The 72,089-nt window shown below is 41.3% G+C and overlaps 2 long non-coding RNA genes across 2 annotated transcripts; both read right to left on the bottom strand.

Moving 5' to 3' along the window:
• Nucleotides 1-4,153: 4,153 nt before the first annotated feature.
• On the bottom strand, nt 4,154-4,744 carry LOC138843490 (uncharacterized). The gene is made up of 2 exons (XR_011378256.1): nt 4,582-4,744; nt 4,154-4,367 (listed from the first exon to the last, which is right to left on the bottom strand). It is a non-coding gene; the product is annotated as an uncharacterized lncRNA (long non-coding RNA).
• Nucleotides 4,745-27,169: 22,425 nt separating this feature from the next.
• LOC138843491 (uncharacterized) lies at nt 27,170-37,277 on the bottom strand. The gene is made up of 3 exons (XR_011378257.1): nt 37,227-37,277; nt 28,767-28,933; nt 27,170-27,304 (listed from the first exon to the last, which is right to left on the bottom strand). It is a non-coding gene; the product is annotated as an uncharacterized lncRNA (long non-coding RNA).
• Between the last annotated feature and the right edge of the window lie 34,812 nt (nt 37,278-72,089).

Genomic DNA, 72,089 nt, shown 5'->3' on the forward strand with positions numbered 1-72,089 from the left:
TCCTCATAGATCCTGGAAATGTTGGAGTTATTAGAACTGAAGATGTTAGACGTATTCCTACCTTTTTGTTTAGTCACAGCTGTTCCCATCACAGGAAGACGTTTCTCTCCCAAGGACAAGAACTCTGGTGCAAACCAGCACTTACACCCTCTGCACCTGCCACTCAGCATTTCTGCCAGAGACATTGATGACAACAAGAACAGCAGAGCAGACACTGCCTTGGGCAGATGACTTCATAGCCCTTGAAATCATCTGCACAAACATAAATATCTGACTCACCTGCTAGTTAAGATCTAAAGTTCCACAATTACAATCTTGAGCCAAGCAGGAAACAAAATAAAATTGTGGGCCCCAAGGTACACTGTTCCAAAACAGCACAATCCCTCAGCGTGAGCAGGTGGTGCAGATGCTGGAGGAATAGCCACACAACCCCAGTGATACTGTACTTCACCAAGGCCTGTTCTTCTTCAAGAACCCGCGCTTTTGCACATTTTTAGGATTATCTAGAATTTCCTCCATATGTAACCCAGTATTAAGCTTTTATGTCTATTACCTAAGTGTTTGCTTATGTGTGACTTACAGCCAAGACGATGCTTCAAGACTGTTTCTATTTTCAACAATGCAATTAAGCATTGAGTTTTGATTCTTGTTGCTGTTGTGTGTGTGTGTGCACACTTCCCACAGTACCTGTTGTTTAAAAGTTTGAAAAACTCCAAGAGGAGATTTGTCTATTATCTTAACTGCTCCTATGTGGTGATATGGTGATCTTACCTGCTCTCTACTAATGAGTGACAGAAAAGTTGTGAAATGAAATGTTCACATGTTAGGCTGTGACCAAAACATGTAATAAATTCCTTTTTTGAAGATAAAGAGAAGGCATACAATTTATTGACTATAGCCATACTTTGATATCCACAGGGCACTGGTTTAAAGACCCTCCTACAGACACATGGGTCCTGCCTTCTGTCTGGCCTACCTCTGGCCATTGTGGCTATTTGGGGAGTGAACCAGCAAATGTAAGATTTTCTTTCTCTATCACTCCCTCTTTCTCTGTAACTCTGTCTTCCAGACAGGATGAATAAATTTAAAAAAAATAAATAAAGAAATATGTAAGGAAAAGAAAACCTAATCAACTCAAAGTTTACAGAAGGGATGAAACAATAAAGACTAGAGCAGAAATTTAAAAATAGACAATAGAAAAATAACATAAAAACCAGCAAAACTAAGTGTTGGCTTTTTGAAAAGATAAACAAAATGTACAACTTTTACCTAGAACAACTAAGGAAGGGAAAGACTCAAATGATAATATTGGAAATGACAGAAGAGACATTACACTGAATGCAACATAAATGAAAAACATAAAGATTATTAAAGACCATTATGAACATTATACACTATTATACAATATAACATGAAAAAATAAAATCCCAGAAACATACAACCTATTAATACTAATCCATGAAGAAATAGAAAGTCTAGAGATTTATATTTGATAAGGAAATTGAATCAGTAAGCAAAAACTTCCCAAGAAAGTAAACTCTGGTATCAGATGGCAACACTGGCAATTTCTACCAAATACTTAAAGAATTAGAGGCAATGTTTCTCATTCACTTCCAAAATATTGAAGAGGGATGAACATTTTACAAACTCATTTTATTTGAAAGCCCAGAATTATCCTGATAATAAAACCAGACAAACATATCACATGAAAGGAAAGCCAGGCCAATTTCACTTGGTAAACACAGATGCCTAAATCCTCAAGTACTAGCAAATCACATTCAAAAACATGTCAAAAGGATCATATGGTACAGTTTTTCCTGGGATGCAAAGATAGTTCAATATATCAAAATCAATTAATGTGACATATCACATTAACAAAATGATAGATAAAAACCACATGACCATTTTGATAAACTCAAGGAAATCATTTCATAAAATTCAATACGTTTTTAAGGAGAAACTCGTTTTATACTAATAACAGAGAAAATTACTTCAACATAATAAAGACCATGTATGCAAACCCATAGCTAACATCACAGTTGGTGGTATGATGAATAACTAAAAAGCTGAAAGCTTTCTCTAAGATGAGAAACAACACAAGGATGTCCAATTTGGCCACTTTTCTTCAAGATGGTCTTAGAAAGAGCAATTGAACAAAACAAAGAAACAAAAGGCATCCAAATTAGCAAGAAAAAAGTGAAATTATTTCTGTCTGAGAATGATATATGTTAAGAAAATCCTAAAGACTCCACCCAGGGGAAGACATTTGTCATGGATGGCCACGTTCATATTGGAAGATCTGGTTCATGTCCCAGCTTCCTGCTGATGCACACCCTGGGAGGCAGCAGGTGATGACTTAAGTACGTGGGTCCTTGTCACCCACATGGAAATACTGGATTGAGTTCTAGCTCCTGACCCGGCCCTGGCCATTGTGGACACGTGGACAATGAAGCAACAGATGAAAGATCTCTCTCTCTCTCTCTCTCTCTTTCTCTCATTGAATAAAAATAAATGGTTACATTTTTTAGGAAAGATTCCACCCCCACCAAAAAAAAAAAAAAAAAAAAAACCTGTTAGATCTAATTTTAAATATTCAATAAACTTTCAAGATGCAAAATAAACACTAACAACAAACTCTCTGGACATGAAACTTTTTAAAATTGCATAACAAACAATAAAGCATTTAGTAATAAACTTAACCAAGAAAGTAAAACACTGATGAAAGTAATTTAAAGATACAAACAAATGGAACACATTCTGTATTTTCAGATTTGAAGACTCAAATATTGTTAAAAATGTATGTACTACTCAAAGCTAATTAAAGACTCAGTGCAATCCCTATCAGAAATCCTATCTTGGTGGTTAAGTGTTTAGCATTGCAGTCAAGTCATCATCTGGGACACCCACATCCCATGTTGAGTGTTTGGTTCAAGTCCAGACTCTGCTCCCAATTTCAGCTTCCTGCTAATGTGATCCCTGGGAGGCAGCAGTTGATAGCTCAGGTATTTGAACCCGCAACCCAAATGGAGGCCTGGGTTGAGTTCCTGGTTGCTGATTCCAACCTGGCCCAGCTCCAGCTATTGCAGGCATTTGGGATCCAGTATTTTATACTTTGTGTTTCTGTCTGGGTGCAAACTGATGAAATCTTTACTTAATATATACTAAATTGATCTTCTGTATATAAAGAGAATTGAAAATGAATCTTGATGTGAATGGAATGAGAGAGGGAGTGGGAGATGGGAGGGGTGCGAGTGGGAGGGAAATTATGGGGGGGGGGAGCCATTGTAATCCATAAACTGTACTCTGGAAATTTATATTTACTAAATAAAAAAGGAAAAAAAAAGAATATACAATGAACAAAGTACAGTCTTTTCAACAAGTGGTGATGGGGAAACCAAGTATCTACCTGTAAAAGAATGAAGTTGGACCTCTGTGTTATACACACACAAAATCAACTCAAAATGGATTAAAAAGTTATACATAAAGCTTGAAACTGTAAAAGCACTAGAAGAAAACATAGGGGAAATTTCATGACATTGGTCTTATCAATGATTCTGTAGATAGAACACTAAAAGCACAGGCAACAAAACAAAAATAAACAAGTGAAACTACTTCCTGCTGAAAAGTTTCTGCACATCAAAGGTGACAATCAACAGAATAATATGCAATCTATGAAATGAAAAAATATTTGCAAACCCTATCTCTGATAAAGAGTTAACCTCCAAAATATACAGGGAACTCTTAGAGTACAATAGCACACATAGAACACAAATGTGTGATGAGCATTGCAGCACAGCAAGTTCTTTAAGGAGCCTCCTTCAATACTGGCATCCCATATGGTGCTGGTTTCAGTCCTGGTTGTTCCACTTCTGATCCAACACCCTGCTAACGTGTCTGGGAGAGCAGTTAAGTTGGCGTGACTACTTGAGCCCCTGCCAGCTGTCTGGGAGACCCAGAAGGAGCCCCAGGCTCTTGGCAATTATGTGGCCCAGCCCTGGCCATTACAGCCATTTGGGGAAATTAACCAGCAGATAGAAGACCTCTGTCTCTTTCTTTCATTCTCTCTCTCCCTCTCTATGTAACTCTGCCTTTCAAATAAATCTCTTTTAAAAAGTAGCACAAATCGAATAACCCAATTTAAAAAATAAGCTACTGACTTGAATGGATATTTATTCAAAGAAAACATACAAATGGACAAGTATATACAAATGTGTTCAGGGGAATGCAGATCAAAACCACGTTATGACATCACTTCCCATTTTACCTTCAATTACATGATGATCAAAGGGCCCCACAGTATAAACCCACTGAAGTTTCAGAGTAGGCAGTTGTATAAGATAGTCCCAAAGGAGGACACAGGTAAGAACCTGGGAACAAAGGATAAAATATTTTATGGTTATGGGTAAATATGTAAATCCAATCATCAACAGCCAGGCATGCAGAAAATTTCTGCAACACTGAGAATGGTTGCATTTCCTGTGTCCCTGACCAGTGTGGTAGCAAATCATGTAGCTGCTTATCCAAATTGCCTTGATTGGGATTAAGGAAATCCTGGATCTGCAAAAGGTGGCACACACTTACCTGTGCCCTGTTCAAGTTGGCCTGGAAAAGTAGAAATGAGGGCAGATCATAACTTGGAGAGTCTTCCTTGGTTTTATTGCCTCTCCATAGACTGACTGGAGTGGGAGATAGACATGTTGCAATATTCTTCCTTATATCAACATAACAATGTGTTCATCTTGTGCTGGTTGGGAAAAAAATTAAAATTTAAGAAAATAAAGTATCATTAATGACATTAATCCTTATGAACACAGGAGAATCTCTGTTCTTTGATTCATGATCATATGCAAACATCTTGTACAGAGCCAGATATAAAGTGATTCATCTCTTAATTATCCAGCGAGAATGGTGATATCTTCTTATGGCAAATAGAAAACAGAGCAGAGCCATTTAGTAAAGGAGATACTGACCAGAGACCTTCTGGGTATCACATCCAAGAGTAGTAGAGGGACGGGGTTCACACAGGATATAAAACTGTGTCTTAGATTTTAAACAACAATACATGTAAAACCCTGTTTGAAAATCATCAACATACATGCAGAGGGTTTTTTTAGTTTTGTTTAACAATTTTTACTTATATGAAAGGCAGAGAAAGAGAGAGAGATCTTCCATCCACTGGTTCATCCTCCAAATGCCTATAACAACCAGAGTTGGGCCAGGCTGAAGCCAGGAGCCAGGAACTCAGTCCAGGTCTCGCCTATGGGTAGCAAGGTACCAAGTAAGAAGACATCACCTTTTGCCTCCCAAGGTACACATTAGCAGAAAAATGCAATTGGCCACAGAGCCAAGACTCAAACTCAAGCACTCTGATAATGGAATGTGAGTATCCTAAGTGGCATCTTAACAGTTGAAATAATTTTTTAAATAAAGAGGCATCAAATCTTAAGTAGCTGCTTTGTTGTTATGATTAAAGATAGTAATTACAGATATTAGACTCTCAATAACAAATATCTACCATTTGAAACATTCTGGTACTTATCATTTAGGCTTATCACTGCATTTGCCATCAGAATTAGGAGGATTTTAACACCCTGCCCAATGACACTGTCAAACCACAGGAAGACCTAAGCCAATACAATTCGAACAAATTTCAAAAGACAAAATGAAAGAAGAAAAGGACAATAAAGAGGGCTGAAAATCAAGTTTTCAAGCAAAACTGAAATGAAGAAAATGTAAAATAAAAATCAGGCACCTGGTTCCCACAGCCTGACTACTTAGGCCAACTTTCAGTCCATTGGCTCTGCACAGACAACTCTCTCTTTTAGAGTCAGTATCTGAGAGAGAGAAAATGCTATTTTCACTTTACTCACCATTCCATAAGCAAAGAATTATTGACACACATTAATGCTAGTCTATGAGAACTCAGTGAAATTTGTTAGAAAATTAGTATTCTTTAATAGGAATTGAATAGATTGATGAAAACATGCAGAAGGCTCTATACAAATGATAAAGCAATATACACATGCAAGCTGTAATACTTGTTATTGTAATTATTTTTATGGACAAAGGCTATACGAACAGTCTTGAATGATTTAAGATTATAATAAGATTATAATATATCTAACATGGGGTTAGGCATACAGTTTGCCTCCAATAAATTAGAACTGTTACTATATTAAATCATTATTATTGAGACATAGTTACTACATGTCAAGAACCATGTTCACCAAAAAAATAGTTAACATTTTGTGATAGGTTTGATGTAATCAAATGTGAAAAATTCAGTGATAAGAATCCTGAATTCCTTTTTTTTTTTTTTTTTTTTTTTTGACAGGCAGAGTGGACAGTGAAAGAGAGAGAGACAGAGAGAAAGGTCTTCCTTTACCATTGGTTCACCCCTCAATGGCCACTGTGGCCAGCGCACCACTCTGATCCGAAGCCAGGAGCCAGGTGCTTCTCCTGGTCTCCCATGTGGGTGCAGGGCCCAAGCACTTGGGCCATCCTCCACTGCACTCCCTGGCCACAGCAGAGAACTGGACTGGAAGAGGGGAAACCGGGACAGAATCCGGCGCCCCGACCGGGACTAGAACCCGGGGTGCCGGCGCCGCAGGCGGGGGATTAGCCTATTGAGCCGCAGCGCTGGCCAGAATCCTGAATTCTTAATGCCTATTCCATTAGATTATATATCTTTGATCTTACAGGAGTTATGAACTAATATAATTTAATGATTAAACATAATGAGCTACAATAAGTAAGTACATAGTACTTATCTTTTCCCCATTTTCCTTTCCAAGTATCTCATTCAGACAACTCCATATATTTTAAAAAGTGGAAGATTATGGTGCCTTTATATTGACCAATGCCCGTCACCTATAGCAGGCCTACTGAGGCTGAGGATCACACAATAATCAAAATAGTTTTAAATATTTTCTGTATCCCAGAATTCCCCAGAAGCAGTATACTTTTTCAAACATTCAAGTCACCCTATACCGCTTGTGGGTGGAGGGGCCCAAGCACTTGAGCCGTCCTCCACTGCCTTCCCAGGCACATTAGCAGGGAGCTGGATTGGAAGTGGAACAACCAGGACTCAAACTGGTGCCCATATGGGACACTGGTGCAGCAGGCCAGGCCTTTAACCCTGTGCCACAGTGCTGGCTCTTCTTGATCTCTCTGTTATGACTTCTTTTCTGTTCTTTGAAAGTTTGTGTAGAAACGCACAGTACTTGCTAATTTCTATTTACAAGAGGTTGACTGGGAGAGTTTTAGCAAGAATACCTGCAACTTCTCCACTAGATTTTGCTGTTGAGGTTACAGAGATTCTTTCTTTGTTCCCAGATGTAAGTCAGAGGCTGGAACCCTGGACTGGTAGCATAGCCCCAGGTTTCATGGGGTTGTAGAGTCCTTAGGAATGAAGGCAATGCATTTCTGTGGCCACAGGAATCAAGCACAAGACTTAGCTTGATTCCTTTTTGGGGACCACTTGTCATAATTCTTTCATCCCATGTGGCATGGTTGGCATATAGGCGTTGGGAACACACTCCTTCTCACTTTTTACTTCCCAAGGTATAAAAGAAACATGACAAAGCTATCGGACAGTTGCTAGGGTTAAAACAAACAAAACACTCCCAATTTATCTTTGCAATAGCAATACCCAGCAGAGAACTGTGCCGGAGCAGTTTTGTCATTTGGAACAATTACACTGAATGTCCCTCAGGTTTCGTGTTGGCTTTTCAACATAATGCATAGCCAAGGTGTTGGTACAGTGCCTGTGTCCAGATAGCGTTCTGTTCTAATGACTCTAACATGGTGTGAATGTGGAAACCAGAAGGTTCATTTTTGAAGTCTGAAAGCAGCTGAGAACAGATGAGGGTAACAGAGCAAAGCTTGCTTCCAGCCTCAGCTGTTTGTGCTGCCAGGACATTCTTCTCTTATTACTTCATTCGGACCAGATAGGAACAAAGGTGCTCTGAAGATAGCCCCATGTTTCCTGCTAATAAAAACCGCAGGATCTCAGCTTACACACTTAGTGCAACCACACAGTTGCTGTGATGTTCAGCTCGGAAATGACAGCAACTTCTTGAACTTGACTGCATCTGCAAAGCCTTAGAGTTAGATCTGAGATGAAACCCAGATATTCTGCGAATTTAAAAGCATCCCAAGTGGTGCTGATGTTACTCATCTGTGGGCCATAGTTGAGTAGCAAGGGATGTGGGCATGGTGAGGAAGAGGCCCAGATGTCAGGTGTGAGAACAACACCAAGAAGTACATTATCTCTGACCATGCATTCTGAATCTTAGGTAACTTCGCTCTAAATATTAGTGTTGGTCAGTGGGAGAACCTGGTTTAGTGGAGTTCATGAAATTTAGAGAGCACACTATGAGACAAGAATGAGAGTGTATGTCATCTATTCACCTGCAATCTAATATAAAATATCCGGAAAGGTACATTAGAGCCCATGAAAACTCAGGATACAAGTACTGTTTAATTTTCATAAAAATTCGTCTTTCTAACATCTCTAGTCTTACTACCATTACTTTTCTCACAGCTCATCTAATAGTATACATCCCTTGGAGTTTCTATGTAGATAAGGACATTTACTGCACAAAATCATCTTCTTTCAAATTGTTCCAACTAACAGAGGCTAGAGTTTAGTACAGTGCATAACAAAAGCACTCAATGAGCATTCATTTTTTGAAACAAATGCATGTACTTCATATAACATTTTTAAGATTTATTTATTTATTTGAAAAGCAGAGTTTCAGAGAGACAGAGGCAGAGAGGTCTTCAATCCACAAGTTTGCTCCTGAAATACCCACAATGGCCAGAGCTGGGCCAATCAGAAGCCAGGAGCCAGGAGTTTCTTCCCAGTCTCCCACACGGGTGCAGGGGCCCAAGCACTTGGGCTACCTTCCACTGCTTTCCCAGGCCATAGCAGAGAGCTAGATCAGAAGTAGAGCAGCTGAGTCTTGAACCGGGCACCCATATTGGATACCAGCACCGCAGGTAGCCTTACCTGCTACCAGCTCCATCATATAACTTTTTGAGACAAGAACTCAAAGGGGGCTTAAACAGCTCTTTGAATGGAGGTAGAGCTAAGCTCATAGGAAGAGTGAAAACACTATTGAACACAGCACAGTCTGCATCCATATAATTCTACTGTGTAGGTGTGTATGAGTGATACTGAGAAGTAATTTTTGGCCTGTGCTACCTGAGGTCCGGAGGCCTCCTGGCACCCACTGTAAAGGGAGAGCTGGTCCTGGTGCTTACCATTGTTGGTTCTGTACTAGCTGGGGACTGTGCCAGAGGTTAGACCTGGATTGCTAATGCTTGCACTGAGCCTCCCAGGAAATCATCCTCCTGCATTCATCATGCGCATCAGTCAACAGCCTGAAAATTCAGAGAGCTGGGCGCTGGGGGGGGGGGGGGGGGGCAGGGTGAAGAGGGAGGTGACAGGAGATAGAGGAGAACCTCTACTCCCCTCTCTATATATCAACATAGTTTAAGAGATTTCACTAGAGCTCCACTATATTTGTTGATATGATCAAGAAATTTCAATCTCAGGTGGTCTTCATCCCTTTATAGCTCTTCCATAAGCACACTACCCTATTCCTATTGTAGTTTACATGTTGGTTCTGCTATGGTGTGTTATGATACCATAGAAGACATTAAACCTAGTAGAAAGTACTCTAAATTTCTTATCCAAAATTTTTTGGTTGGCAGGGGTTTTTTTCAAAGTAAGAGCCAATCACAGACCCATTACTAAATTCCGAATAATATTTATAAGTTCTTCCCAGAAAGCTGACTATCTCTAGCGTTGCTAAATCAAGAGGAGACAGTATACGGTTCTTCCCTTGGCAGCAAGCACCCACACGTAGTCAGAAGTACATAAAAGGAAAAAGTGAAAACATCCTCTATTTTGCCAAAAGTTTGTCTCAGTGTCTCCTCCATCCAAGCACCCTCACATCTTCTACAGCCAGGGCCTGGCCTGCTCTACCATCTCAGTACTGAGGAATTCTTGCTCTTGTATTGCTTATTGTCCAGCCCTGCCCGTTCCTCTAACCTGTGACATCCAGGCCTACCTAACTCCATAGCTTCAGTCTCCTTCCTTTAGTATGTCCAAAACCAAGCAAACCCCCAGGCCCTTCCTGCCAACTCCTCCTCTTCGCCCTTTCCCTTATAATCCTGCCTTCTCTGCTCTGCCCTGGAGCGACAAGCCAGCCTGAGTTTTCTCCTTAGATGGACAAACACTTCCTGCACACAAAACATGGCATGCTTTTCAGAACCAACCACAGGAGAATTATGGAAGGAGTTCATGTAAACACACAGCCACGATATTAATAAAATTGTGGTGTCGCTGCTGAGATGGCCCCCCAGAAGTGATCAAACATGGGGATGACAAGGTCTCACTACGTTGTCTGTTGGGCCCCGGAGGGGCCGAGACTCAGCCTCGAAGGAAGCCCTCAGGGTAGGGAGTACTCCGCCTTCTTTTCAACTCCATCTATGTGCCCACCAATGAGCAGGAAAATGCCCACAGGAAGTTCACTCCCGACACCAGCTGAGCTTGGCACACAGCCTTGTCTGCTCCACTTGCAAATACCTTCTTAAACCACCTTGGATGAACAGTTCTGTTCTCAGGCTGCTTCAACACAGCTGTAGCCAGCTGCACTCCGCTTCCAGCCCAGCCATGGATAATGAACCAGATGATTCTTGTCCATTGAAAATACTGGAAACAACACGGAATACGTTGCCCTGCTGAGAAATTGGATCTACCGAGGCAGACCAAAGGAAAGCCATGACATTTGAGGCACAGGCAAACATTCCCCTTGCAAACATTTACCAAAGCAGGTATATTAGGGGGAAATCAATCCGTCAGATTCCCAGACACACATTTATGTTCGGGTCCCTCTGTTTTTAATTTTGTTGCTTTCTGGGGGTGGGAAGTTTGGGGGCAGGAAAAACTCTCTCATACTTGACCCAATACATTTGCTGTTCTTCTCTGTCAAAGGCTATAAAAACAACTTTGACTGCTCTACTGGAATGTAGTCACAGCCCTGAATTTGGAAACTGATACAACCATGGCCGCAAACGGCAAGCCCTTTTAAAACCCAGAACACTGACCAACATCTGAGAACTGGTTTGGGCCAGCCAAACATTTCTAGGTGTAAGCATAGACAATTACAATGCAAACTGTTGCCTTTAGGTGGATAATTTAAACGGCGCACAGTAGCTGGATATCCTCACGGTAAAAGCGACTGGAGAGTATTTGTGTTTCAGTGTTATTATCCTCTCCAAAATGCTTCTTGGCAGGGGTTTCTGGTGGCCTTCACGAAGCTTCTGTCATTCTTTCCTCCTTCTGCTCTGTGTCTTCCCACACTCAGTGAATGGAACACTTGGATCATTTTTAAAGTGTGTGAGGGAAGAGACAGAGGGAAAAAATAACTGAAGAACAGGGGAACTCTCTAGATGCGGTAAATATTGAACTTGAAAAATGCATAAGGATAAATCTGATCTATAGCGGCCTACACAAGACAGCCACGCTCCCGGTGTTCACCCGGAAGAACTTAGAACAAGTCATCCCAGCCGGGAAAGAGGGAACGTATTTTTACTTTGAGACACTGTTTTCCATTGTACCTACGTCTACTTAAGTTTTCTCTTTTGAAGAGCTAAGTGAACTCCTGTGTTTTGTCTCTGCACTTGCTGATCGCTTAAGAAGATGATTCAATGCCCTGTTTGAAAACCTAAGAAGCCTTTGTTACTAAAGGTCAATATGCAGAGTATGGCAGAACAGTTTACTTCGTGATACTTCTTAAAATTCTTTTCTCACTGACAAATTTGGCCCCTTCCACAGAGGCAGGATCAGCGAGTTTCTGGTAGGAGAAAGCCTTGGGTTTGCCAAAGCCTCCCCAACTGGGCTTGGTGACACCTACGAAAACCCCAGAAAGGAAATCCTCCGCAGGTCAGGCGGTGGGAGGCGTGGCCCCAGCTGTTTCTCAATTTGAAACGCTGAGTCGGGCATGGGCACCACAGCATTCCAGGAGCCTGAAGGAACTGGAATCGTTTTGTAATTCTAAATTCATCCTTCTGAGTGGAACTTGACGTACTGGATGAGGCTCATCTGTCCTGAAAAATTGTAGGGAGACCCAGAGCACATTGAAAATCCATTTGATCTTTCTCTTCTTCTAACACCATTCTTCACCCACCCCATGTCTTGAGGCTTTGGGAGGTGTTTTGCATCTCAGACACAAGTTGGAAAAAATCAGTTGCATCGAACGCATGCTCCTGCTGGATAGAGGCCGGCCTTGTAGCACAGGGGTTAAGCCTCTCTTTGTAATGCTGGCATCCTACATCGGAGTGCCAGTTCCAGTCCTGGCTGCTCTGTTTCTGATACAGCTCCCTGCTACTGTGCCTGAGAAGACACCAAAAGATGGCCCAAGAGAAATCCTGCCACCCATGGGAGACACCCAAATAGAATTCCAGGCTCCTGGCTTCAGCCTGGCCCAGTCCCAGCCCCTGTGGCCATCGGGGGAGTGAACCAGAGAATAGAAAATCTTTCTGTGTCTGTCTCTGCCCACTCTCTCTCTCTCTATTACTCTGGCTTTCATATAAATAAAATAAATCTGTAAAAACAATTATGGGCTTGTGAGCCTGAGGACAGAGAGAAGAGTGGGAGCCACCTATGGTGGAAACTGTAATATTTGTCCTTACCTATTCTCTCATGCTCCATAGTGATACAATCCATGAACTCCACCGGAAACACTCATTGCCTAGCACCACTGCAGCTAGCTCAGCGCAGCTGTTTGTCTACATTCTGGATATGAATGGAAGAGGTAGGTGCAACCTATGACAAATGCCCTTAAAGAGAGGAGGAGGCTCAGCTGCTTGCTCCTCCTATTGCTCAAAGATGAGATGTGGTGGCTACAGCTGATGCAGCATTCTTGGGCCTTGAGGTGATTTTAGGAACAGAAACTAGGTGCACTTGTGTAGGGAAACACTACAGCAGGAGGGATTGAGGCTCCTGAGGGCTTTGTGGAACAATGCCCTGATACGAGCAGTGCACTTCTTTCCTCAAGACATAAAATGAGAGAAAAATAAATCTTCTCATTTGGAGTTCAGTGTTCCATGCAACTAATGCTTCCCCTAATAGATCATGCAACATTTTTCACAGTTCCTTTGCTTGAAATGCTTCCAGATGCAGTTTGTTTTTGTTTTTCAAATATCTCCAGAGCTTTTAACAAAAAAAAAAAAAAAAACCTACAGCTGCCATTGATATAAAAGCTTCCTGCATATTTATCTGCAGGCAGAATAAATTCAGGAAGTTTTTTTTTCTCTTACTTATTTACTCTCCTACCACATCCTATTTCACATCTCCCAGCCCCTGCAGATTTTAACCATCCATATGATGAATTTTCACCAAACAGCTATAATATGTACAAAAACAAAGTGTTCATGGAGCTATTGTGATCTTTGAAAACACATTCTGAGAACAGTCAGGGCCTTTGATCAATTAAAAGATCAGCACCAATATCTGCTGGGATCCAATTCCCAGCCTCCAAACTTACAAGAAACATAATGAGGAAAAACAAACAAACAAAAAATCAACACCACCATGCCTAAATCAGTTTACTACTGTGAAGAGACACTGCTGTACACAGCAATAGATGGTCAAGAAAAGGTCCATGGCTATGGTCTTCCTGCACACACACACACACACACACACACACGCATGCAGAGTAAGGTTTATGAGGTCAGGGATGGCATCTAATGCATGTATTTGTTTACTCTGAAGTATGAATCAGTTCAAAGCTTCTTGAGCTGTTATTTTCTAACCTTCTGCCCATCTCTCTCACTCTCCTTCTACATCAGCAGGGAGGCGGAGAAGGAAGACTGAAAATAAGGTAATTAAAATAGAGAGGATCACCCAACCAAGTTTAAGAGTTCCCCTAGCATCCACTCAAAGGAACTCCCTCACACATGAACACGTCTTCCCCTCCGAAACCACGCTCCCAGGTGAGCAGGATTCAATAGCTCACCAAAAACTCTGCCTTGATGCCGTGTGCTGAACCTTTCACACAAGGCAATTATCTCACCACAGTACCGCCATTTAATGGTAGAACAGTTGAAAATCTTTCGATTTTTAAGTTCAGATAGATCTGGGTTCAAAGCTATTCAACATTTCATTGAAGAAGTGAATTCACTCTTTAATTCTCTCCCTTCTTTTCCTTTTAAATGGGGATAATGTGATGTTATTAATCTTTAGATTTGGCATCAGCATGGTAGCACAGTGGGTTTAGCCATGCTTTCCTGTTTCCCAATTCCCGACTGCTCCACCTCTGATCCAACTTCCTTCTAATGTGCCTGGGAAGGCAGGAGATGATGGTCCGAGTACTTGAGCCCCTGCCACCCATGAACACACATGCAAAGTAAGGCATGAGGTCAGGAATAGTGTATAATGCATGTATTTGTTTACTCTGTAGAATGAATCGGTTCAAAGCTTCTTGAGCTGAGACCAGGATGGAATTCTTGGTTCCTGGCTTGAGCCTGGCCCAGATCTGGCTGTTGTGTCCACTTGGGAAGTGAACTAGAGAGTGAAAGATCTCTAGCTAGCTAGCTAGCTCTCTATCTCTATCTCTATCTCTATCTCTATCTCTATCTCTATCTATCTATCATCTCTGTCTGTCCCTCTCCACCCCATCAGTAGCTCTGCCTCTCAAATACATAAAATAACTAAATCTTTTTAAAAGTAATCATCCGGGCTGGCACCGCGGCTCAATAGGCTAATCCTCCACCTAGCAGCGCCGGCACACGGGGTTCTAGTCCCGGTCGGGGCGCCGGATTCTTTCCCGGTTGCCCCTCTTCCAGGCCAGCTCTCTGCTGTGGCCCGGGAGTGCAGTGGAGGATGGCCCAGGTGCTTGGGCCCTGCACCCCATGGGAGACCAGGAGTAGCACCTGGCTCCTGCCTTCGGATCAGCGCGGTGCGCCGGCCACAGCGCGCCAGCTGTGGCAGCCATTGGAGGGTGAACCAACGGCAAAAGGAAGACCTTTCTCTCTGTCTCTCTCTCTCAGTGTCCACTCTGCCTGTCAAAAAAAAAAAAAAAGTAATCATCCGATTATTGAAAGGATTAAGACAACACTCCCATACTGAATGGCACACAGTAACACTCCATTGCAGATGATGAGGGTTGTGGCTATGAGCTCTCACAGCAGGCAATCATAGATCAGTCCAGTGTATAATGGGCTAAAGTCTCAGGTGATGAATAAACACATGATAGGTCAACTCTCCAGGCCTATCTTTCTCATCTGAAAATTAAGGACTTGACCCAAGTCATTGCTAGGAGCATTCTGTCCAACTCTAATATTTGATTAGTGTGTTACTATGACTCTTTTGGTAAAATAATTTCTTAAAGTCTTAAGCACATTTCTTTTTTCTTAATCAGAATTTAGGGGAAATGGCATATTTATGTTGGGTAATTCTCATTTGTGACTCACTGTTGGATGACTTTTGTCAAGTCTAACTTTATTAACCTCATTTTCACATTTATCAAATCATTGGGAATCCTATGATTCACATAGCCAACAGACGTATTAGGAAAAACATTTAAGAAATGCAAAAGGGGGGCTGGCCCTGTGGTGTACTGGATAAAAACCATTGCCTGTAGCACCAGCATCCCATCTGGGCACTGGGTTCGAGGCCCGGATGCTCCACTTCTGACCCAGCTCTCTGCTATGGCCTGGGAAAGCAGTAGAAGATGGCCCAAGTCCTTGGACCCCTGTACACATTGGGAGACCTGGAAGAAGCTCCTGGCTCCTGGCTTCAGATCAACCCAGCTCCACCTATTTGCAGCCATTTGGGGAGTGAACCAGTGGATGGAATACCTCTTTCTCTTTCTGCCTCTGCCTCTCTGTAATTCCACCTTTCAAATAAATAAATAAATCTTTAAAACAAGAAAAGAAATGCAGAAGGAAATTATGCTGAACAATTGAGTTTGTCGACTCAATTTTTGATATCATGGTTCTATGAAATCAATTTTTAAGTCTAAAAGAATATATTTCTCCTTTATCAAACTGTTTTTTACCTCAGATTTATGATTATCTTTGTCAAGATTTTAAATTCATGAACTGCATTGAATAAGTACATACACTGAGATCCTAAAAGAATTTTTCTCTTAGGAAAAGTATGAAGTATGCTAATGAACTTTAAATTAAAGATAGAGATTTAATAGAATTAGATAGTGAACAGATGCATTTTTCTTAAACCCTGACATGTAAGGAGTCTAACTGACGTTTCTGTATCTATGCCAGGAAACATATTTACATTGCATGTGACTCCAACAGAGTAAAATATGTTGTCCTTTGAAATATACAACATGCAACTTGCCACACTAAAAATGACTGAAAAGCATAGCCTACTATGAAAGTAATGACTCAAACGCAAATCCCTGGAGTGCCTGTTTTCCATGAAATACATGGAGTCGAATGCTCAGAGTAAATGCAAAAAAAAAAAAAAAATTACTTCTGAAACTCTTGAACAAATAAGGAGCACCACCCTGAGCAGGAACTAAATTGGATTGGAACATATGTTTGGTTTCCGCAGCCAAAGTACATAATCAAGTATAACAAAACAAAAGCTTGATATCAAACTTGCCAAGGAAACTTGTCCTGTCCTCCTGAAATATGCTCCCCTTTAAGTAAATCTTTCTCAAACCAAAACCAAATATCTAAAAATTCTACACTGTGTATTGGTCTTGGTCCACTGCACTGATTATGAAGGTGAGGAATCAGTCCACTATTGAGAGAAAAATCTTGATTACCTAAATTAATTTTCCAGTGGAGACATTAGTTAAAATGTATTTTACTATAATATATATATCTACCATATCTTATAAAATGTACTTGTCAGGTTTTAGAGGTAAATCAACAAATTGTTCTATGCATTCAACACTGAGCTAGTCATATTGAAAGACAAAAGACACAGCTCCTGCCAACGCGGTTACTAATTAACTGGACAATTGTTAATACATGAAAACCCATAACAGAGGGTAGTGATTTAGCACCATTGACCATAAATTCCAATTCTCAAGTCCAATTAATGCAAATAATAAAATAATGTAACTCTGCAACTAGTGGATATGGGTAGAAGTACCTAAAGCCTTATTGTCATCACTGTTTCCACCCTCATTCGGTTCCATGTTTTTAGGCTCCTAGAACCATTTATTCCTAGAAGTGGTTTTTCCATTTCCAATTTAAAACTGATCTTTACCTTCCATTCATTTATTTTCAAAGCCACCTCATAGTCTGGGTCTTGCCTTTCCCAATCCTCTGGTCCAATTCTCAAGTCCTTTTTCCTCCCTCTTCCATAGGTCAGACACCAGAGTCAAGGCCAGTTTTCTGACATGTTTAACACTACCTGTCAACATTGCAAGGTTTATGGGAAAGCATTACTTATAACTTCTACAGAAATCATATGTATTCCACATAATGTGTATGCATAAATATTCTGTTGAACTTCCATACTTTTAAGGAAATGATATCATCTATATTATGATAGAGCAGAAAAACAAGATGTATGTATGGTTTATTTTTCTTACCTTGGAAACAATGTAAAGCAACTTTTAGGTGCCTCTTTCAGAAACAACATTTTAGTATTTGTCTACAGAACAAAATCTGAAACATAGTATCCTCACTGCTCTGGCCTTGACTGTATTTCCAAATACCCAAATACTCCTACTTACCTGTCTTACATCTTCTACCCACTCCCCCAAACCCATAATTCTCCTGAAGAATAGTAAATTTCAAAGCCAAATGCAAGTCTCACCTCTTGCCTATGACATCATCTGATTCCCCCAAATAGAATAAGCCTCATTTTATGACCTGCTTATACATGTTCTGATTTCTATCATGGCACTCATAATGCTAGGATGTATATGGTTCATGGGTGTGCAACTCTTCTTACACAATTGCCCTCCACATCTCTGTCCTCGTAGCTATTTCATAAGCTCACACAGGGACACATTCAGTGCAAGTTAAGAAGCAGAAAAGGCTCACAACTGTATTTGGGTTCAAGTTCCACTTCACTCCAAATTCGAATTTCTTCTGACGCACACCTTGGAGGTCTTGCCATCCAAGCAAGCTACTGACTTTGACCGCCCCCCCCCCGTCCCGTGTGTGTGCGTGTGTGTGTCCTATCAGCATTTCAAATAAATTGAACTTAAATTTTTTAAAAGCTGCCATATTCTTACCTGAGCCTATCCCAATGGCCATACCTGATTGACCTGGACGTGAACTCAGCATGAACTGGGGTGATTGGAGAACATCTCAAGGATTTTTTAAACTGAAGCTTCAAAGTGAGTTGGTCCATCTCCTTTATGAAAGCATAGACTTGATGGTCAAGAGCTTGAGGTCAAGAAGCAGGTGTCTGGGGGCCGGCACCATGGCTCACTTGGTTAATCCTCCGCCTGCGGCGCCAGCATCCCATATGGGTGCCGGGTTCTAGTCCCAATTGCTCCTCTTCAAGTCCAGCTCTCTGCTGTGGCCCAGGAAGGCAGTAGAGGATGGCCCAAGTGCTTGGGCGCCTGCACCCGGGTGGGAGATCAGGAGGAAGCACCTGGCTCATGGCTTTTGGATTGGCCATTTGGGGAGTGAACCAATGGAATGAAGACCTTTCTCTCTCTCTCTCTCTCTCTCTCTCTCTCTCTCTCTCTCTCTCTTTAACTCCATCTGTCAAATAAAAAAAAAAAATAAAGAAGCAGGTGTCTGGACCAGCAGTTAAGCTGTTGGTTAGGAGGCCCACTTCCAATACCAGCTTCCTGCTAATACATACTACAGAATGTAGTGGGTGATGATTCAGGTGGTTGGGTCCCTGCCATTACATGGGACACCAGGAATGAATTCTTGGCTCCTGCCTTCAGCCTGGCCCGGCAGCCGCAGCAGCTGTACAAGTGTGGCAAGTGAACCAGCAGACAAGAGGTCTCACTTTGTTTGTCTCTCTATCCTTGTCTCTCTGCCTCTCAAATAGATACATTTGTTAGACAAAGATGGGTTGGCAGATTGGTATGTTAGTTCAGACAACAGCTGCTATGCCTGCACCCACATCAGAGTGCCTGGGGTTGAGTCCCAGCTCTGCTTGCAGTTCCAGCTTTCTGTTCATGCAGACCTGGAGGCAGCAGATGATGGTCCAAGTAGTGGGGCTCCACCAGCCATGTGGGAGATATGGATTGAGTTCCAGGCTCTGGGCTTCAGTCTGACCCAGCCCTGGCTGTTGTAGGCATTCAGAGAGTAAATCAGTGGATGGGAAATTCTCTCTCTCTTTCTCTCTCTCTCTCTTCCTCCCTTTATACAAAACATTTAAAAAGACCTAAAATGATGTTTCCAAATAATTCAGCTACGTGTTATTTCCAAAAAATAATTAATGATAATTTTTTAGGTAATAGAAAAATTTGAAGTCATGAGTTCACCACCACACAAAATATATTTGGCCTATGCTAAGGGGCAAAGGAGGTAAGACACAGAAGTACAAGAGAGAAATTCAGGCCTAAGGAAAATTACTATTGCCTATTGTCCCCAAGGCTTGGCTAACTCTCTGCTTTTTCATACTTTATTTGTTTGGAACATCTGTAAGATGTAAGGCAATAAATTCCTTATTTTTCTCATGCTGCTTTAAGTTGAGTCTCTGTCACATGCAACCCAAAGATTTCTAATATAATTACACTCATTTGTCTCTTATTTTTCTAGACAGAGTAATATTATGTCTATTATTAAATTTTATAGTAATTTTTAAATTATACTTTTACATAAAATCAATCAACAATGACGATATGATGAAGAAAAGCATTCCATTTATAATAGCATCAAGCAAAAAAATCCAAGAAAAATGGAGAAGTCAATAAAGTGAAATACATCCAATGATAATGGAGCTCACCTTATGCCATAAATTGACTTACAATTCAATGTAATCCTTTCAAATTCCCAACCATGTTTTTTACAAAAATTGACATGTCCCCAGATCCTCAAGTCAATGTGGATATGCCCAGAAAATCAAGTAAACAAAATGAGCTTTAAAAAGAAAAGCAAAATTGAATGACTTATCAATATAAACTACAAAGGGTAGTTTCATGTAGATCAGTAGAGCAGACTTAAAGATCCACTAATAAGCACATTCATTTAGGGCAAGTTGATTTTTTCTTTTTTCTTTTTATTTTGGAACTGACATGTATTTGTACTTACATGGGGTATAGTATGATAATTCAATTAATGTATGCACTATGGATTGGTCAAGCCAGGGTCATTAGCATCTCCATCTCCTCAAATATTATTGTTTCTAGGTTGGAATCTTGAAACTCTTCTTCTCTAGTTATTACAAAATGCATAATAAGTGTTATAACCAATAATTATCCTACCGTACTTACAGCTTTAGAACTAATTACTCTCACCTAACTTTGTTTTCACATCCATTGTCCAGTCTCTCTCTATGTTCTTTACTACCTATATTTCTAACCTCTATTCTACTCTCTGTGTATATGTGACCAACTTGTTTAGCTTCCATAAGTAAGAAGGCACATGTAGGAATTTGTCTTTCTCTGCCTGGCTTATTTCATTTGGCACAAGGCTCTCCAGTGTTACCATGTTGCCATAAATGACAGGAAACCACCCATTTTTATGGATTAGTAACGTTCCATAGTGTAGATAAACATCTTTAACCATTCACTTGGCAATGGGCAGCTTGGTTGCTTGCTTATCTAGGCTATTGTGAATCTTATTGCAGTAAACAGGTTTGCAAATATCTCTTTAATAACATGATTTCATTTCCTCTAACCATATACCCAGCAGTGGGATTGCTGGGGACTTTCACAGTTCTATTTGCAGTTTTTCAAGGAAACTCCAAGTTGTTTTCCATAATACCCATACTACTATTCATGTTCACCAACTGTGTAAAGATTTCCTTTTTCTTCAACTCCACTAGAATTTGCTATTTTTTGTCTTTTAGATAATAACCATTCTGAGTGAGATATTGCGATTTTGATTTGCATTTCCTCGATGATCAGTTATGGTGAGTTTTCCTGTATTTATTGGCCATTTACAGTTCTTCTTTTGAGAAGTATCTATTCAGGCTATTTTTAATTGGATTTTTTTCTATTCAGCTGTTTGCATTCCTTATATATTCTGTATATATTAGTCCCTCATCCAATTAATAGTTTGCAAATATTTTCTCTAATTCTGTAAGCAGTCTCTTCATTCTGTTGATCACTTCTTTTGCTATGCAGAACCTTTCAAGTTTTATATAATCCATTTGTCAAGTCTTGCTTTTGTTGCCTGTATTTTAAGTGTCTTATCCAAAAAAGTTTTTGCCTATACCAATGACTTAAAGTATAATCCAAAGTTTTTCTTTCTAGTAGTTTTACAATTTCAGCTTTTTTTTTTTTTTTTTTTTTTTTTTTTTTTTTTTTTTTTTTGACATGCAGAGTGGACACTGAGAGAGAGAGACAGAGAGAAAGGTCTTCCTTTTGCCATTGGTTCACCCTCCAATGGCTGCCGCGGCCAGTGCGCTGCGGCCAGCGCACCGCGCTGATCCAATGACAGGAGCCAGGTGCTTCTCCTGGTCTCCCATGGGGTGCAGGACCCAAGCACTTGGGCCATCCTCCACTGCACTCTCTGGCCACAGCAGAGAGCTGGCCTGGAAGAGGGGCAACCGGGACAGAATCCGGCGCCCCAACCGGGACTAGAACCCGGTGTGCCGGCGCCGCAAGGCGGAGGACTAGTCTAGTGAGCCATGGCGCCGGCAATTTCAGCTCTTATACTTAGGTCCTTGGTGCATTTTGAGTTGATTTTTTAAAGTTTTATTTACTTAATTTATTTGAAAGGCAGAGTAACAGAGAAGTGGGGAGAGACAGAGAGAGAGATTCTCCATCCCTTGGTTCACTCCCCAAATGGGTGCAAGAGCCAGGGCTAGGCCAGGCTGAAACTAAGAACCAGGAATTCCAGTCAGATCTCCCTCATGGGTGGCATGAACCCAAACACTTGGGCCATGTTCTGCTGCCTTCCCAGGAGCATTAGCAGGAAGTTGGATTGGAAGCAGAGTAGCCAAGACTCAAACCAGCATTCCAGTATGTGATGTGTTGCAAGCAGTGGCTTAATCTGCTGCACTACATTGGCCTCTGAGTTAACTTTTGTATAGGGTGAGAGGTGAGGAGTATAGTTTTCTTTTCTGCATATGAATATCCGGTTTTCTCCACACTATTTATTCACAAGGCTGTCCCTTCTACAATATATGTTATTGGAACCTTTATAAAAAATATCAGTTGACTAAATACACGGATTAGTTTCTGGATATTCTATTCTGCTGGCTTGTATGCCAGTTCCATGTTGTTTTGGTGATAGATTTTTGTATTACATTTTGAAGACAGGTGTTGTGATGCCTCCATCTTTGTTCTTTCTGCTCAGAATTGCTTTGTCTATTCTGAGTCTTTTGTGATTCCATATGGATTTTGGTGTTCTTTTCTCTATTCCTGTGAAGAATGGCATTATTATTTTAATGAGGACTGCCCTGAATCTGTAAATAATTCGGGTAATATGGACATTTTAACAACCTTAGTTCTTGCAACCCATGAGCATGGGATGAATTTCCACTCTTTGGTGTCCTCTATAATTTCTTCCATCAATGTTATATAATCTTCTACTTCTTTGGTTTCATTCATTCTTAGGTATTTTATGTGTGTTGCAATTGTGAGTGGAATTGCTTTCTAATTTCTTTTTCAGTCACTTCATTATTGCATATAGAAATACTACCGTTTTTGCATGTTGATTTAGTATCCTGCAACTGAATTCATTTATGGGTTCCAACAGTTTTTCCGATGGTGTCTTTAGCATTCTTCCCTCAATTTTTTCTATTTATCCCACAAATTATGCTTTTGGAATGCAGGGAACACGTGTGTTCCTCATCGTCAGTTCTTAACACACTTCCTAACACAGAGTGGCTACCACATGATTGAGTAATCTGAGAATGAATGAGTTTATTGGATTTACCATGAATTAATGAATCTAGGATAGCTAATTTCTCTATTCAGCACAACTGTTATTTTTACTACTGCCTTAACTAGTGTTTTATTGTTGTTTTTGTTCTGAAGGTAGTAATTTAAATATATAATCTAAAGATAGGGATGGAATGGAAGACATGGATGAATACAAGCACATAAACACAGTTAGCCACGGAAATGCCTACTTATCTTGTTTATCACTGGTTCAATAACTATTTATATTAGGTAAAAGAAAAATCAACATCCTTTCCCAACTTACCACAATATTAAACTTAGGGATCATCATGACAACAAAGTTTATATTAAGTGAAACTTTCTCTTTCTTTTTTTCTGTTTTTACAAGTATTTGAGTTTGATACTATCTGTATCAACACATTTCACATAGATTTTTACTGATATGGTAATTATATCAATAAAATAATTCAAAGTATGAAAAAATATCATTGTAAAGATTTTTCATAAAATTTTTGCTTATTTAAAACAGCAAAATGAAGCAGTCATTTGGACTAGCAGCTAAGAAACTGATTACAATGCCCACATTCCATATCAGAGAACCTGGGTTCAATATCCACCTCCAACTTCCTACTAATGCAAACCCGAGGAGACAGAATTTATGGCCCAAGTAATTGAATTCCTACCACCCACATGGGAGACCTGTATTGAGTTCTGGCTCCTGACTTTGCCCAACCCAGGCCTAGCTATTGCAGTACTTAGGAGTAAACCAGCAGATAGGAATGTGTGCTCTCTCTCTCTCTCTTTATCTCTCTCTTTCTCTCTCTCTCCCTCACTCATTTCTGTCTCTCAAATACATTAATTTAATTTATCATAACTCTTTTTCTCCCACTTTCTCTCTCTCCCTCCTGCTTCTCAAATAAATTAATTTAATTAATAGAAGAGTAACAAAAAATCCTTAAGAAAACATAAAGGTATTGGGAAAAAGATCACATGGTTAATTTCTATTATTTTCCACCAAAAATAAATATATAATTGGGGGTGAGGGCAGGTAAAGTTCAAAGTGCTGCCAGATAGTTAATAGTATATAAACTATCCAACAAGTCCACCCGCTCAGTTCAATTTGAAACAAAAATAAAAAGATTTGGTGGCCTCCAAAGTACACGAGAACATGTTGTACTTTGAGATTTCCACTTTAATTTTGCTTTTGTCCAAATTATTTTACATTCTAGAATTCTAGAATCAGTTCACGCCAGATGGATTTTTAAAATTTACTTACGTCTACACTTGAAGTGCACAGGATGTACTGTGAGCAGCTCTGGGGTTTAAGATACAGAAAGGCTCTCTGGGGCTTACAAACAACCAGTCCATGTCAAACCAGCTCAACTCAGCTGGCAAGAGACAGCACACAGCTGTTGGGAGGTGCTTAGACAGCCTCTTAACTAACGTAGCCACTGGCCAACTACTCTCTCCCAAATAGGCTTAATCAAGATCACCTTCAGCATTACTCTTCAAGATCTTATTTAAAAACTGTAGATGTCACATTTCTGATGCCTCTAAGAAGACTTTTCTTATGAACTCTTATAGCCTATTTGAACGTTCAATCAGTGTCAGGAAATCTTGATTTCTAAACTCAATTTCTCATGGTACAGCTGGAGTTCTCGTTCATGTTCACTGCGTTGCCTGTTCTGAGAAGTGGCAGCCTCCGTACCTAAGCGGGTCGTCCTACTCACTAATCAGCCTCTTGTGTTAGGATCCTATAACCTCTGGGGTGATTCTCCTCCCAAATTCATAAACTGGGACGTCCTGAACTGGATGTAATATCAAGCTGAGTCATTCCTAGTCTCCTATCAGCAAGGTTGTTGGATTCACGCGTTAGCTGTGATCCCATCAAGGAATGCTCTGCTCTCAACAGGCGTCTTCTCATACCTCTGCTTTCATTATCCACACGTATCATAAAAGAGTGCCCAGAAGAAAGCCATGGCCCCTCAGCATTTACTCTGCTTACCTTATTCCATGGCCCCGGAGAATCTGACTTGTGTTAAAACAGTTAAAATTATCAACAATCGGAGCTAAAAAAATCTAATGAACTCTTTTCAGTTCATATTTTAGTAAACTTCTGGGGAGTATTTGATTTCCTTTCTTTCTTTTGTCTTGGTAACCACTTTTTCCCTACTTTTCAACAAACACCTTCTAGGGTTCCTTAAAGTATCCAACTTATCTGCTTTTTAAATGTTGATTATCCCCAAGGTTCCAGCCTAGACACGTCCTCTCTTCCCATAACTTCAGCTGCACCTGCATAACACAAGGTAAGGCTTTTCCTCTAAGACCTCAGACCTGGAAACACCTCCTTCAAGCAACAGTTCTCAGATAATGTGCATGATTCAACTTCTATCATCTCCAGTCTGGAATTGCGCTTACCGACGTATGTACGTTCAGTGTTGCCAGAATCTCTGTCTGATAGGAAAATCAGAGAGAGTCAGATTCTCACAGGTTCTTGTTTTACCCTTGTAGAGAAGGGAAAACTTTTTCTTTACCCTGTAAGGGTTCAATAACCAAATCTATGAAAGAAGCTCTTGGTAGACAGATGAACAGGAGAAAAGGTATATAAATTTATTACATGCACAGGAACAGCACACAAAAGAAAAATGAATGTGCAATACTCAGGGAGATCCAGAAACTTATATACACTCTCTCCACAGGGGAGACAGCAGGGGCATGTAGGTGACTCAGGAAAGAGTGACTGATTTGGGGGACAGATGAATGGACCTCCAGAAGAATAGATGCTACCCTAAACCAAAGCATACTGTTGACCTTGAGTCTCCTTTCCTGTGAAAAGGGTTCACCTTTATTCCTTGGTTGATAAGATTCCTGGAGAAAGGATTAATGACAACTGAGTTCCTTTTGGAGGGCCTATCTTTAGGCAGAAAAGGAAAGTTCAGAGAAAGCCTTTCCCTGCGTTTGCAGTTCCCTGTGTGCCATTGGTTTGAAGTTCAAAGCAATCTACTTGGGGTGGTATGTCCTGAACTCCGTCAACTTCTTTCTCCCAGCAAAGACTTTTTTTCTGGACAGATAACAATCCACAAAAACCCATTCCACATTCTACAACTATAGTAACTGGATGACAGTTGGAAACATCGAACTTTGGCTCAAATCACCCAGAATAGGAGGATACATGCAAAGATACATTTCAGGTTTGTTGGGCCTTTGGAACTCCATCCCATCTGCCCTACTGCTGTTTCACATTGTTCTCTGTAATAGATAACCTCAGTGCTTCCCCACTCTGCATTACCAGGGTTGAGATGTAAGAAGGCAGATGAAGGAGAATTTGCATTCAGATGGCCCAGGATTAAACACCAGCTCCTCCACTTAAAACTGTATAACCCTATGGGCTCCAGGTTCTAGTCCTGGTTGCTCCTCTTCCAGGCCAGCTCTCTGCTGTGGCCCAAGAGGGCAGTGGAGGATGGCCCAAGTGCTTGGGCCCTGCACCCACATGGGAGACCAGGAGAAAGCACCTGGCTCCTGGCTTCGGATCGGCACAGCATACCGGTTGTAGTGGCCATTTGGAGAGTGAACCAGCAGAGGGAAGACCTTTCTCTCTGTCTCTCTCTCTCACTGTCTATAACTCTACCTGTCCAAAAAAAAAAAAAAAAAACTGTATAACCCTGAGTGAGCTTCTCTAGGCGCCTTTTTATCTGTTTTATGAAAAAAATGAAGGTTTTCATTGGGTGATTGTGATGATAAGCAAGATCAATACACTTAAACCATACCTGCCTCTTGATTAAGTGCTCAATAAATGAGAGCTATCATCACTATTATTTCTATCAAAGACCTTTCCTTCTGGATTTCCCCCAGCTTTCTTCCTTTTCAGCAGTTCTCTCATCTACACAAAGAGCTTCCAAGGCTAGCTTTGGATCGTCTCAGAGTCAGGGTCACAAATACTGAGCTCCAGCATAGCTATGTCCATATGGCACCCCCTAGTGGCAGCTCAGTGACTGACTCTGGGGGCACCCATGGCACCCCAGGGTTCCATCAAGGGTGAAGTCTGTCTCACGTTAGGACATGGTCTCCACACCCAACCTTGCCCATGGCTTGGTTGTGATGGTGCTTGCAGAATACTGACAATCCCTCACATTCCACATCCTGTAAAGTGGCACAAGACAACTTCTAGCACACAACACACAACACACATCTAGCAGGGAGTTTTCACCCTCTGGAAACCAGGAGACAAGGCTACATCAACAGGTTCATCTTCATTTACTCACCTGGGACCGCTGGATACATAGATACAAATTTCCTCCAGAGATAGCCCTAGGTGTCATGTTCTACAACATGAATAAAAGGCAACTAATCAATACCATGAATAGCTTGAGAGTATAACTGCTCTTGAACCTGGCTGTTCAAAGTTGTAAAACCAAAAACATTGGTGACACGATAGGGAATCACAGCAAATTTGTTGACACAAGATTCCAGAAACCATTTTTATTGCTCATTTCTTTGCTCAATATGATAAGAAGCAATATTCTCAAAACACGTGATTTTTAAAACTCACATTCATTTTCTCCATATTTTAGATGAGAAAACTGAGACATAAAAACAATTAAAAAGTTGCCAAAGGTTGAACATCTACAAAATGGCACAAAGAATGCTGAACTACAACTTTAGAAAGTTCAGGGGATAGCGAGAGAGAAGACAGTAGGAGAAGAGTGGAAAGGTGGGGAGAGGAGAGGAAAGGACAGGAAAGATGGGAGGGGAGGGGAGGGGAGGGAAAGGAGGAGAAGAGAATAGGAAAGAAGATAACAACAATAAGAAGGAGGAGGAAGAAGAAAGGAAGGAAGAAACAAAGAAGATAGAGGGCTATCCAGGGGAAGGGAGGGAGGGAGAAAGTAAGATACTAAGCAAAAAGATACCTGATGTGTTTCAATAAAAAGCAGAGCCAACCCAGGTACTGGACAATAACAGGGAGTGAAAGGACTCGGCATGAGGAAAGGACCTCTGAAGCTGTCCAAACAATGCAGTTAGCTATAGCTTGAAAGTCAGACAGTGATTCACCCTGAGCTAAAGAGCTGCTCTGAACTCTTACTCTGGGTCACACTGTGTCCCCTGACACAAGACTCTAACCCTCTACTAGAAAACATGAGAAATGTAGCAGCTCTCCTTGGGGGCTCATTCGCCATTCACAATGATGATAATATGGATATTTATCTATGTTAATCACACACTGAGAAATTGTTCAGATAGTGCATTTGCTGAAGAGTGACTTAAACAGACTAAGACACTGGCCCAGAATTGTGCTCAACAGAGACAATCACACACCCTTGGGTTGACATTCTTCTACACTATAAGTCATGACTGCCCATGCTACTTGTCTCTGTATCTCCCATTCCCAAATTATTCCTTTTAGCTTCTCATGGGCAATAGAAGCAGAGAACCATTGCCTTGGTACTGACCATGTGGTTTTCAACTCCTTTCTTTAACAAAATCTCCAATACTAGAACTTTTCTTGGCTTTTACAGTACTGGTGCTTCAGTCTGTGGTAACCCTATTCTTAGAGGCAGGGATCCCAAACAACCTCAGATACTCAAGCAAGGGTCTGCATGGTCCAAGGCCCCTAGCGTTGGCCATCACAGTCACACCACCTCGCCATCTCTCCCCATCAGAAGGTTTTACAGCATAGATATTCTTGACCTACTTAAAAAACTCTAAGCTCCTGCAGTAAAAGTACATGCATAAATACGTACCAGATGCACAGATAAAATTTAAGAAGAATAGATTATGGATACGGACCTGTCAACATGACCTTCACAATCACATTGTTTCATCCTCCCATGTGGAGTCCACCTGTGGTGCCTTGTCAGTGCGTTTGGTTGAAACTCAGTAGGGTCCCACCTTCAAAGTTGGCTCTGTGCCTATGGGATTTTTTTCTCCAGTTTTGCTTTCAGCAATGTGACTGCCTGTAGAAGTAAAAAAACTTGTCAAATAAATACCTCTCTTTTAAAAATTTGTCTCTAAAGGAAAATTGTTTTAGTATTAAGGTTAGAAAGACCAGTAGGCCTTGTTCTTTGACCAGTAACAATGATATAAAAGTCACATGAGGACAACTACTCTTCACTACTAAGTTTTTTCTCTTAACTACTCTTCCAAATGAAAATACTTTCTATGAGCTATGTATCAAACTTTTCTAAACAGGAGTTCACACAATTGAAAACACATAAAACAGAGCAGAGAAGTAGAGCAATAAGGTTCACCTTGAATGAAAGAATGCATTGCCTTGTACTAACCAAATATCCTGCCTCTTTGCCATACAGGTTTGAGGAATACTTCTACCAACCTACTCGGCTATTCATGAAGGGAACAGCATAGAGAAGAAAATCTCAAAAGAACATTGTAAGTCTAGTGCTTTTCAAAGACAAATTCTGATCTTGCTGAATTCTGATTTATATTCAGATGAAATCATCATTAAAATAGGCTGTAGTTCTATTGAAGTTCTTTTTTTTTTTTTTTGACAGAGTGGACAGTGAGAGAGAGAGAGAGACAGAGACGGAGAGAAAGGTCTTCCTTTGCCGTTGGTTCACCCTCCAATGGCCACCGCGGCCGGCGTGCTGCGGCCAGCGCACCACGCTGATCCGATGGCAGGAGCCAGGAGCCAGGTGCTTCTCCTGGTCTCCCATGGGGTGCAGGGCCCAAGCACCTGGGCCATCCTCCACTGCACTCCCTGGCCACAGCAGAGAGCTGGCCTGGAAGAGGGGCAACCGGGACAGAATCCGGCGCCCTGACCGGGACTAGAACCCGGTGTGCCGGTGCTGCAAGGCGGAGGATTAGCCTAGTGAGCCGCAGTGCCTGCCTCTATTGAAGTTCTTAAAACCGTACCATCCTCCTAAATGGAAGTGATGATTAATTTTATTGTGTCAAGTTGGATCAAGGAAAGCCTGGAAGATCGTTATTTTGGGTGTGTCTGCAAAGGTGTTTCCAGGCGATATTTACATGCAAGTCTGAATGGACTCCATGGAAAAAACCAGGCCTCAGTGTGGACAGGCACCATCAGCTGCTGGGAGACTGCGGAGACTGCAGAAATGAATTAGTCTCGCACTCTGGAAGCCTTGACACACTTGGCTCTTGCCTTGGATGGCAGTTGCTGCCCTCTGGACTCCAGGACTTATGAGAGCAACCTCCTTCCTAGCACTGAGGCTGTCAACCTCCAACTGAGAGCTGCACTCTTGGCCTCCCTGGTTCTGTGGTCCTCAGACTGAGCCACACTGCCGTCATCCTGGGGGCTCCAGCCTACAGATGACTTGACACGGGCCTTCTTAGCTGCCGAAACTGGATGAGCCACTTACTCTAATAAATCCTCCTTCATATTTACGTATCTTATAGATGCCGCATCTCTGAAGAACTCTGACTAATACAATACAACTGACTGGAAATGGGATTACTCCCTCCCTAAATCAGATATATGCTAAGAATATCAGAATCTCCCATCTTTTCTGTTGCACGGCTAACATCTAATAAGGATATGCCAATATATGGGCTAAGTTCTTTTACCAATTTGTTGTGAGGGGTTTAGAAGTTGAATGTCACATTTAACAAAGAATGAAAGAACAACAGAAACAAAATGGCCACTTGGAATTCATCAAACGAACTGAAAGATTCCCTAGTTATAACCACTCACTATGGTCTCTCTAGTCTAACAACATAACTAATACACATCATCTTCACTCTACTCTCAGCAATTGCAGTCTTAGTTCAGGCACACAATAATTCTTGTGTGGATAATTCTCATAGCCTCCCATTCATTCTTGCTGCCATCAGACGTGACCCCTCCAATTCATCCTTCCCACAATGATCTCTACGTAGCATAAATCTAATCATGTATCTCCTGGAATGAAAATGCCTCAATGGTTTCCATAACCTTTTGCATAGACTTCAAACACCTTATCAAGATATCTGAGGAACTTCAGGAACCGCATGGTGCCTGTTGCTCCAACCTTTCCTCCTGACCTTCTATGCATCCATCTTCTCCCTAGACAGCCTGGCTCTTTGAGTAGGGACAGATCTCCATGCTGGGGCGGGCAGCAAGTGTGTGGATCCAGAAAGCAAGTGGGAAGACATATACAAGGAAAAGAAACACTTTAAAGCAATGAATTTGTAAAGTGGTCATGGGTGCCTATACATGGAACCAAGAAGATATTGGGGCATAAAAACAATGAGGTTCAAATCTGACAACAAAAGGACAGTCCATCTGAGAGGCAGTGAGCTTTTGCCTATCCTTGGCCAGGTGGGTTTCCTGTTCTAAAACCCTCTCTCTCCTTTCTTTCACTCCTCTCACCTGATTGTCATCAAGATGGATCACATATGTCAATGCCTCTGAGGAAATTTTCCAGAACTCTCTTGGCTAAGTTGAAGCATCTGTGCTCCCTTGATACTCTGCATATCTATTTCAATACCTGCTCACCCATTGCACCAATTTCAGTACAAGAGGTATCTGAAATTTCATGGAAAATGTACAATATGAAAGATCCACACAAAATACACTTTCAATTCTATTTTCCATGAAGGGTTTAAAGTCCCCTCATATGACTTCCCCACAATCCTTGGAAAGCAAAAGCGCCTGGCCAAAAAACAATGCCTAATGGTGGTTATGGGAGTCTCACCAAACTAAACATTTTGTGACTCCTATGGCCTGGCACCCACCCAGACCATACACCCAACTGAATCTAGAACCTGCCTGCATCTCATCATTCCTGGCTCATAGATGCCCACTATGATGAGAGACAGTGTTATTGGGTTGTGACTTTGACAGATGAAAATGTGACAAGGTGAATCAGGTAACATTGTTGAGAGAAAATTTGGAGAAAAGGCCAAACACCTGGTTTATCATCAACATTCTTCCACTGCATGACTTTGGGTAAGTCATTTCTTTTCTCTGAGCCTGTGTTTTTTCATGCCTAGAATGAGAAATTAGTACAAGATTACCTTTAAAGTTTTTTTTTCAATAGTGGCATCCTAGGTTCTATAGTGGAACTTTCTTCTTTATCTGCTTTAATGAACTTGAATTGCATTTTGCTCTTAGTATTTAGTATCCCAAATCAGAACATTGTAGCACCCTTCCTTAACATCCACCAAACACAAAAATCCATGGTAATTAAAGTGTGATTTTTTAAAAAAGATTTATTTCTTTGGGGCCAGCACTATGGGGTAGTGGGTAAAACCACCATCTGAAGTTTGAGTCCCGGCTGCTCCACTTCCTATCCAGCTCACTGCTGTGGTCTGGGAAAACACTAGGAGATGGCACAAGTCCTTGGGCCCCTGCACCCATATGGGAGACCTAGAGGAAGCTCCTGGTTCCTGGCTTCAGATCGGCATAGCTCCTACTGTTGCAGCCATCTGGGGAGTGAATCAGCAGATGAAAGACCTCTCTCTCTCTCTCTATCTCTCTCTCACCCCCCCTTCTTTATAACTCTGCCTTTCAAATAAATAAATAAATCTTTAAAAATCAATAAATAAATAAAACCCACAATGTCAGGCTTCAACACTGTGAGAGAATGAAATGCTCAAGTTTAAAAAAATTTTTTCTTTTTTTTTAACTTTTATTTAATGAATATAAATTTCCAAAGTACAGAATATAGATTACAATGGCTTCCCCCCCATAATGTCCCTCCCACCCGCAACCCTCCCCTTTCCCACTCCCTCACCCTTCCATTCACATCAAGATTCATTTTCGATTCTCTTTATATACAGAAGATCAGTTTAGCATACATTAAGTATAGATTTCAACAGTTTGCTCCCACACAGAAACACAAAGTGAAAAATACTGTTTGAGTACAAGTTATAGCATTAAATCTCAATGTACAGCACACTAAGGACAAAGATCCTACATGAGGAGTAAGTGCACAGTGACTCCTGTTGTTGACTTAACAAATTGAAACTCTTGTTTATGGCTTCAGTAATCACCCTAGGCTCTTGTCATGAGCTGCCAAGGCTATGAAAGCCCCCTGAGTTCAATGACTCTGATCATTTTTAGACAAGGCCATGGTCAAAGAGGAAGTTCTCTCCTCCCTTCAGAGAAAGGTACCTCCTTCTTAGAAGACCTGTTCTTTCCACTGGGATCTCACCCTCAGAGATCTTTCGTTTAGGTCATTTTTTTTTCCCCCAGAGTGTCTTGGCTTTCCATGCCTGAAATACTCTCATGGGCATTTCAGCCGGATCTGCATGCCTTAAGGGCTGATTATGAGGCCAGAGTGCTATTAGGACATTTGTCATTCTATGGGTCTGCTGTGTATCTCACTTCCCATGTTGGATCATTCTCTCCCTTTTTGCTTCTATCAGATAGTATTTGCAGACACTATTCCTGTTTATGTGATCCCTTTGGTTCTTAGTCCTATCATTTTGATCAATTGTGAACAGAAATTGATCACTGGGACTAGTGAGATGGCATTGGTACATGCCACCTCGATGGGATTGAATTCGAATCCCCTGGTATGTTTCTAACTCTACTGTTTGAGGTAAGTCAGCTCGAGCATGTCCCAAATTATACATCTTCTCCCTCTCTTATTCCCACTCTTATATTTAACAGGGATCACTTTTCAGTTAAGTTTCAGCACTTAAGAATTGTGTATTGATTACAGTATTCAACCAAAAGTATTAAGTAGAACAAACAAAAAAAAAATACTAAGAGGGATAACATATTAAGCTGCTCATCAACAGTCAGGGTGAGGGCTGATCAAGTCACCGTTTCTCATAGTGTTCATTTCACTTTAACAGGTTTCCTTTTTGGTGCTCAGTTAGTTGTCACCTATCAAGGAGAACAAGTGGTATTTGTCCCTTTGGGATTGGCTTATTTCACTCAACATAATGTTTTCCAAATTCCTAACAGGGATTACTTTTCAGTTCAAATTTAAACACCTAAGAATAATTGTGTGTTAATTACAGAGTTCAACCAATGGTACTAGAACAAAAAAAAAAAAATACTGAAATGGATAAAGTATTACATTGTACATCAACCGTCAGGACAAGAGCTGATCAAGTCACGTTTTCTCATAGTGTCCATTTCACTTCAACAAGTTTCCCCTTTGGTGCTCAGTTAGTTGTCGCCAATCAGGGAGAACATATGATATTTGTCCCTTTGGGACTGGCTTAATTCACTCAGCATGATGTTTTCCAAATTCCTCCACCTTGTTGCAAATGACTGGGTTTCGTTGTTTTTGACTGCTGTATAGTATTCTATAGAGTACATGTCCCATAATTTCTTTATCCAGTCTACTGTTGATGGGCATTTGGGTTGATTCCAGGTCTTAGCTATTGTGAATTGAGCTGCAATAAACATTAATGTGCAGACAGCTTGTTTGTTTGCCAATTTAATTTCCTTTGGGTAAATTCCAAGGAGTGGGATGGCTGGGTTGAATGGTAGGGTTATATTCAGGTTTCTGAGGAATCTCCAGACTGACTTCCATAGTGGCTTAACCAGTTTGCATTCCCACCAACAGTGGGTTAGTGTCCCTTTTTCCCCACATCCTCGCCAGCATCTATTGTTGGTAGATTTCTGAATGTGAGCCATTCTAACTGGGGTGAGGTGGAACCTCATTGTGGTTTTGATTTGCATTTCCCTGATTGCTAGTGATCTTGAACATTTTTTCATGTGTCTGTTGGCCATTTGGATTTCCTCTTTTGAAAAATGTCTATTGAGGTCCTTGGCCCATCTCTTAAGTGGATTGTTTGTTTTGATCTTGTGGAGTTTCTTGATTTCTTTGTAGATTCTGGTTATCAACCTTTATCAGTTGCATAGTTTGCAAATATATTTTCCCATTCTGTCGGTTGTCTCTTCACTTTCCTGACTGTTTCTTTTGCAGTACAGAAACTTCTCAATTTGATGCAATCCCAATAGTTCATTTTGGCTTTGACTGCCTGTGCTTCTGGGATGTTTTCCAAGAAGTCATTGCCGGTATCTATATCTTGCAGGGTTTTTCCAATGCTCTCTAATAATTTGATGGTGTCAGGTCATAGATTTAGGTCTTTAATCCATGTTGAGTGGATTTTTGTGTAAGGTGAAAGGTAGGGGTCTTGATTCATGATTCTGCACGTGGAAATCCAGTTTTCCCAGCACCAGTTATTGAATAGACTGTCCTTACTCCAAGGATTGGTTTTGGATCCTTGATCAAATATGAGTTGGCTGTAGATGTTTGGGTTGATTTCTGGTGTTTCAATTCTGTTCCATTGGTCTATCCATCTGATTCTGTACCAGTACCATGCTGTTTTGATTACAACTGCCCTGTAGTATGTCCTGAAATCTGGTATTGTGATGCCTCCAGCTTCATTTGGGTTGTACAAGATTGCTTTAGCTATTCGACGTCTCCTGTGTCTCCATATAAATTTCAGCACCATTTTTTCCAGATCTGAGAAGAAGGTCTTCGGTATCTTGATTGGTATTGCATTGAATCTATAAATTGCTTTTGGGAGAATGGACATTTTGATGATATCATACAAAAGCATCCAAATCAGGGTATTAAGTATTATTTGCATCCTAGAAAGTGTTCTTGTGCCAGATTCCAGACTGTCTTCCGTAGACTATCCCATACAGGCAGGGACAGCCCCACACAGGCAGAGACTGTTCTGATTTTGAGCACAATGGATTCCATCTAACTACTGTGGAAGTTTCTTTAAATGGAATCTAAAGATCTGGATGAATCTGTATAGTTGCAACAGTAGATGATTATTTTATATTGTTCAGTAATATTCCATTGCACAACTATACCACAATTGGAACTCCAGAGCTCTGCCAACATTTGATGATTTCAACTCATTGCCTGCAAATACACAATTTTATTTCATCCTTTCTCATGTGTTTACCTTAGTTTTCTTGAATTTTATCAGCTAGGACTTTGGGAATAATGTTTTTTTTTAAAACTTTTATTTAGTAAATATAATTTTCCAAAGTACAGTTTATGGATTACAATGGCTTGCCCCCCCCATAACATCCCTCTCACCCAAAACACTCCCATCTCCCGCTCCCTCTCCCCTTCCATTCACATCAAGATTCATTTTCAATTATCTTGATATACAGAAGATCAATTTAGTATATATTAAGTAAAGATTTCAACAGTTTGCACCCACACAGAACATAAAGTGTAAAATACTCTTTCAGTACTAGTTATACCGTTAATTCACATTGGACAACACATTAAGGACAGAGATCCTACATGAGGAGTAAGTGCACAGTGACTCCTGTTGTTGACTTAACAAATTGAAACTCTTGTTTATGGCTTCAGTAATCACCCTAGGCTCTTGTCATGAGTTTCCAAGGCTATGGAAGCCTTTTGAGTTCACCGACTCTGATCATATTTAGACAAGGTCATAGTCAAAGTGGAAGTTCTCTCCTCCCTTCAGAGAAAGGTACCTCCTTCTTTGAAGACCTGTTCTTTCCACTGGGATCTCACCCTCAGAGATCTTTCGTTTAGGTCATTTTTTTTTCCCCCAGAGTGTCTTGGCTTTCCATGCCTAAACTACTCTCATGGGCTCTTCAGCCAGATCCAAATGCCTTAAGGGCTGATTCTGAGGCCAGAGTGCTGTTTAGGACATCTGCCCTTCTATGAGTCTGCTGTGTATCCTGCTTCCCATGTTGGATCATTCTCTCCCTTTTTTATTCTATCAGTTAGTATTTGCAGACACTAGTCTTGTTTATGTGATCCCTTTGACTCTTAGACCTATCATTATGATCAATTGTGAACAGAAATTGATCACTGGGACTAGTGAGATGGCATTGGTACATGCCACCTTGATGGGATTGTATTGGAATCCCCTGGTATGTTTCTAACTCTACCGTTTGGGGCAAGTCCGATTGAGCATGTCCCAAATTGTACATCTCTTCCCTCTCTTATTCCCACTCTTATATTTAACAGGGATCACTTTTCAGTTAAGTTTCAACACCTAAGAATAATTGTGTATTAATTACAGAATTCAACCAATAGTATTAAGTAGAACAAACAAAAAAAATACTAAGAGGGATAACGTATTAAGTTGTTCATCAACAGTCAGGGCAAGGACTGATCAAGTCACCGTTTCTCATAGTATTCATTTCATTTTAACAGGTTTCTATTTTCATTTCTTGTAATTCTCTATTTTAGAGTTTACATCTGGTTCTTCTTATAAGTTTCATTCCTCTGCTATTTCCCCATGTATTAGTCAGCTTTTCATTACTATAACTAAAATACTAGAAAACCTAATTTATAAAGGAAAAGGATTGTTTTCACTCACAGTTTTGAAGGTTCACAGTCCAAATCAGGTTATTTCATTGGTCTGGCATCTAAAGAAGATGAGAAACGGTGGAACATGTGCCATGAAAAGATCACACGGTGAATCAGGAAGCAGAAAGAGAATAATAGCTCGATGTAACTCATCTTATATAACCAACCCCCTCACAAGACAATGGGGGACAAATCCCCTAGTGACCTGAAGACCTTTCGATGGGCCCAGCCCTCAAACACCATTCTTGGATCAAGCCTCCACCATTAAGCCATGTTCCATTATTAATCTGTTTACTGCTAACATAAGAATTTGGTGTCTAAATGTCTGTATGAGTTTACAAGCAAAATCATGTTCAAACTGTAGTACCTCATTTCTTCATTTATTATGAATATGTTTTCCTTTAAGTCTTTGAATATATATGATTGTTTTAAAGTCCTGGTGTACTGTCTTGTTATGTCAATTCAATCTGTTTGCATTCACTTCTTTCACCCATTATAATAGGTTTGTTCATGTGCACAAAAACTTTTATTGCAAATGGTACACTGTGAATAACACATTGAAGAGACACTGAATTCTGTTACATTTCTCTGAGGAGTGTTAACTTTTGTTCTAGCATGCCATTTAATTACTGGTTGACCAACTGGATTTTGAAGAGGCATTCTTAATGAAACTTCCATAAATGTGGAGAATTTGTTGGTGCATGTCTTTTTAATTCACACTTTGTATGAAAGCAAATTCTCTAATCCTGTAACTTTTTACAGCTTCTGAAGCATAGCCTGGTTGGAGTTTCAAATGAAAAGCCCAAAGCAGTCACCAAGCCCTTCTGAAAAAGTAGGGGTGAAACTCCAGACTCTGTCTCCCCTCTAGCAAGCATCTGTTGAAATATCTGTTTTTCACCTTCAGCCTTTCCACTCTTGCCTTCTAATAGAATTTTTAAAGCTACCCCTTTTGAAAATCAAGATAAAAAAAAATCAACCACCGGGCAGGAGAGCTTATTCATAGAATTTCATAGTCTTCCTTCAAAAGACATCCCCTCTGAATTTTTAATCATTCATGTAGCCCCAAACTATCCTCTTATACTTCAAGTCAACAAGACTATAGCTTTCTGGTTGAATATAATTGTCCTAGAAAATACTCCACAGAATGTATTGTCCACTCAGAAACAGCAAAATCATATATATATATATATATATGTATGTGTATATATATATATATACATATGTGTGTATATATATATATCTCACCTAGTGAATTACCCTTCCTTCAAGGGCTAAATTTCCTTCCATTTCTGCTTGCTTTGAGAAGTTCTCCAGTGTCTTCAAATAGTAAAAGGGTGCACATCTTTTATGCATCATTTTCAAAAATGTAGGAGTAAGAAACTAAAATGTATATTTGTGATTATACTAGTATTATTTGCATTGCTATGTGGAAATAACTGAGCCTGGCCAGCGCCATGGCTCAATAGGCTAATCTTCCACCTGCGGCGCCGGCACACCAGGTTCTAGTCCCGGTCGGGGCGCCGGATTCTGTCCCGGTTGCTCCTCTTCCAGGCCAGCTCTCTGCTGTGGCCTGGGAGTGCAGTGGAGGATGGCCCAGGTGCTTGGGCCCTGCACCCGCATGGGAGACCAGGAGGAAGCACCTGGCTCCTGGCTTTGGATGGGTGCAGCGCGCCGGCTGTGGCGGCCATTTTGAGGGTGAACCAACGGAAAAGGAAGACCTTTCTCTCTGCCTCTCTCTCTCTCTCACTCTCTAACTCTGCATGTCAAAAAAAAAAAAAAAAAACTGAGCCTGGATAACTTTATAAAGAAAAATAATTTATTTTTGAATCATTATTCTGGGGTCCAACACTGAGGGGCTGCATCTGATGATGAACTTCTTGCTGATAGAGTCCTAGGGCAGTGCAGAACATCACACGGCATGCATGTGTGTCTGTGTATCTCTTTTGGAGTCTCTCCCTCTTATGAAGCCATTAGACTGCAATTACAGGGCATCCGTTAATCCTGATCACCTGCCAGAGGCCCCACCTTTAAACACCATAGTTGGATTAAAGTTCCCCCTTCCTAATCGTTCACAATAGTGATTACATTTCAACACATAAACCCTTAGAGGGGACATATCCAAACCATACTTAAACATAGCACAGAAATAACAGCACAACTATAGAAGACAATTGAAAATCAGAAGAAAAAATAGGAAAATGAAGACATTTTCAAAGCTAGGAGTATTAAATATTGAAGAACAGAAGTTTTTGTTTTTATAAAGAATATACATGATTCATAGCAAAATGTGCAGATATTCTAAACTCATTGGAATCCTGCCCTTTATAATTATTCCCTCCTAAAAAGACCAGTGAAACCCATATGCCAAGATATCCGTCTAATGAATAAATGAGATGTCTAATCAATAAATTATTTTCATGCTCAGAAAAAAAGATATCTGTCTAAGGTAGCAATCTCTGTCACAATGACAATTCCCTGAAGCAATGATTTTCAAAATATAACAGGTATAGGAATCACCAAAGATCTTCTTAAATTAATGCAGCATTTAATTTTGTGAGTGGGCGTCCGGATTTGCATTTCTAATACGCTCCAAGTAAGCACCAGTGGTCCACAATCTAGCTGCCAAAGTTATAATTATTAGCATCCAGACTGATAATTACTCATTATTAGAGGTCATGCTAACGACATACCCTGTTTTCCAGATTTCTCACTTCTCCATATGGGGCAGATCTTGCTGGAGACCAATTTGAAGCAAGTCAGTTACCTGAGACACAAAATTTAAGGAAGTACTCACTTTCAGGTGTGGACCTTGCAGTTGATAGTTCCCCCTTAAATTTTACATCCTCAGCACCTCTCTGGCCTGACCCTAATCCTGACCCTGGTCCTGACCCTGCATGACAGTTAAGACAAGAGTCATAATGAATTTGGGAACTGACACTTCAAGAAGAATAAAAAATGGCAAACAGGAAAAAGGAGCTTGGAAATGGAACATAAATTTCATCCGGTGAAAATTTTGTTATAACTCTTCCTTAACTCCTGCAATGCCCGAGCACACATGAAAGGAAGATGTGAACCCACTTACCCTGAAGAGTAAGAACGACATAAAAGTGGAGCATTGCAGAGGCACCCCGAATTTCTCACTTTATGCTTTAGCTCTTAAGTATATTATAAAGATTGAACAAAATGTTCACTGTGCTTTTGAAAGACAGCTGGCTGGTTTTGTAAATACTGAAATCAAACAAATTCAAGAAAATGCAGTAATTGAGAACCTTCTTCAATCTGCTTCAGGGTTATACATTTTGTATCTAAATGTGTAGTTATAGGGAAAAGTGTCGTAATATAAAAATGTTTTAAATGCAGGAGGGTATTTGGCAAGATGTCACTTGGAATGCCTACCTCTCATATCAAGCTGTGTTCAAGTTCTGGCTCCACTCCTCACTCCTGCTTTCTGCTCATATACGCAATCAGAGAAAGCAAGTGATGGCTCAAGTACCTGGGCCCCTGCTACTCACATCATGGGAGACCTCACTAAGCTCCTGGCTCAGCCCCAATAGGTGCAGGTATTTGCAGAGTAAACCAAACCATAGGTGATCTCATCTGTGTCTTTCTGCATCTTTCTGCCTTTCCAATAAATTAAATAAACAAAAATTTTAAAAATAAAATAAAGGATTTAAAATTGTATTTGAAGATAATTACAGCAACTTTTAGTTATTTTTTTTTAATTTTTGACCAGTGGTTGATTCATTTTTCTTCTTTTGTGCCCCATCAAGTATGTGTTATTTTTATCATTGAAAAATTATATAATATCAAATTAAATCACATCCAGTTTTTTTTTTTTTCACAAGGAAATTTAAAAAGCAGAGAATCCAACAATTCATCTGTCAACTATTACAGGTTATGTTCAAAGACAGTTCTTGCATTAAACTTATCTAGGAGTTTATCAATTTGAACAAGCAATATCTGGAAGCACAGGCAGTCAAAGCTAAAACTAACATTTGGGATTGCATCAAATTGAGAAGTTTCTGTACTGCAGAAGAGTCAGGAAAGTGAAGAGACAACCGACAGAATGGGAAAAAATATTTGCAAACTATGCAACAGATAAAGGGTTGATAAGCAGAATCTACAAAGAGATCAAGAAGCTCCACAACATCAAAACAAACAACCCACTTGAGAGATGGGCCAAGGACCTCAATAGACATTTTTCAAAAGAGGAAATCCAAATGGCCAACAGACACATGAAAAAATGTTCAAGATCACTAGCAATCAGGGAAATGCAAATCAAAACCACAATGCAGAGAGCTCTGTTTGGTTCCTCAGGGTTAAGAGTGTGCCAAAGGTGACACTCCCAGGTTAGGCGTGGTAAATCTCTCTCTCTCTCTCTCTCTCTCTCTCTCTCTCTCTTTTTTTTTTTTTTGATTCAGAAGGGAATTCCGCACAGCTGAGCGAAATTGAAGGTAGTCAGCTTCCGATCTCTGGCTCCTGTGGGTATAACATTCGCCTGCTCTTTCCCAAGGACCACACAGGGAATCTGTTCTGCTCTCAGTGTGGGCTCAAATTCTCCTGCAGTCTCCCACTGGGTTTCCAATGTTACCGAATTGTGAGTACTCTGGAGAGTACTCACGTGCACTCTGTGAGTTCTTTCACCCACTGTCTCTTTTTTCACAGTCTCAGTTCATTAGCTCCACACATTCACTAGGTTCTAATCTCCTATTATTTCACCCCCCCACCCAGTCAGGTTTTTCTGCTTGGCTCAGGTTGGGTGCAGCCCTGAGGTCACGCAGCTTTTATGTATGTCCAAAATGGCACCTGCTCTTTGTCTTGTTCACCTTTGAGAGGTGAGCAGAGAGAGAGAAACTGGTGTTCTGAGCCGTGGGTTCCCACGCCCTCCACACAGGTCCACCATGAATCACTAGATCCGGAAGAATTTCTTCTGCTGTTTCATCCCCAACTCTTCCTTGAACCTGCAGTATCTCCACTTTTATTAAACTGTCTCTTCCCAGACTATCAGTGTGCTCCCTTCCTATTCTGCCATCTTGCCGCTTCCTCTGGAACCTACTCTAGGATTGACCACATACTAGGCCATAAAGCAATTCTCAGCAAATTCAAAAGAATTAGAATCATATGATGTAGCTTCTCAGACCATAGGGGAATGAAGTTGGAAATTAGCAACTCAGGAATCCCTAGAGCATATGCAAACAATGAGGTTTCATCTCACCCCGGTTAGAATGGCTCACATTCAGAAATCTACCAACAATAGATGCTGGCGAGGATGTGGGGAAAAAGGGACACTAACCCACTGTTGGTGGGAATGCAAACTGGTTAAGCCACTATGGAAGTCAGTCTGGAGATTCCTCAGAAACCTGAATATAACCCTATCATACAACCCAGCCACACCACTCCTTGGAATTTACCCAAAGGAAATTAAATTGGCAAACAAACAAGCTGTCTGCACCTTAATGTTTATTGCAGCTCAATTCACAATAGCTAAGACCTGGAATCAACCCAAATGCCCATCAACAGTAGACTGGATAAAGAAATTATGGGACATGTACTCTATAGAATACTAAACAGCAGTCAAAAACAATGAAATCCGGTCATTTGCAACAAGATGGAGGAATCTGGGACACATCTTGCCGAGTGAATTAAGCCAGTCCCAAAGGGACAAATATCATATGTTCTGCCTGATCTGTGACAACTAACCAACCACAAAAAAGGAAACCTGTTGAAGTGAAATGGACACTATGAGAAACAATGACTTGTTCAGCCCTTATCCTGACTGTTAATGAACAATTTAATACTTCATCCCTTTTAGTATTTTTTTGCTCTAGTTAATACTATTGGTTGAACTCTGTAATTAACACACAATTATTCTTAGGTGTTGAAACTTAACTGAAAAGTGATCCCTGTTAAATATAAGAGTGGAAATAAGAGAGGGAAGAGATGTACAATTTGGGACATGCTCAATCGGACTTGCCCCAAACGGTAGAGTTAGAAATGTGCCAGGGGATTCCAATACAATCCCATTAAGGTGGCATGTACCAATGCCATCTCACTAGTCCAAGCGATCAATTTCTGTTCACAATTGATCATAATGATAGGTCTAAGAGTCAAAGGGATCACATAAACAAGACTAGTGTCTGCTAAAACTAACTGATAGAATAAAAAAGGGAGAGAATGATCCAACATGGGAAGCAGGATACACAGCAGACTCATAGAAGGGCAGATGTCCTAAACAGCACTCTGGCCTCAGAATCAGCCCTTAAGGCATTTGGATCTGGCTGAAATGCCCATGAGAGTAGTTTAGACATGGAAAGCGAAGACACTCTGGCAAAAAAAATTAAAAAAACTCCTAAATGAAAGATCTCTGCAAGTGAGATCCCAGTGGAAAGAACAGGTCATCAAAGAAGGAGGTACTTTTCTCTGAAGGGAGGAGAGAAATTCCACTTTGACTATGACCTTGTCTAAATATGATCAGAGTCGGTGAACTCAAAAGGCTTCCATAGCCTTGGCAACTCATGACTAGAGCCCAGGGAGATTATTGACACCATAAACAAGAGTGTCAAATTGTTAAGTCAACAACAGGAGTCACTGTGCACTTACTCCTCATGTAGGATCTCTGTCCTTAATGTGTTGTTCAGTGTGAGTTAATGCTATAACTAGTACTGAAACAGTATTTTACACTTTATGTTCTGTGTGGGTGCAAACTGTTGAAATCTTTACTTAATATATACTAAATTGATCTTCTGTATATCAAGATAATTGAAAATGAATCTTGATGTGAATGGAAGGGGAGAGGGAGCGGAAGATGGGAGGGGTGCGGGTGGGAGGGAAGTTATGGGGGCGGGAAGCCATTGTAATCCATAAACTGTACTTTGGAAATTTATATTTACTAAATAAAAGTTTTTAAAAAAAGAAAAATGCTAGGCAAAATTAGAGGGCTACCTTGTCACCTTTGGTATTCATAAAAATCAGAGAAAGGAATGTAAGACACATGAGTATTTGGATAATTTCCCTAGATTTCAAAAAAAACAGAATTTTAAAAATTAAAAGAACATTTTTACACATAAAAAATATATGATTCCATAGCACAGTGCCCTGAAGCTAGGTCAAAGGGTTAGGAATGGTTAAGATGGTGCTGGTGACTGGAGTGAAGTAGTCTGGCTATGATGGAATCAAACCATGAGATTCACTCTTAGAGGATGTTGAAGTAAAATTTGCCAAACATTAACTGCACAATTCCCATTTAATTATAGAATAAATAGAAGCCAAAGTCTTATTTAGCTGATAATATGGGGACTAGTAAAAGGTAAAGCTGCCCCAAAGTTCATTTGAAGAATTAGGTATTCATACACATGTTTTTAAAATGTTAGAATATGATTGATAACTACATATGAGACTGATGGATGTCCTAGAGGACAACAAAGCTGTAATCTTTGGGTTATCATTTCTACTACACAGTAATATTCAAGTTAACGTGCAACTTCACAGTGTCTACACTTTCACCAGTTCGTCAGTAACAGAATTAACACAAGTGCGTTCTCCTGCAGAATTAGATAATCCTTGGGTGGCACAGACAAACCCAGCCATTGAGGTTGTGCCTCTTTTCCCTTATTTCCACTTTTCGGACAAGTTTCTCTGAGAAGGGATAAGAAAGGCTTTCCAAAGAAGACTATGTTTAAACTGAGATTACAAGACAAGCGGGACAAAAGGGCACACTGGGGACATTTCAGGGACAGGACGTGCTCATTCAGAAAAGGAAAGGAAGTCACAAACGCAGAGGAAACGGATTCATTACTGGGGATGATTATAAGGACCCTAAAACTTATAATGTTGTGTTAAGAAGCCTAATTAAAGTCTCATCTTCCTGCCAGCAATCTTGCTCCTTCCAGTTCATTCTCCGGATCAGCCAGACTCCAAGGAGCTCACTGTAAATCTGGTCATTTCCTTCGTAGGCTTCTAATACTCCAACATCTTCCCTCGGCTGCTATAGAGATACACACACCTCAGGCTGGTACTTAGCTTGGACCCTCGCGGGCCAACTTAGCCAACTCCATCGCCACCTCCTCTCCACTTGCTCCCTCAATGCAGCCTCGCTGAGATATTTACAGCTTCCTGCCCTTGTGTCTCACTCCTCTCTCCATCCATAAAGATTTTCTCACCCTGTCTGCCTAAATCAGTAGTTTTTAGGATATCTGCCCTTCTATGAGTCTGCTGTGCATCCTGCTTCCCATGTTGGATCGTTCTCTCCCTTTTTTATTCTATCAGTTAGTATTCACAGACACTAGTCTTGTTTATGTGATCTCTTTGACATTTTAAGAATACAGTAATGCCCAGATCCTAGTTACAGATCAATTAAATCTGAGTTCCTGGAGATATCTTCTGGCTTCTTTTTTGTTTTCTGTTTTGTTTTGTTTTTAGTTGCCCAGGTAATAATATAATTTTAGATGATGCTAAAAGTAGGAATAGCAAAGGATGGAGGAGAAATGCACTGGTTTGATTCAACCTCCATAAAGCTCTTCTTAAACATCATATTCTCCATGAGTACTCCCTAAGTCCATCCCTACTCCCTGCACAAGTACACATTCCATTCTCAGTCTCCACAAGAACTTGGGACATACCTCCTTGGAGTTTAAAATGATTCATATGTAAATTACATATAAACATTCAGATTTTCACCTTGGGACTAACAGCGCAATCACAAGTAGTAAGAGAAATTAAAATACTTTAAACTCAATCTGCAGTCTACTCAAATTACCGTATCAGGTCCCTGAAACAAAAACACTTAAAATGCTCTAAGACAGGGCTGGTGCCTTGGTGTAGTGGGTAAAGACACTGCCTATGGTGCCGGCATCCCATATGAGCACCAGTTCGAGTTCTGACTGTTCTTCTTCCAATCCAGCTCTCTGCTATAGCCTGGGAAAACAGTGGAAGATGCCCAAGTCCTCAGACCCCTATACACACATGGGAGACTGAAGAAGCTCCCAGCTCCTGGCTCCTGGCTCCAGATGGGCACAGCTCCGGCCGTTGCAGCCAACTGGGGAGTAAACTAGTGGATGAAAACTCTCTCTCTCTCTCTCTCTCTCTCTCTCTCTGTCTCCCTCTCTCTCTGTGTCTGTGTGTGTGTGTATGTGTGTGTTTGTGTCTACCTCTCTCTGTAACTCTGTCTCTCAAATAAATAAAATAAAATGCCCAAAAACTATCCTTTCAGCTTTGTGCTGAAGAAAAATATATAGGAAGAGAAATTTATATATCATATATGGACAGCTTACTGAAATTTCACAAACCTAACCTAACCGTGCAAGTGGCCCTCAGTCATTACCAAAATCGCAGACTCCCACCTTCCCAGTGATGATTCATCCAGAAAGAACTACCACCCTGACTTTTTCTATCACTGTAGATCAGTTTTACCTGTCTTCCTACTTCATAAAAAGAATTATGCAGTCTTTTGTGAATTCTTCTATTCAGCATGAAGCACTTATACTGGTGCCTATAGTGTAGATCATTCATTGTTATTACTATATAGTAACCCATTATTTGAAGGCAGTAGGATTTATCAACCCACTCTAACACTGATGGACATTGCTTGCTTTCTAATTTTTTTTTATTTTTTTGCTGTTATGAATAGACTGTAACACTACTGTGGCATATATCTTTGGTGGTCTGATAAACAGTTTTCTGCTGTGTATATACCCAAAACTAGAATTACCACTTCATGGGATATGCATCTGCTCACCTTTAATAAGTCCTGCTGTGCAGTTTGTTTCAAATTTATTATTTGATCTAACAAGAGAGCCAGTTCCTTCACCAGCACTTGATATTGTCTACTATTTTCATTTAGCCATTTTGGCAGTATCTTATTATAGTTTTTATTCACTGAATTTCTTAAGTTTAATACAACTGAGCAACTTTTCATATGTTTCTTGCACATTTGAAATTCTCTTTTGCAAGACTTCTGCCTGATCTCCTCTTGGGTTTTACCTTTTTCTTACCAATTTAGGATTCTGTAATATATTATGGATGCCAAGTCTTTCATTACATACATGTAGTACAAGAACTTTTTCACTCTATAAACAAAAAGTTTTATTTTTATTTACTCTATCATATGACTATTTAATTACCTGTTAGGGTATCTGATACCAGTTTTTAACAAGTTTGTCTACTCAAAAGCAAAAAAGATATTCATCTAAATATTTCCTAGTGTTTTAGTATTTTATTTTTCACATGTAGATTTATAGTCTATCTAGACTGACTTTTGCAGTATGGTATGTGCTACAATTTTTGTCTATGTGGATATCCAATTAACACAACACATTCATTGAAAAGATGATTCGTTCCTCACTGTTCTCCAGGGTTACTTACATCATAAACCATTTGGTTAAATTTGCGTAGGTCTATTTCCATAATTTCTATTCTTTTCAATGGACAGTTTATTTACTCTCACACCAATATCATATTCTTTCAATTACCTACCTTATATTTATGATAAACCTTGCTATCACACAATGAAAATACTCCAGCTTCCTTTTACTTCAAGTTTGGCTTTGCTACTCTTAGTCTTTTGTCTTTTCATGTAGATTTTAGAATCAAGTGATCCAGTCCCACCTCCAAAATATTGACCATAACTCCTATTTATATTATATTGACTTAATAGATTAATTTGGAAAGAATTTAAGTATTAGCAGTATTGAATCTTCTAACCCATGAACATGGATCAGCCCAGCTCTGGGGCATGAACCAGCACATGAAAGTCCTCTCTCTCTGTCTCTGCCTCTGCCTCTCTGTAACTCTCTGCCTTTCAAATAGATAAATAAATCTTTAATAATAATAATAAAGATTCATTTTTTTAAAATCTTCTTTTATTGTTCTAAATAATACTTTAAAGTTACTAATGTAGCGATATTGTTTATCTTTCATCAGATTTGTTCCAGTTTTTTATTTCTCTAGCTACAATAGTAAATGGTACCTTCATATAGCTTAAAATCTGGTCTCCAAACACTCTTAAGTTTTAGAATTTTAGACTTTCCATCATCAGAGGGATCCTGACGTCCCTTCTCTCCAAAATGAGAAAAGATAACAAGCAATAAATATTATGTAGCACAGTTTATCCGACACTAGATAGCTCTCATTATGTTGTCAATGATTGGATTGGGAGCCTCCAACCCTAATATCATTCATGAATCTTGGGGCCAAGAACTAGGTCTCACCTCCTCATCACTCCATCCACTGATGGGAAAAGACATGTCACATGACCAAGCTGCTACCCCAACCCACCCCCGCCTCAAGAACTGAGCATGGCTGATACTAGAAATGATTAAGATCCACACTTTGTTGACCATAAACAAAGACCAACAAAACTTCCTTGCAAATCCAGCAGACTTCTGCTGTCTAACTCTATCCCAATCTCACTGCCATTTCCTAATCTGAGCCTGTGGATCTCATGAGTGATCCTAGCAAATGTTTTTTTCTTTGATTTTGCCTTCTTTCGTGTAAACCACACCAAGAACCCATAGAAGTAGAGTTCTATTTTCTTGTTACGAACTTTGTTAGTCATCATCAGACTGCTTGTCCTCTGAAGTCCTCCCATTTCAGAGGTCATTAAATTTCTGGAGCCTCTATGTCCTCCTCTTCTTTATCATTCAAAGTTTCAGGCCCACAGTCAATCTATCCACATCTGCTGGGCTGCAGCCTCCTGCCCCGGCAAGGACAGCCCTTTGTCCAACTGGCAGCACTGCTCTTCACAATAGCCATCACCAGGTGCAAGATGGCGCACTCTCCTCCCGCAAGAACAGCTGGATGAGGAGGGGAAGAAAGAAGTCTCCAGATGAGGCAGCCCGGACAACGCGAGGAGTCGGCCTGCTGCAGCTTATTGTAGTTTACTTTTGCTGCTCATTTGACCGAGGGAAGGCCCTTCAGTTCCCTACTTTTCCCAAATCCAGAGGCTAATCCCATGAGAATAACACTTGGGAAAACAAGTGTGACAACTCCGCTGGAGGCCCAGAAAGAAGGCCCTTCCTGAAGGGCCCTTGGGTTGTTTTTCCAGGTGACAGACGTGTTTAAGACTGGATCCTTGTTACCTGAATTCCTTTCTCACCACACCCAAGGTCATTTTAATGAAAATGCCAAAGTCCAAGCCAAGGGGGTAGAGTTGCTCTTAATCCCTCAGCAGTGCTGTCATTTGATGCGCAGACCTGCTGGGGTGATTACTGTGGGTCTACTGAGCCGAGCTGGCTCACCCAGAAGGAAGGAGGATGTGGCCCCGCTGCAGGAGGCCTATTCCTAGGCCCAATCTGGGGGCTGTTAGGCTGCCCTCACTTCCCAGAGCCTGATGCATCCTCCCAAGGCCCTCCCGCCAACCTTCCTCCCCATCACCACAAAGCACTCCTGCCTCTGAGAGCGGCCACTCACCTTCCAGACACGCCCCCTGGCTCATCCCTGCTCTAGAAATGTCTTCTTGAGAAAGTGGCATCCACAAGGGATTCACTTCCTGCTTTTTGTAGCCTTAGAGGGAGCTAAGGTTGTGTGTGCTTCATGGTTCTCCACACCCTTATACGTGTGACTTGTTTGAAAAAGAAATGGAAAATGTAAAAAACAACTTGGTTGCTTTTAAAACAAAAATTCTTAATTTGCTTTTATTTTCTTTTCTAACTTCCTGAGTGATGAGGGAAGGGAAGGAAAGGGTTGACGACCAAATGTCTGGGATGTTTTGGGAACCTCTCCGGTCCCCTGGGCCAGATATGCGAACACTGTGAGACTAATCACCAATCTCAGCCGGTCCTAGCTAATGAGCAGACTGAGCTTCCTGTCATGCTGAACTCTGGAAGCTGTTGATTGCCGGCCTGGCCAACCTGCCGCCAGCCCCCAGTGAACCTGCCAAAGGCATGTGCTGTGGTATTTTGTTGCCCGTGAGATTAAAGGGGTACATCCTTCCTCACCACTGGCTGAGGGGGAGGCCGGGCTCGGCGCTTCTGGGTGTAAAACAGACTCCATTCTTTCCAGGCCGCAAAGGCAAACACCTCTAGGGAATCTCTCTCTCTCTCTCTCTCTCTCTCTCTCTCTCTCTCTCTCTCTCAACTTGCCTTAGAGTAAAATGCTCTAGCTTAGAAGACTGGACGCTTTGAGAGGGTTTTGGAAACTGAAGATGTAAAAGTGAAGCTGAAATTCAAATGTGATCCTTGTGTCTAAATTTTTTTCCCTGCCACATCCAACAGTGTTCAGGGAAGAGAGAAGCCAATCTGGGATTTTCTATGGGAATGATACATATGGACTTAGATTCCCGGTACTTAACCTCCCTCCCCCTCCTCCCAGGAATCTTTTCTTACAGAGAGATAAGAAGAGTTCAGGCCACAAATGACCTGGACAGCCCTCAGCCTGGGAGCCTGCAGGGCCCCTCACGTGACTTGCTCTACCAAGAGTGCCCAGGATTGGGGCTCTCGAGAGGCACAGGTGAACATGCTAAGAGCTTCCCTCAAGCTCCTTTGGATGATGTGTTTGACCCTCTGGATTGAAGAAATATCCCTAACTTCCTTAGGAGAAAGTGGGAGATTTCAGATTTTATTCTAATGCTTGCAGGAAGAAGAGGAAAATCATGTATTATTTAGGACACTCACCAGGAAGGCAAAGCCCATTGTCCCAGGAGACGTTGCAGACGCCGCTGTGTGTCCCTTGCCAGCATCTGCAGGTGTGTTGTGCACACACTCGGGGAACAGGGGAGTCACCCCAATGACACCACAGCTACAGTTTTCAGACTTGCTGGGGAAGCCAAAGTCATCTTTTTCATATCATTGTTGGCAATACACACAACCTCCTAAATAATACCAATCACGTGTTCTGATATTCCGTTGTATTTTCAAATTCCACAGTAACTCACCTGGTTCTCCAAAAGTTCTATAAGGTACGATTTTACCTTCCCCGTTTCACACGCAAGGAACTGCAACTTAAGAAAGCGAGTAAAGGGAGGTAGGTCCCTTGGCACAGAGGTTAGGACGCTGCATGGGATGCCCACAGCCCATATTGAAATGCCTGGGTCCCATCCCAGCACTGCTTCCGATTCCAGCTTTCTGCTAGTGCAGCCCTGCCAGGCGGCAGGTAATTGCTCACGTACTTGGGTCTCTGCCCCCATGTCAGACCTGGACTGAGTTCCAGGCTCCTGGCGTCAGCCTGGCCCAGCCCTGGATATTGCAGGCAATTTAGGGAGTAAATCGACAGATGGAAGATCTCTTTCTCTCTCCCTTTTTGTCCCTCTCATTCTCTTCTCTCTCTCTCTCTCTCTCTCAGTCCCTGTCAAACAAATATTAGAAAAAAAATATCTTTTTAAAGAAAGAACTTTGAAAACTAAGGAAACGCAGCTTGGACCAGGACCCAGGGCTTCTGATTCTGACTCCACAGTCAGGCTCTAGTCCTGCGTCTGTGACAGCTCAGAGGCCCCCTTGACCTTGAGTAATTTAGGTACTCTGTCTAGGTCTTAGATTCCTTTATTGCAAAATAAGCTGAGAAGGAGGAGAAGGTAGAGAATGGTTGAACCTACTGATGTTTGAAGTGTCTCAGTGTCTATGGTTCATTAATCTAAGAGCCTTTTTAAGACTTCTAATTGGCCATGGCCTAGTCTCAGATTTCTTGAGAATAATCACTAACGACTTTTCTGTCTCTTCTTTGTATAAGAAAAAAGTCAATGGAAGGCACCATAATATTTTAAAAGTTCCATTAAATTGGCAAACGAAAACCAAATAGGAAGCCTGGTGCCCCTCAAAATCTCCGCAGATCTGTGTGGCGTGTGCCCCAGAGTCTGCATCTGTTTTTGTGAACCCACTGAAGTCTAGACTTTCACCTCCAGCATCAGCCACGTGTACTTTCCCAGCGAAGACTGAGATGCAATCATCGTGCCCCTCTTCAATCCCCCTCCCCAACAAACCTCACTCACTGAAGGCTTGTGTTTCTACCGAGCCATTTTCAACGAGGCTCGCATTTGACGAAGGACATGATATTACAGCCATTTAACTTAGCACTTGCCATGACACATCCTCTGAAAAGTACTCTGTCGCCCTAGCGCACACGTCTGGCGTCTCCCTAATGACCCTCTGCCTGCAGTCTTGTTCCACAGACCTTCCGGCACTGCCCTCCACAGAGACAAGGGAATCGGAGCCTGACCTTTTCCACTCAAGGGGGATGATAAGGAGTTTCCTGGGTGAAAAGTCATCACCTGCAGCCAATAAGTGCTTCCCACCATTTAGGACAGAAGTAGCTGGAATCACTTGTGTTTTAAGATATAATTCTTTGTTTCTCTTGGCAATGCTGATGTCAACTAATATGGCAGTGCAGAGAAAGCAACTGACCCATCCTGCTTTGCACCTGGGGCTCAGGTAACTTGTCCCAAGGAGAAGAGGCACAGCAGAAGAGGAAATGCTAACACTTTTATGAGCTCCTGATGAATTGCCATCCAACTGAAGACTGCTGCACAGGAGAGAAAAGATTGTGATGGCAGCCATGGGCTCCAGGTGACAGAGCAGCGACCGAGAGTAAGGAGGGCGGAAGCTGAGAAGAGGAAGTGCGGACTGAAGTCCGGCAGCCTGGCCCCATCCCAGTTCCAGGTCACTTGAGGCAGTACAGCGTATAGTCAAATCAAATCACCTGCCCTGATTGAATTTGCTGGGTTCATCTGTACAGGGATGTAACTGCCCCATCTGTCTCACAGAGGTTAGCTTTGATTGAAATGATAGAATATATGTGACACCACGTGAAATGTTCTAAGATAAATATGCATAACATTTACTCTCAGCTGGCAACCTCTTACTATGGCTCATTGAGGTCAAGAAGCCATACTATGCAAACAGTTCACATATCACACATGTCTGTTCATGGATCACCAAACTCTCCTTAGTAGGATTTTCTTACATCAGTTTTATCTCAGTTTTCCAGGACATACACATCTTGGAAAATGTCAGTGATCCGATGTAATACCTGTGGGTAATGATCTGATTGCAACTGTTGTGGACTGAAACACAGGGACAGGTAGGCTGTGTCGGGGCTGTACTTCACGCACATGCACACACACACACACACAAAATCTATACTCATGTGTCCTTATGAAAGTCATATGGGGGAGAAGGAAACAAAGAGTGTATTCCCCCCATTTTTATTTTCAAAGAACATCAAATGTGGAGTCTTTTTTATTATAATGATTATTGCTGCATTATTGCTATTTTAATTTTCATATTACCATTAGTATTATGTTACATAGGTGATTTGATTTTCTATGCTGGCCATTCATCTAGTCATTCCACAGCCTCATCCTTTAAGATGAAGAGAATAGTTCTAACACATGAAAATTATTGTAATCTATTGTATTAATTCTACAAATTGATTCATTCATAAAGTGTGCTAATTGAATCTACAAATATCAGAGTTTTACAGAATCAAGAAATAGAAATTGGGGGCCAGGGTTGTGGCCCAGTGGGTTAAGATTTTGCTTGCAACACAGGCATCCCACATTGGAGTGCCAGTTTGAATCTCAGCTACTCTGCTTTCAATACAGCTTCCTGCTAAGGTGCCTGGGAAGGTAGCAGATGATGGCCCTGCTACCCATGGAGAAGATCAAGATGGAGTTCTTGGCTCCTGAATTCAGTCTGTCCTGGACCTGGCCATTGTGGCCATTTAGGGACTTAATCAGCAAATGAAGACCTCTCTCTCTCTCTCTCTCTCTCTCTCTCTCATTCCTTCACAGGAACTCTGCATTCCCATTGCTTCTCAGCCTTTTGATTAGAGTCAAGTGTAGGAACTCTGGATTCGGGAGCTCATCTTAGGGGTGGGGGGTAGCATTAGGCTCTGCCCTGACCACAGCAGATGGAGGCAGGGACAGCTGTGCCTACTAAAAGCATAAGTGGGAAAAAGTTGTTCCCCTACCCTTGGACCTGGGTGGCAGCAAACACATCCAGGATGGCATTCACTTTTTCCTTTTTTAAGATTAGATTTATTTATTTGAAAGGCAGAGTTACATGGAGAGAGATCTTCCATCCACTGGTCTACTCCCCAAATGGCTGCAACAGCCAGAGTTGGGCCAGGCTGAAGCCAGGAGTCAGGAGCTTCTTCCAGATTGTCCACGTGGGAGAAGGGGCCCAAGGACTTGGGTCATCTTCTGCTGCTTTCCTATGTCATTAGCAGGGAGCTGGATCAGAATTGGAGCAACTGGGACTTGAACCACCACCATCTGGGATGCAGGCACTGCAGGCTGCAGCTTCATCCGCTACACCATGATGCTGGCTCTGAGATTCATTTTTCTGAAGCATAATCGCAGCATGAACAAAGAGTATTGCAAATCTCCCAGCACGGCTAGCTGCCGCCCAAGCAACTGTAAGCGCTGCTCGCGAAGTCTGCTCTGCATTCCAGAAAACCAAAAAATTAGAGCCCTGATAAGATAACGAGGTAATTAATGAAGCAATTTCCCCTTCCTGCTCACATGCCTGTATTTCATTTTTCATATAAATTATCATCATCTTAAGCAATAACACTCTCTTCCTGTAACCTTTGAGAACTTAGCCACATGGCACAGGACAAACAGTCCACATGTCAGTGTCTGTTTTTTCAGCTTTTACACATGTACAAAAATCTTTTTTTCTTTTTTTTTAACTTTCATTTAATAAATATAAATTTCCAAAGTACAGTTTATGGATTACATTGGCTTTTTCCCCCTATAACTTCCCTCCTACCCACAACACTCCCATCTCCTGCTCCCTCTCCCCTTCCATTCACATCAAGATTCATTTTCAATTCTCTTTATATACAGAAGATCAATGTAGTATATATTAAGTAAAGATTTCAACAGTTCGCACCCACACAGAACATAAAGTGTAAAATATTGTTTCAGTACTAGTTATAGCATTAACTCACACTGAACAACACATTAAGGACAGAGATCCTACATGAGGAGTAAGTACACAGTGACTCCTGTTGTTGACATAACAATTGTCACTCTTTTATGGCATCAGTAATCACCCTAGGCTCTTGTCATGAGTTGCCAAGGCTATGGAAGCCTTTTGAGTTCGCCAACTCCAATCTTACTTAGACAAGGTCATAGTCAAAGTGGAAGTTCTCTCCTCCCTTCAGAGAAAGGTACCTCCTTCTTTGATGACCTGTTCTTTTCACTGGGATCTCACTCGTGGAGATCTTTCACTTAGGTTTTGTTTTGTTTTGCTTTGCCATAGTGTCCTGGCTTTCCATGGCTAAAATACTCTCATGGGCTCTTCAGCCAGATCTGAATGCCTTAAGGGCTGATTCTGAGGCCAGAGTGCTGTTTAGCACATCTGCCATTCTGAGAGTCTGCTGTGTATCCTGCTTCCCATGTTGGATCGTTCTCTCCTTTTTTATTCTCTCAGTTAGTATTAGCAGACACTAGTCTTGTTTATGTGATCCCTTTGACTCTTAGACCTATCATTATGATCAATTGTGAACTAAAACTGATCACTTTGACTAGTGAGATGGCATTGGTACATACCACCTTGATAGGATTGTACTGGAATCCCCTGGCACGTTTCTAACTCTACCATTTGGGGCAAGTCTGATTGAGCATGTCCCAATCTCTACATCCCCTCCCTCTCTCCCTCTCTTATTCCCACTCTTATATTTAACAGATTTTACAAAATCTTAAAAATGTATTTCAACCTTTCTTTTTCCAGTTGTATTTTTGCTTTTTTTTCTTTTTTCTTTTTCTTTCTTTATTTTTTTAACAGAACCAGCTTCATTCTGTCTTCTACTTGCATATTCTGCCTTGTCTTTCAGCTTATATAAAGTGGACATTTTCAGTGTTAGGAAATATTCATTGACTAGAGTGAATGTTGAAACAGTTTTAGCAGATTTATCTTTTCAATAAAATTGTATGTGGACTCTGGTCTGTAAAAACTAGATAACGTTCAGACTTGTTCTAATGGCATGGTGGGCACAATGACAGCCCCGCCTGTGTAGGCTCATGCCTCCCTTGACCAGTTAACTGCCCAGGAAGGACAGCGGAACACAGGTCCATCAATACTTCTGCTCTCTCATTCCTAATGAGTGCATGGTATGGTACGTTGCTGACTGTTCGATTAAAATAAAAAAATGTTCCAGTAAGCTGTCTCCAATCTCGTTAGGTGAATTATGCAGGAGGCCAAAGGGAATGTCATTAGGCTCAGAATTCCTATTGGGCAAAATTGTTACTGACTGGCTGGAAACAAGCATGCTGGCAAAACATTCTGTTTCATTGTGGATCCTGAATTAAAATTTTTCTTTACAATTTGAGGTTCTGGACCTTGCCAGAGATCTCAGTATGCCCAATTGTTATATAATCATTGAAATAACAAGGCTTTGGAAGCAGTAAGGAGACGAATAGTGCTATTTGAGTTTTCTTGGTCTGATCAAGGCAATCCATCTTTTGAATGCCCTGTATGGCCACACACAGCATAATGTCCCAATGAAATTGTTACTCAGCATATGGGTCTTTATCCTGATCACGGTTCTGTATGAAAATAAAGAACATTATAAAGGGCAAAGGGGCCCCTGGAGAGCATCTCGTTGAAGGGTCTGAGTAACTGATCGTGACCAAGTTCCTCCAACGCTCCAGTTTGCAAAGGTAGTGCATGCTCCGTAGAGACTTCCGTGACAGAATGTTGATCCACCTCGGTAGGCAGAGAAGACGGATTTCTGTTGCTCTTGATTGACACCAGTAGATGGAAAAGAACACAGAGCCCTTGTGTTCTAACCTGGTGGCGGATAGAATGTGCTGGGCTCTTTTACAATGTGACCAAACAAGCCACTCATCTTTGATGAGTAGAACCTCTGTCATTTGTTTCTCAGGAAAAACAAGTGAGAGCGCACGCGTGTGTGTGTGTGTGTGTGTGTGTGTGCACACGTGCACTTGCACAGACAAATGCTATACGCAGTGAGTGTCTTATCCCTTCATATCCTTTTGACCTCCTTTAAAAGAATTAATCTATTCAATTTTCAATCAAATGAAGTACATATATTTAGCATACGCATATCTACAAGAGACATTCAATATGAAAAACACAATTACCCATGCATTTGCTTTTGGCTACAGCAGCAACAGAAGCATTCAATAAATCAGGAGTCAACAAGAACCTCCACAGCAGACAGTATCATATTATGAGAAACTGAAATATCAATGGAGAAAATTAGGTGATGGGAACGGCAAAAGGGAAAAAAAAATGCAAATATGGAAAGCAAAGGAGAAATCAAAATGTTCCTCAGGGGTAAAGACTTGAGTAAATGTATAAAGCGTGGGCGCTGGAGTCGGGTATGGAATGATGCTTAGCCTTTGTCTCAATTTCTTCTTCTGTGATATGCATCTCCTCCCTTAATTGAGCTGCTCCCCAGGACACGTGAAGAAATGCAGGTACAGGATCTGGCTCAGTAAACAGAGTGAAGGAGATGTCCACTACATGTCAATGATTAGCATCAATAGTATACTGAACACTAAGGGTACCGTAATTACTTATTATTTATAGATTTACATTACTAGTTAAATGTAATTTCATCTTTCATCTTCTAAAAATCAATTATTCTAGCTATTAAGTCTCACCATTTTTTCTTTTTTTTTAAAGATTTTAATACTGGTCATAATAAAGCTTATACTAGAAAAGGCAGTAGAGGAAAATTACTAACAGCCAAATCCATTTATAACATGTAATAATTAGGGGCTGGCATTGTGGTGTAGCAGGTTAAGCTGCCGCCAGCAACACCAGAATCCCATATGAAAGCCAGTTCAAGTTCAGCTGCTCCACTTCTGAACCAGTTCCCTGCTAATGTGCCTGGGAAAAGCAGAGGAAGATGGCCCAAGTACTTCGACCCCTGCCACCCATGTGGGAGACTTGGATGAAGATCCTGGCTCCTGGCTTCAGCCTCAGCCATTGGGGCCATTTGGGGAGTGAACCAGTGGGTAGAAGATCTCTCTCTCGCTCTGTCTCTCCCTCTCTCTATATAACTGCCTTTCAAATAAACAAATAAATATTTTTAAAAAGATATAACAATTAAGTGATCCATAACCCAACTCTATAAATCAAGTGCTTCCTATAAAAATAAATCTCAGTTAAATTCCCTGATTTTTAAAAAATTCTCTGTCCAAACATGCTTTGGAGGTCCAGGGTTGTAGGAAAACCCTCTGAGTACTTCTTCAGGGTCAGAGTCAGCGCTCTTCTCTGATTCCTTTTTCTTTTTCTCTTGTTGCTCAGTATCCAAAACATCATTCACAAAATTTAAAGTCGCACTTTGTACAAGTGTTCATCTTGTCAGCGAAACAATCCAATCATCCCTTTGAAGAAGTTGTCGTTTTAAATTTAAATTGGCATCTAATTTCAACCTGATTTTTTTATTGCTAAGAGCGAGCCAGAGAACAGAAGCTGTGTTTCCTCTTTCCGATCCATCACAGTAAACAATTCAAACCTGCCCACGGAGCTGATAATCAATATATATGATTTAACAAGTCATGTGTTCACTAAGGAGAGAAGGAGGAGAAGTGGAGGTTAATCTCGAAGGTCTCTCCAATTTCAGATTCCTAATGAAAATTCACTGCATTTTTCTGGGTTTCGCCTTTTTCACTATGATTGAAATGCCAAGAACAAACCGAACGGTCTGCTAGCAATCTGAAAAGAAAATATATTACCGTGATTGTACTGAGAAACTGGAAGCGATTTTCTCCTGGGTTGGGGGTTTAAACAAACAGGAAGCCCTGTTTAGGATTTGTCTTCATCATCTTTCATCACAAGTCAGCCTGACTTCCTGATGAAGAAATGTGGAACTGCTTTCAGATACTCAAGCAAATTGGACAGAAATGCCAACCCCACATTCCCCAACCTCGAACCCACGAGCTATTCCTGAACACCTCATCCTCCTCAGACCACAGTTCTCAAGGTGCATTTTGTCTCTTCAATTCTATAAGCACTGGGTAGAAAATGGCTCTCTCTCCTGGTATTTAGCCCCACAGTTAACATACGGCATGATTTTTCTACTACTGAACTCCAGGAGGTTACACGAAGCAAACTATTATGATAGAGAATAATACAGAAGAATCATGGCCTTTTGTAGCATTTTCTTCTCAACATTAGTAAGATAGCCTTCCATAGATGCTTGAAAATATTTCTTAAGAAACGAAACTTTAAACATTTCTATTGTTATATTACAGTCTTTTCAGGACAAAAAGTACATACTACCTCACAATTTCTCTCTAATCCATATACAAGGTCTTCAAAAACTTAATGGAAATATGTATTATGAAAAGACTTACCATGAATTTCAACATTTTTTGCACCAAAACAAACTTTTTAATTCCGTTTCCACAACCCTTTTGAAGTACAGTTGGATATCTAGAAGATGCTTTTTCAAAGTTAGTTAAACTTGAAAAATTTTAACTACCCTTGCCATAAAATAACAAAAGAGCAATTTTCAGGGCACAGTAAAATTGGATGATTTTTAATTCAAATAAATCATTTTCTACAACACATTCAAAATGAATTGATGGATCTCTATACTAGAAGAAGCAAATGCCAAAATTTAAGTCTAAAGCTCTTGAGGATACAGGCTGCAAAACGTTTAGCAAGTAATCTAATACTAAGGGGGAAAAACCCAAAAATCAGCACTTTTATTACTCTAAAAATTGTATTGAGTTTTCAGTTATCACAATACATTTTTATCTACCAGGGCTAAACACATATTCAACTTTTAAAATATTCAAGACCTATTCTCACTGATATTTTCAAATATGATTTATCCCAAGTCTCCATTCTTAAAATATTCTTGAAACCCTTAGATTAATATAAGAAAGAGGTAGTGTAATACAGAGAGAAAAACCAAGAGCTGATCCATCAAATAGGATTTATACCAGACTGACAATAGCATCTGCAATTTAAACACATTCTGAGATCATCTGAATTCCACGAGTCATCACTTAATGCTGAAACTCAGCTGAGCACACTACAGGCAACTATCACATCACAAATTTGCCAGCTTTTTCGTGAGCCCACAGTTCCGTCCCCACTTTTTGTACTTATTCAAAATTGCATACTTAATATTTGCTTTCTTAAAAACAAAAGCAACAAAAATAGAAAGGGGAAAACAAACTTGAGCAAAGACATAGACTTTGTTTGCTGCCCCAGAAAACCAAATGTGCATTTGTTGAGAAACGTGTGGATAGATTTCCTTAGAATGATGCACCCTTCCCAAAACAATCACCTGGTCATCACCGTGGGAGGTAGGACGCTGAGTTTCCCACAGGAAACTGCTCAGGTAATTGCCTGTTTGTTTTTGTACGGAGAGGCATTTGTTTTGCGCCTACAGGTTTCTTCTATGAGAACATCCGCAGCACGGTCTATTTTGTTTCAGGCATTTCGTAGGCATTTGTCTCATGTATTTAGAAAGTTCATTATCGTAATAAGTGTTCTGCAGAAGACATGCAGTAAATGGGAAACGCGTGTGCTTGCCAAGCAATCTATATTACGACATAAGAAAAAATCTGCTAATGTAAAAATATGAATTCAGAGTAAGAAAATAGAAGTCACTTCTAGACTAGGACTGCAGATTGGAGAAAGGCTAAACCATCTGGCCAGCTACGCTGTCTGGGAGAAATTCCAGTGTGAAGGCCACTGTTAGGCAAGTCCCATGAAAGGAAGTAGGAGTTACATCACTCCAGTCTCCATTCCCACGGAACCCACTGCGGTCCATGGAAAACGTCCACAAGTCACTCCAGCTTGTGTGCACCGTATACCATGCGGCATGCTACGTGGTGGGGTTGCAGAAATGAATAGTATAAGGTCTCTGCTGTCATGGAATTTACTCCAGAGAAAATAGCCCTACAAACCAAACAATCCGAATTAAGGGAGCCAGTCCCAGCTTGCAAGGGAGTGGAAGGAAAGGAGGGTACTTGCTCCAGTAGGAAGAAAGGAGAAACCATCACGGAAGACTTCCCAGAGGAGACAGCCCTTGCCTGGGATGAGCTTTGAGGAATGGGTTGGAGACTTCAGGATCAGTAAGGTAAAGATGGCAGAGGAACAATTGGGAGAAGCTGTGAGCAGACATGGAGGTTCGAAGCAGGCTTGCCTGAGCCAGGAACTGCAAGCTCTTGGGTTTGACCAGGGTATAAATTTAAGGCGGGAAGCTGAGGCTCCTGGACCCAGGCCTTGGGGAATCTTTGTGCCACGCTCAGGAGTTTGCCTGTTATCCAGTGGGTACTGGGAAGCACGTGGAAGACAGAATCCCCCAGTGCCTCCGCTGTTCCCTCCCCCTTATCCTTCACACACAGGACAGGCAGGTGGCAAACACAGAAGCAGAGGAAACCAACCAACCTGTTCTTATCCTCCTGATCCTCCTGCACCCACCCCCGAATTAATATTAATTCTGTTCCCCGTGTGACCTCTTTGGATTGAACAAGGATGGCTGGGGCCCAGAACAGAAGGGTAACAAGCATCCCCCAGAAGCGACCTTGGAGGAAACGCAAATGCTAATAACACGTGGCAAGGGGGAAAACTATCAACAGCGAAGGGAGACTAAGCCAGAGAGGAGAGGAAGAGTGCTGGGGCGTGTGCTAATGAGTGAGTATGAGGCAGGGAGCAGGTGGCTGAGGGCGGGAATCACTAGAAGGGAGTTCACCTGGGTGTGTTTCACCCGTGAAATCATGTTTCGGTGCTTAAGTAAGCTACTTCCATGTTGACAAGGGATCTTCAGAAGTGCATGGAAGTGCCAATAAGAAAAACTGCGCATGGATTTCCAAGTGTTTGCACTCAAGTAAACTCACCTTTCGTTCCATTTTTATGAACTTACAGAAGTACCCTCGTTGTAGGGGGGTGTAATTATCACGAGATGTCTTTCTAAAACTTCACGTGAAACCAATCCCATTTCTTTATAAGCTACGCTCTATCTTCACATACACAAAGTGCATTAACCACGAGGGAAACACGAGTCTATTTGTAAAAGGTGAGTGACAGAGTTGATTTGAGAAAAAGAAAAACTTAAGAAGAAAGGTGAAACCAAACAAATAGAGACGCAGGCAACGTGGGTGCTCCCGTAGTCAGCAGCCCTACTGTTGTTTCGCCCATTTTACAAAGGAGGACTCTGTGGCTTTGAGAGCAGCAGAGTTGCTAACCCCAGGCCTCGCAGGTAATAAATGGCAAGACTGGAATTGGAATCCAAGGAAACAAAACCCGGACCTTCAGATGGGAACCGATGGTTCTGCTACAGGGCATAACTAACTCCAGATTGCAGTCATGCACTAACTGGAGCAATGCAACACCCCTGAAAAAAAAGTTTGCCTGGAACACAAATGTTATTTTTTAAAGGAAAAAAATAGTTTAATTCTTTTCATAATGTCTTTAAAAAATAATTGGCATCTGTGCTCTTTTCCACTATACTCCAATATGAAGGGACTTCAAAAAGTTCATGGAAAATGAAATTGCTAGATAAGTTTACTCCAGGGGGGAAATATTTGAAGTTCACACATAGTATTTTTTTCACAAATATTTTCCATTAACTTTCTGAAGGCCCCTCATATTGTAGCCTTTTGAGATATAAATAATTTGTTATTAATAACAAAGCATGTAAATGAAAATTCCATAGGAGACAAGCAAGACAGCACATCTAGAAAGAAGCTGTGATACACCTTTATAAAAAAAAGATTAATTTATTTATTTGGAAGTCAGAGTCACACAGAGAGAGAAGGAGAGGCAGCGAGAGTGGGAGAGGTCTTCCATCTGCCAGTTCACTCCCCCATGGGCCGCATTGGCCGGAGGTGCGCGGATCCGAAGCCAGGAGCCAGGAGCTTCCTCCGGGTCTCCCACAAGGGTGCAGGGGCCCAAGGACTTGGACCACCTTCTGCTGCTTTCCCAGGTCATAGCAGAGAGATGGATTGGAAGTGGAGCAGCTGGGACTCAAATTGGTGCCCATATGGGATGCCGGCACTGCAAGCGGTGGCTTTACCTGCTACACCACAGCACCAGCCCCCTGTGATCACCTTTATGTGAGCCCACAAATCCTCCTATCTAACAAAATGTAATGCTGTGCATGTAAGGCCTGGCTACAGAAAGAATTTAGGATTTGTCCAAAGTTCTGACAGAGAAAGTAAAAAAAATTGCTTTGGAGAAGATTTCTTGTCAACAAAGTAAATTTCCAATTAGCTGTCTCTTTCAATTTGCTACATGATGAGAACAATGAATTACTCTGACTAGCAGTTTATTTATTCAGCGCTTCTTAAAGATTTACTTATTTATTTGAAAGGCAGAGTTAGAGAGAGAGAAGGAGAGACAGAGAAAGAAAGAGATCTTCCATTTGCTGGTTCACATCCTAAATGGCCTCAACGGACAGGACTGGGCCAGGCCAGAGCCAGGCGCCTGGGACTCCATCCAGATCTCCAGCATCAGTAGCAGAGCCCCAGGCACTTGGGCCATCCTCTGTTGCCTTCTCAGGCTGTTATCAGGGAGCAGGATTGGAAATGGAGCTGCTGAACCCCAACCAGCGTTGACACAGGATGCTGACGTCACAGCTGGCAGCTACACCCTGCACTGCAATGCTGGCCCCCAATCAACAATAGTTGGTGAGAATCAATAACCTCGGTAGCTTTATGATCTGAGTCTTTATTCATATTTGGGTAGTTAACCTGGCTATTGGTCTCATTCTATAAGAAGGGCTCTGTTCTGCATATTGCTACATTACACAAGCTTGCTACATTACACAAACTACAGCTTAATTCAAACATGCGATAATATTGACTTTAAAAAAGAATTATCCATAGGGGCCAGGGCTGTGGCGTAGCAGGTAAAGCCTCTGCCTGCAGTGCTGGTATCCCACATAGGTGCCTGTTCAAGACCCAGCTGCTCCACTTCCGATCCAGCTCTCTGCTGTGGCCTGGGAAAGCAGCAGAAGATGGCACAAGTCCTTGGGCCCTTGCACCTGCATGGGAGACCTGGAGGAAGCTCCTGGCTCCTGGCTTCAGATTGGCACAGCTCTGGCTGTTGTAGCCATCTGGGGAGAGAACCAGTTTATAGAAGATCTCTCTCTCTCTCTCTCTCTCTCTCTCTCTCTCCCTGCCTCTGCCTCTGCCTCTGCCTCTGCCTCTCTGTAGCTCTGCCATTCAAATACATAAATAAATCTTTAAAATAAAAAAAATCATTTCCAGGTGTAATATCTCTATTAATCTCATAAAAGAGTAACTTATTTTTATTACTTTATTAGCATCATTAGTATTTAGTGATAGCAAATGATAATCTTTAAAGGATTAGTGCATAGCTATATTCCATACATCTTGAAATACATTCATTCTTCAAATCTGTATCAAATGTCTAATAGGTCTGTCAATGAGCCATAGAGGGGACTTTAGTGATGAATAAGATAGGGCACTGGGAATCAAGGACCTTATGATTTAGTCAGTGTCTCTTTTTATCTCACTCCCAGAGCCAGAGCCTAAATATCTAAATAAATTTGCAAGTTATTATTTATACATATGTATACACACACATATATATGTATACACACACACACACACATATATATATATATATATTTATATCTCCAAGCAAAGTTGACTTCCTAAGGGATAATTTTTGTTCTGCTTTCTGTATATCAACCATGTTAAGAAACTTAGCCCATATAATACGACTTCTATTTCTATGACAGCAGTGAATAGGATGCCTGATATTTTTACTTGTCTTTCTAAATTCAGTAAAGTTCTAAGTGTTCTAGTGGGAGAAGAAAACCAACAACAGCAACTCTTTGCTTTTTTTAATCCGAAGTGCTGCGTCTCGCAGTCAGACTTTCCGCAATGAAAACACGTCCACTTGCTGACAAGTCCCTCTGCAGCTGGAATGACACAATCATGTCAGCCCACTGAACTGCAAATTGAAAGGTCTCTTTCTTCTTTCAGAAAAGAATGAACCACCCTGTGATTAAAACTTCCCACAGTTGCTTTTAAAATGCTTGAACTTTAAGGGGGAAAAAAGTGTTCTTCTATTTTTGTCCGAAATTATGCTCCCCACATAAGCATGCAGGCTCTGGCTGGCTGAATTGTTGGAACAGTAGGCTTCTCCTCCATCCATGCCCTATTCGTTCCAGGGGACAAGTGCACAGGTGCTTTGAGGATGTCCTATGTGGTTCTACTGCCTCCCTCCACACACTGGTCCCCTTCCAGCGATGACTTCCCTCAAATTGCTACAAGAACCAGATGTTCTCTCAATCCTACACAAGTTGCCATAAAAATTGAATTTTTAGATGACACAATGTTTAAAAAAATACCACCTGCCCCAAACCTTTTCCAGCAAAAGTATCTTTGCCTTGCTTTTGACGTCATGATGTGTCTATCAGCCCTGCCTTATTAGGCCATTATCATTATTAAGTCTGTGTGGGAGCAAACTGTTGAAATCCATACTTAATGTATACTAAGCTGATCTTCTGTATATTGAGATAATCGAAAATGAATCTTGATGTGAATGGAAGGGGAGAGGGAGTGGGAAAGGGGAGGGTTGTGGGTGGGAGGGACAGTATCGGGGGGAAGCCGTTGTAATCCATAAGTCGTACTTTGGAAATTTATATTCATTAAATAAAAGTTTTAAAAAAATTATATATTCACCGGGGCCAGCACTGTGACGCAGTAGGTTAAGCCTCTGCCTGCGGCATCACCATCCCATATGTGCACTGGTTCTAGTCCCAGCTGCTCCTCTTCCAATTCAGCTCTCTGCTATGGCCTGGGAAAGCAGCATAAGATGGCCCAGGTGCTTGGGCCCCTGCACCCATGTAGGAGACCCAAAAGAAGCTCCTGGTTCCTGGCTTCGGATCAGCCCATCTCCAGCCACTGCAGCCATTTGGGGAGTGAACCAGCAGATGGAAGACCTTTATTGTTATCTTTTACTCTCTCTGTCTGCAACTCTATCTCTCAAATAAATGAATAAAATATTTTTAAAAAATTATATATTTACTGACACCTATGGGGCATCTCTATTATACAAGTCACTTAAATGGACCATGAGGCAGGAGGTGGAGTTTATGAAGTTGACACTATGTCTGCCCCTGGGAAGAGGAGGCAGACAAGCCGCACAGCTCAAACAGAGGAAACACTGCTGGAGTGCTAGAATGGGGGGAAAACTAAAGGTAGGGGGATGGGAGTGTAAGGAAGAGACCAGGAATGCTGAGGCTTCATGGAGTCATTGCTATTGCCAAGGTAATGATACTGATTTTGAGATTCAGTTAACTGAAAGCATCCAACAGCACACACATCAAAAATACTGAAATGAAGAGGGACCACAACTCCAAACAATTCTAGTATAAGTTGGCATTTTTTTTAATTAGAATAAGGACCTGCCTAATATCGAAGAACTCTGAGGGAAATATTTGAGATATAAAATAAATAGTCACAAATCAAGTTTTAAACCTTATCCACTGAAAGGCACCAACTAAATATAAATTATAAAACTATAAAACCAGAAAATATTATTGAAGAAAATCTAAATGGCCTTGGATACGATATGGAAGAAAGAATTGATGGGTTCATTAAAAAGAAAACCTTCTTTTATGGCAAAATCACTGTCAAGAATATGAGATGAGAAACCACCAATAGGGAATAACATTTGCAAAATACATATCTGATAAAGGAATATTATTCAAAATGTACAAAGAAGTCCTAAAACTCAGCAATAAGAAATCAAAAACTTGATGTAACAATGCCAAAAGACCCGAAAAAATAGCTCACCAAAAAGGCATACAGCTACCAAATAAAAGTATAAAAAGATGCTCAACAACATGTCTCATGGGGGAACTATAAATTGAAACAACCAAGAGCTACCAGCACACACCTATTAGAATGGCAAAATCCGGAAATCCAGAATACGAAAGACACTAGAGAGCAAAGATCACATGGAGACATAGGAACTCTCATTCATCGCTGTTGGGAATGCAAAAAGGTGTAGCCACTTTGTAAAAACAGTTTGGTGGTTTCTTTAAAAAGTACATGTACTCTAGCATAAGATCCAACAACTGCACTCCTCGGTATTTACCCAAAGTAATTGAAAACTTAAATTCACACAAAAGCCTGCACATGAATGTTTACAGTAGCCTCATTCATAAATGCCAAGACTTGGAAGCCATCAGGATATCCTTCAGTATGTGAATGGATAAATAAACTGTGATATATCCAGGCAACGAAGTGAGCTAGCAAGCCATGAAAAAACACAGAAGGAACTTCAATGCACACTGCTAAGTGAGAGAAGCTGACCTAACCAAAACCCTGAAACTTGGTCACTTCTAAAGAGATTTAGCTGGCCTCCCACTCCAGTGACTGGAGAGTTCGACCAGCATGTACTGGCATCCTGTCGAGAACTCCCTGGGTATGCAACAACATTGTGGACAAATGGAAGGGGTGTGGAGAACCTCAAGCACATGGAGGGTCTCACTTTATAACAACTTGCTCTTGGAAGAACTAACCCAGTCCCACAAAACCTTACCCACTCCCCTGAGACAGCGTGAGTTCCTTCATGAAAGAGGAGCCCTCGTGACCTCATTAGACTAAGCTCTACCTAGCAGTTTCACCACCTCAACGCCATTCAATTGAAGGTCAAGCTTCCAAAATATGATTCTTTGGGATCCAGGTAACACCCACGCCACAGCATCTACTCCATTTGCAGTGCCAAAATCTCTACTAGTCATGGCCCTCCAGAGAAACCAAATCAATAGAACACACATATGAGCTCTGTTAGGGGAGTACTCACACAGTCACAGAGACAGAACAGTTCCACAAGAGCCAGAAAAGTTGGTAGCACAGCTCTATTCAAGAAGCCAGAAGCCACAAACCACAGTGTGACAAGCAGGTCCCTGGGTGGTGACCGAGGCTTGAGAGCCTCTGGAGAGTCACTGGTGCAAGGCTCAGAGTCCAAGGGCTGCAGAACCTGGAGTCTCAAGGCCAAGGGTAGCAGCAGGAGAAATGTGCTCCACTCAGGAAGGGAGAACCAGAGTGGGTCGTCCCCTCCTGCTTTCCTGTTCCAGCCGACTGCAGGTCCACGCTGAGGGCGGGCCCTCTCTACTGAGTTCACTGACTCACGTGCCGGTCTCCTCCAGAAACACCATCTGCCCCCTACCAACAAGGCTTTCAAGTTGACACCCAAAATACACCATCAAAGAAGTCAATCAGAAATTACTACCTATTGTATGATTCCAACAATGACATTCTGGACAAGAAAAAACCACAGAGACAATGAAGGGATCAGTGGTTGCTAGAGGTAGGAGAGAGGGATGGAGGGAGGAAATGGTAAAGGGCGGGAGAGAGGAGTAAACAGGACAGAGGATTTTAGGGCAATGCAACTACTCTGCATGAAACCATAATGGTGGACATGTGCCCTTCTCCATCTGCCAAAGCTCATAGAACGGACAGCACCAAGAGTGCACACTAAGGTAGCTATGGACGTCGGGTGATAATGAAGTATCAGTGTGGGTTTATCGGTTGTAGCAAATCTACCATTCTGATGGTGGATGTTGACAGCGAGAGACTATCTGAGAGGACAGGGAAATATGAGAAACCTCTGTAGCTTCTGTACAGTTTTTCTGTGACCCTAAAACTGCTAAAATTAATGTTTGTTTTTAAAAAACTAGAAAGTAAACATACAAGGGGCTGGCACTGTGGCATAGCAGGCGAGGCCACCAACTGCGGTCCTGGCATTCCATATGGGCGCCGGTTCAAGTCCCGGCTGCCCCACTTTCAATCCAGCTCTCTGCTGTAGCCTGGGAAAACAGTGGAAGATGGCCCAAGTGTTTGGGCCTCTGCACCCACTTAGGTGAACCCAAAGGAAGCTCCTGGCTCCTGGCTTCAGATCAGCACAGCTCCAGCCATTGCAGACCAGCATATGGAAGACCTCTCTCTCTCTCTGCCTCTGCCTCTCTGTAGCTCTGCCAAAAAGACAACATATGTTACCTTGAGTTTTGCTACCTGATATTTAAGCTAAAAGTACAGACTTTTCCTTAAGAAAGTGTCCAAGACATCCTTGCCAATTGCATGATTGCAAAAAACAAGGCATATTAATGAATATTTGCAAATTGTCATTCAAATGAATTATACTGTGATCTGGACCTGGACACCAGAACACCTTCTGTCCCCTTCGCATCTGACCTTGACCCACTCAAACTTGATCTAAGAATCCCTTCTGAATTTCCCTTGTGGCAAATGAGCTATAAATACTTTAAAAATTTGGAGTCTTAAACTGTCCTATAGGTGACTTTCTGATAAGTGGAGATCCTTTACTACTTTTAAGAACCATGAAGTAGAGCATCCTTTTCAGGCTTTTAATCCATGTAGAAAACCAATTCATTCATGTCTGTTAGTTAAATAGATTCAATACTCTTTGTATACTGGCTTTGGGGAATTAAAAAAAAAAAACACAGTTTTGACGTTGCATAATTATAGTGTTGGAGAAGGTAGAGTGAGAAGAAAGTCAAAGAAAAGAAGACAGTGACATTTGAACTTCTATTGTCCTGCTTTGACCTATATTTCCATTTGCCTCTTGGGAGCAGAGAGGAGGAAAGTCACCTAAGCAAGTTTACAATAATTCTTTTGAGGGTTCCAAAATATAGCACCGCTGGCCGAGTCAAAAATGAGGAGGCCATGGAATCCTCTCCTCCAAAAGCAGTTTCTTCCCTCAGCACTACCTGAAAAAGGACAAGTGTGTTGCCCTTGAATCCATCACCTAGGGTTAGGACCCAGTACCGTGGCTCTCTAAGACAGGAAATGTGCTTATCTTTCCATTAGAAGCACACTTCAAAGGATTAGGCACATACTTCAAAGGGTGTTTCCCAGCCTATCTCTCTGATGCCTTGGCCTAGTAGCCAGGAGTAACACCCCATTAGCACCTCATTAGCCAGGGCTCAAGAATGCCTGACCAAAAGAGTCCAGGACCAAAGAAGCATCCCCAGACTAAAGGGAGAGGATTCCTCCACTTTTCTTACCACTTTTGTGAATGCCCCAATGGCTAGTCACTCTCCAACATGATCAATATCTGAGTTCTGAGTAGGCGTTGGCTAGACAAATGCAGCAACACGGGATAAATTGTAATATACAGACATCGTACACCCAAATCTTTCTTTAAAAGTACACCAACACAGGCATACTTTGGCAACATGTGTCTGAAATCCTTAACTGATGAGGAAAACCCCATCCTCAGACTCACAAAATAACTTCTGGGTCTCTTCTACTTTCTGCATTATTCAAATTCCAGTTGCTTCTACACCATTTAACCTGGCAATTCATAATACAACACCTGGCACATTGCAGGCACTGAAATTCTCATACCACAGTTCAAAATCCTCTTTCCTCACCAAAAAAAAAGCAAATTCATCTCACTGAAGAGCTCCCACTAATTGCACGTGGCATCTGCTTACATGGCATCCCACAAGAGAGCTGGAGTCACTCCATCAATTTTCCCAGCTGCTTCTCACATAGTACCCGTCAGGCTGAACAAACATACCAACCTCAGCAGCTAACATAAACTGTACAGTTGCCAGATAACTAACATTTTCAGAAACTTCACAAGTGTTATTTGAATGTAAAAGGAAGGTCAAGAATTCTAACATCTTGGGCAAGAGTGTATGATTTCTTGATGCTATTCATTTCAAGAGTATAGTACAGTACTTACTTAAATTAGTTGGAAAGAAAAAGTGGAAATACATGACAAAAACTAAATGGCTGGGGCCGGCGCTGTGGCATAACGGGTAAGGCTGCCGCCTGCAGTGCTGGCATCCCATATTTGTGCCTGTTCAAGACCCAGCTGCTCCACTTCCGATCCAGCTCTCTGCTGTGGCCTGGGAAAGCAGTAGAAGATGGCCCAAGTTCTTGGACCCATGCACCTGTGTGGGAGACGTGGAGGAAGATCCTAGCTCCTGGCTTTGGCTCGGCGCAGCTCCAACCATTTTGGCCAACTGGGGAGTGATCCAATGGATGAATGACCTCTCTCTCTCTCTCTCTCTCTCTCTCTCTCTCCCTCTCCATCTCTCTGTAACTCTGAGTTTTAAATAAATAAATCTTTAAAATAAAAAAAACAGATGGAGTTATTGATTTAAAGAAAACTTAAACGGTTAATATTCCTGTAAAGTAATGAGCATTTGTGATGAAACTAAATTGGCATACTTCAAATGCCATGACCTAACAGAAAGTTAAAATTTTCCATGGAATATCCTTCTGCTAAAGTATGAAATAAAAACTGTAGAGGCAGTTTCTTTGGCCTGGCAATTAAACTTAAATTTAGGATGCCAGTGTCCCACTTCAGAGTATTGGGGTCCAATTCCTGGTTCTGACTCTTGATTCCAGTTTTGTGTTAAGGCAGACACTCTGAGGCAGTAGTAATGCCTCAAGCTGTTGGGTTCCTGCCACCCACATAGGAGACCTCATTTAGTTCTTAGCTCCTTACTGTTTTGGGCATTTGGGGAGTGAACCCACAGATAGGAGTACTCTCATGTTTCTCTCTCTCTCTCTCTCTCTCTCTGTCTCTAAAATTAAAAAATTAATATTCTTTAAAGAAATCTTATGGGAGTGGTGGACATCATCATACAATGGGTTATGCTGCTGCTTGGGATGCCAGCATCCCATATGGAGTCCTGGTTACTCCCTTTTGATCCAGCTTCTTGCTAATGTGCTTGGGAAGGCAGCAGATAATAGGCCAAGAACATGTGTCTCTGTCATCCACATGGGAGACCCAGAGTTCTTGGCTGCTGGCTTTGGAACCACCCAGCCCTGGCTGTTGTGGGCAACTGGGGGGTGAACCAGGAGAGAGGAGATGTCTCACTCTCTCTCACTCTCTTTCTGTTTCTCTCTCTCTGCAACTTTGTCCTTCAAGTAGATAAATAAATCTTTTTTCTTTTTTTTTTCCCCAAAGAAACCTTGTAT

The sequence above is a fragment of the Oryctolagus cuniculus genome, chromosome 8, assembly GCF_964237555.1.
Source record: "Oryctolagus cuniculus chromosome 8, mOryCun1.1, whole genome shotgun sequence".
NCBI lineage: Eukaryota > Metazoa > Chordata > Mammalia > Lagomorpha > Leporidae > Oryctolagus > Oryctolagus cuniculus.